Source organism: Meriones unguiculatus, chromosome 12 (genome assembly GCF_030254825.1).
Source record: "Meriones unguiculatus strain TT.TT164.6M chromosome 12, Bangor_MerUng_6.1, whole genome shotgun sequence".
Taxonomy (NCBI): domain Eukaryota; kingdom Metazoa; phylum Chordata; class Mammalia; order Rodentia; family Muridae; genus Meriones; species Meriones unguiculatus.
The window spans coordinates 75,023,361-75,095,449 of NC_083360.1; the positions used below are offsets into that span (position 1 = coordinate 75,023,361).

Below are 72,089 nucleotides of genomic sequence, written 5' to 3' on the forward strand. Positions count from 1 at the left end.
TAGGTTTAAGGTCAAGGTTAAACTACAACCTGTAAATGAAAACTGATTTTGCCACCTGAGGCAGGGAGCAGAGCTGGCCTTGGGGTCATGAGAGTGAGGAGCCTAGCCCTGGTTCCTCACCAGCTGCAACACTCAGGAGAATGGGCCCTTCACCTTGCCTGGGCAACAGAGTAGAGCTGGTCCTGGTTGTGCAGACTGCCAGTGAGCCATCTCAGAGGCCATGAGAATAGAAGAGTAGGCCTTTCTGCTGTTACATTTTGAGAAAAGGCCCTGTACCTTTCCTGGGCTGCACAGTAGAGCTGGTCCTGATGGCATGGGCATTCATGAGCCAGCACTGAGGGCATGAGAGCAGGATTGGTGGCCCTGACCCTTGCTGGCTGCAGCACTGGATGGGCCAGCTAGGGCAGGGCAGGATATCTTGCCCCTGTGTTGTTGGTGCATAAGAGCTGGCAGGCTGGCCAATTCAGATATTTGTCAGTCTAGATCCAGGCCTTTGAAATGGCCCACCCCAGCATCTACCCCATCAATGAACTGCTGGAGTATGTGAGGGTGAGGGGACTACAGATCCAAAATAACATTATCTCCATGACACAGGGCAACAACTGGATATCCAAGCGATGTACCAGTCAGGTTCTAGTGTTGGCAGTATAAAAGAAGCCAGAGGCCTTGTACCAAGGCAACAATTAATTGCTATGAACATTGGCAAGCAAAAATGTATGGACAAAAGGGTACATACTGTGGGACACACTGTGCCACATTATAGCTTCCACATGATAGTTTTTTTTTCTCTTTTGTGGGGAAGGTTTCAAGGATGGAAAGAAGGCATGAGGGAAGAAGGTGATGAGTGGGATTGAGGTGCATGATAAAAACCACAAAGAAACAATAAATATTTTTTGAAAGAGAGAAAACTGATTTTATACTACTTGCTCTTCGTGCCCATGAGTAGGGAAACATCACTGCTCTGCTGGTTTCCAGGACTAATTGGAGGTAGAACTACATAAGTTAGAGACGGTTCTGCCATATGGGAGAGAGTCTTCATGGCCTGCTTCTGTGGATGCAGTCAGAAACTCATTTCTGATTCTTATTCTCTCTTTGCCCCACTTCAGGCAAAGAATATAATGGGTCAGAACAAGGTAGATGTGTACGAAAGGAAGAAGGATATAAACTGAAGGCACACCACCTTAGGTAAAGTGACCCATGATGTTTAAATTTTTAATTCATAATTAATGTTTCTTATTAATTTTTAATTCAATTTAATGCATTTTTTTGTATAAAAGAAATCACCATACAGAGTTAATAAAATGTAACTGATAAAAAAATAAAAAAAAAAGAAATCACCATTCTCCTTGAAACTTTTAGATAAAAAGTGTGCCATTAAGCTCATAAATGGTTTCCCCACTACCAAACTAAGGGGTCAGCATGCCAGAAACTTAACACTCTAAGCCCAATTTCTTCAATGTCTTAAGTCATGTTTATTTATGACATCCTTCTCCTCTTGTGTGACCAAGGGTCAGAAGCTTCAGGCATTCATCATATCTTCAACTTGTCTTCTCTTTCCTTCTTCAGAGTCACTGTCTAGGTACAGCACAGATGTGGTAGTTGACTGGGGAATGGATGAAGCCCTTTTTGAGTTTCATGCTCAGCTTCTCATTGACTGGGGACTTGAAGGTGAATTTTTGCATAAGAACAGTGAAGAAAATGAACAGCTCAGACATGGCCAGTTGTTTTCCTGGGCAAGCTCTAGTTCCTGTGAGACAAAATCAGAAGATAAGACACTTTCTCAGCCTATTTTGGTGCATCAAGGGACTGGTGTCCCCAACTTCCTGCTGCAAATCCTGAGCTGACCATGGGCTTTGTGTCCAATTGATTGTGTCTAAGATCTTTTTGATTTAGCCACTAGAGCCTGATTCAAACTGGTATTTTCTGACTTTTGTCAGCACAGAAAATTGTCATCTCTCCAGGTATCCTGTTTATTTGCATTGAATATTGATATGTAGAAATAAGACCTGGACAGGAGGCATTCTCACAAGTCTGGGAGCTATTGCTCTAGGGCACATCACATCCACACATCCACACTGCACATTCCTCATAGTGTTTATATAAACACACACATTTGTGTCTACATTTATTGTTGTGTCCATCTTGTCAGGCTCTCTATTGAAAATCTGGGATCACAGGATAATCTCTAATGAGCCAGAGAAACGCCAGCACTTCCCTGTCCCTTTCCTCAGAGTGTCCCCATCAAGTCTCCCCACAGAACAGTAGCACTCCACACAGTGGCTAGCCCATTCTTAAGCCCTTGTTTGTGTGGACGTGTTAGTGCAGATGTATTTTCATTTTTATTTATTTCTTTTAGATGTTTCATTTATGTATTTTATGTATGTATGTGTGTTGTATCTGAAGAGGACATCAGATTCCAGAATAGATGGTTGTGAGCCATCATGTAGTTGTTGGGAATTGAACCTAGGATCTCTGGAGGATCAAACAGTGCTCTTATCTGCTGAGCCATCTCTCCAGCACCTGCAGATGTGTTTTAAATATGTGTTCATATTTGTCTGGATGCCAAAGGACAAATAAAGGTGTTGATCCTCAGGTGCCATACACCCCACCTTTATACAGATAGCGTCCTCATTCTTTGGAACTTTGCAAGTTGGCCAAGCCTGAGTGCCAAGAAACCATCCTTTCAAGTGTTAGTATTATAATCCCAGGCTCTATGCTCCAAGTTTTCTTTGTGAGTTCTGGAGATCAAATTATTCTATGCTTCCAAGGCAAGTGCTTTATACTAAGTGAGATGTCTACTCTGCTTTCTTTCTTTCTTTCTTTCTTTCTTTCTTTCTTTCTTTCTTTCAAAATAATACATTTTTTTTGACTTAAGTAAGTTAAAAATTCAGGAAAAGGTTTATAAACTATAACAAGCTGCTTAGACTGGTATTAAGTTAAAGGTATGATTAATTTTTGGACTTTTATATCCATATACTGATGTGGTTTCCAAAAAGGACATGGTAGTAGGAATGACAACAGGCACTGTTATCTTTAGGCTATTGTATACGAAGCTGCTCTGGTTTTCAATGACATTAAACACTTTAGAATTTTCTGATGGATGCATATTTCCATTTTGTTATCTGCCTAATACATGTATTTGAGGAAACAGAATGAAAGCAGACCAGAATAGGTGCTTAGTAAAAGTATATTTGTTACAATGGTGTCAGCATCTGACATTACATCTGTGTGAAATGCTCTCTTTCTTCCCTAGCATGGCCAGGTAGGTGGGAACTTGTTCAGCATGAACCATGTGATTAAAGGCTTTGCCTTTGTGATGGGTAAACTTGGTTACCATGGTGGTTTAGGTAAGAATGGCTCCCATAGGCTAATATATTTGAATGCTTAGTCAGCAGGGAGTGAAGCTGTTTTGAGAAGAATTAGGAGGCATGACCTTGCTGGAAGAGATGTGTCACAGAGATTTGAGGTTTCAAAAGCCACAGCAGGTCCAATTTCTCTCTCTCTCTCCCTGCTCAGGTCATATCTAATAACCTTCTAGAGCTGTGTGATCCAGCTTGAATACAGATATGCCCTTTTTACACACATTTAATCACAAACAATGCAGGTACAGTTAGTTTGTAGAAGGAAGCATCCATGTATGAAGTGATGTTTAATTGAGAGGGAAAGCAATGAATAAGAGAAAGATTTGACAGCCTAGGATATGCCCATCTCTCACAAGAACAAAGAGGAAAGAGAGGCAACTTAAAAGAGAGGAGAGAGAGAGAGAGAGAGAGAGAGAGAGAGAGAGAGAAGCTGTTCTTTGATGGCAGTTCAGTTGAGTTCAGGCAATGCAGTGGAGTTCAGCTGAATGCAATTGAGTGCAGTTGGATTCATGCAGTTCTGTTGGTATAATGTTTTTTTTATTGTATACACCTTATCCTTGTTTATTCAAATACTGATTTCTCCCCCACCCCACCCCCAACTCTCTGGTTTTAATCCAGATATTGCATTGTGATACTCATTCTAAACATCCTGTCTCAACTCTTGTGTAAACAGGACAAAATAAAGCAACTAGACACAATGTTGAGCAGGGAGGAGCCAGAGGACAGAAAAGAGGGGAGGAGCCAGAAGACAGGAAATGAGTGGGAGGAGAAAGGGCAGAAGAAAGAGCTAGGAGAGTGGAGCTGGAGGAGAGAGCTTGGAGGACATCGAGCATGAACCAGACCTAAGATTTCACAAAAAGCAAGCATAATGTGGGAAATCTAAATGTTAGGAAACTGAAGGCTTGGAGGGTTAGGAGGGAGTAAATATTGCCCAGCATTGTGTTCTAGGTTAACTAAAAACACAGTCTCTGTGTGGTGATTTGATTATACAACTGCTGAGGATTAACAGCAGCATTACCAGAAGATAAATCAATAACAAATATTAATCATCTCCTACAGCACAGTTCCATTCAGTTATTTTTTTTTTCAGTTCATGTAGAGAGCAGGCAGTTTTACTAAAAGAGTTTTATAGAGATAGGTTGATGAGAAAACAAGATAGATACAGGTAAAGACTGAAGGAGGCAGAGAATGAGATGGAGTCATAAGATTATAAGATAGAGTTAGTTTGAGGTCAAGCACAGCAATTCAATCAGAAGTGAGAGAAAGCAGTTTGAAACAGTCAGCTTGGAGAGGAGTTTGAAACAGAACAGCTGATTTGAACCAGCAACCCAGAGTTCAGAAAGAGCTAGAAAGGGTTAGTTTATTCAGCAGTATAGGAAACTGAATCAGTCTATGACTAGGTAAGATTGTATTGAGGCTAGAAGCTTCTGGGACTAGGCTTAAGTTAGCAGACAGAGGCTGTAGCCCCTCAAGACACCAATTAGACTGGCAAATAAAAGTTACATTCTCTCTCTCTCTCTCTCTCTCTCTCACACACACACACACACACACACGCACAAACATGCACACTTTCTCTCTCTTGTGAATTAGAATATAAAGCTCTCACTCCTCTAGTGCCATGCCAGTCTGCTTCTTGCCATAAAGATCATGGACTAATCCTTGGAATCTGAAAGCAACCCCCCATTAAATGCTTTCTTTTAAGAGATTTCTTTGGTTATAGCATCTCCTTGAAACAATAGAACATTAGGCAAGGCAGTTACCATCTTGACTGAGAGATACTCAGAAAACTGATTTCTATTTCTGAGGTAAGTTCAGATATGATTGAATAAAGGTCATCGAGTATAGGTATATAGGTCTTTGAAGTGAGAAGAAAGACCTGTTCTGAGCATGGATGGTAACATCCAGTTGGGCACCACTGGCTACTTGGCAGGGCTACCTCTTCCCGAGCCCCTGTGACTGTTTTGCTGTGTCTGATCATGAGCATCATACTTCACTTTCTACAGCCTATGAACATGGGCTCACTCCAACTTGAGTCTTTCAGGGTTTCAGGTATAGAAAGTGTTATAGGTTCGTCTTATCTCAAAACTTTCAGGTTTTTTGTATTTACCAACTTCTCTTACTCTCCAGGTTGTAGAAGGACATTTTATCATTTTGTGAGTGTGTAAATAAAAATAGTAATATTATATCTGGGCACAGGGGTCTTTTCTGAGACTGATACTCCACCAAGGACCATATATGGATATAACCTAGAACCTCTGCCGCTCTGATGTAGTGTGTGGTAGCTCAGTAACCAATTGGTTTTCCATAGTAAGGGGAACAGGGACTAATTCTGACAGCAACTCAATGGAAGGCTCTTTGATCCCCCAGTCCCCCAAGGGAGGAGCATTCCTGCTAGGCCACAGAGGAGGAATTTGTAGCCAGTCCTGAAGATACCTGATAAAACAAGGTCAGATGAAAAGGGAGGAGGTCCTCCAAAATCAGTGGACTTGGAAAGGGGCAGGGAGGAGATGAGGGAGGGAGGGTGGGATTGGGAGGAAATGAGGGAGGGATACAGTTAATAAAATGTAACTAATAATAAAATTAAAAAATAGTAATATTAACACATTGTTGACAGCATCAGTCCCTAGGTCATCTTGATTAATGTTGATGTCAGTCCCTAGGTCATCTTGATTAATGTTGATGTCAGAGCTCATGCTAAAGAAGAATTTCTTTCTGTCTTGCTTTTTCCTACCCCTCTCCTTTTCTTATTTCTCTCTACTAAGTGCCCAGTTCATTGTGGAAAATGCCACCGTTAAGAAAATGGTCCTGGTTGTTACGAGAAAACAGGGTGACTAACCCATGTGAGCAAGCCAGTAAGCTTAGTGTCTTCATGGCCTATGACTTAGTTTCTGTTTCCTGGTCCCTGTCTTGACCTTGGTTTCCTTCTTGATCGACTATAATCAGTAATTACAAGCTAAATAAACCCATTCCTCTTCAAGTTTTTTATTTTTTATTTTTTGTCCTGGTTTTTATCACAGGAATAGAACGTAAAGAAGGGGTTTTAATGACTGAAGAGAATTAGAATTTTGGTTTAATTGGTAAGATAAACTTTACACTCTAACAGCCCCCACTCCCCACACCTAAGAGAGCACTAGCTGTAGCCTTCACTATTGAATTTCTCATAGTATCAGAGAAGGTAACATCTCTTCAAGAATGCATTTTCACCACTCATATCTGGTCTTTCTCTGGAGAATGTTCTCAGTCAACTGGGAAACTTGAATAATACCAAAATATTCACCTAAGGTATGTAAGTTGAATGTTTATAGCTTAGATTTTGTTCTTGTGTTGGCAAGAAATTCCATCTATAGATTTGATTACCAACCATGACAGTATTGGGAAGTAGCATATAATGACGTAAGTGTGTGTCAAAGGTAGGTCATTTGAGCTATGTTCACAATTTCGTAACATCCTGTCCTTGCTTTCTGCCAAAGCATTCTTCAGACAAACACTTCTAATAAATGCTTTGTAACTTATATTTGCTTCAGGTAAATTGTTGTGTGGGAGGCTTATTGCTACATTCTGTTAACCTAGGCCTAGTCCTGGAGGCTTCTAGCCTCTGTACACTCTAACCTAGGCCTAGAATTTCAGCTTCTGGGGATTATTGCCTAATAAGCTTATCCTTTCTTCTTTTGAGCTCTGTGCTAGCTGGTTCAACTCAGCTGTCAGATTCAAACTCCTCTCCTAGCTGACTTCTTCAGTCTGACATTTCTCCCAGCCTCTGAATTGCTGAAACTACCTCCAGCAATCTGCTCTAATCTCCTGGCTTCCTCTCATTCTCTGACTCATTCCGTCTTCAACTGAGTTCTCTCTCTGTTTCTATTACTGTCCTGATAAATGCTTCTCTCTCTCATTGCCCCTTACATAGCTTCCCTTTCCTCTCTCTTGTCTTGAGAGTTGTGTGTATCCTGGTCTGTCAAATCTTTCTCTGCTTTTTACCTTTTCTTCCACTCAATTAGACATTTCTTTCAAACATGGTGCTTCCTTCTATAAACTAACTTTACCTTCATTGTTTGGGATTAAAGGCATGTACCACCATGTCTGGACCTAAGCTTTTCTTTACCTGAAGCTTGCTCTATACCAAGCTTGACTTGAACTCAGATCTGCCTGCCTATGTCTTCTAGATTAAAGGTGTGGTCATATTCCAGCCAGATCACACAGAACTAGAAGGTCTTGTCAGAACAGCCATGTTTTGAATTAACATTTCTCTACAGTGCTCTGTGTCACTTCAGGCACAGGACTCATGGCCAGACTATAGAATGAGAGTGCTGAAACCATGAGCCAAACAAAACTGCCTCCTATAAAGTTGTTTTTCTCAGATATTGCTTCAGGGAGGGAAGTCTGACAAACACAACCTGGGCTAAAGGCTACTTGGACACTTTCCCTTTCACCAAAACCCAGAAAAGCACTATTGAGTCTGTGCTGCTGTTTTTATTTTACAGCTGTTGGAGAGAACAATTAAAGGGGTGATACATGAAGTTTCTATGGAAAAAGACTTTGCAATATAAAGAGAATGCATGGATGCAGCTTCACTTGGCCTAGAGAACCATCTTCCCTATGATAGCCATGGTGGTATACTAATAATCCTTTCAAAGGAAACATCACAGAAAACATGTCTGAGGGATGTAAGAAGAGTGTTATTTCTAGACGTTCAGGCTCTGATTCAATAACTTAAAATAATTACCATAAATATAAAACATTGCTGAGATTCTGAGCAATAATTGAAGTATTTTTAGTTTTTGTGAACAGTAAGATTGGACATATGCCCTGTATTGTGTCAGATTTCCTACTAAAGCAAAGTGTGAAATGCTAACAAAGTTGACACAGAAACACAAGAAAAGACCAAAAGTACAGAAGCAATGCCAGCCATACAAGACTAGGAAAGCCAAGAATTCCACACTGGTTCCTTTGTAGACAGTGTTAGGAAACACACAAACTTCAGTGTAAGAAAATTTGGTGGATGTTGAGCTCTAGCTGCAGCACATTTGTCTAGGTCTGTGTCCACATCTATTCAGTGCTCACTGATTCCAACATGAAAAGCTGCATTGGGACACATGCTCCAAAGGGCAGCTCTGCCTCCTCTTCTATCACACCACTTTCATGTTCTCACATATGTGTTTGACATAATATAGGCTCAGTACACATTTATGGAACTAAGGAACTACAAAATTTCTTGTAGTTCATTGCACATGTATGGGCAGTGCATAAGAGCCAATAACTATAATACAGCAGGATAGTTTTTCACTGGTTTAACAATTGGAAGACTATAGTATTTTTTTTTTATGATTGGCTGGAGAGAAAACATAAGAGAGTGGGTCATCCCTACATCCCCTTGACTGACTATCAAGTTGCAGAACACAAATTATCTAAATAGATTTTTTTTAAATGCATGCTTAAGTGCATAAAAGATAAATGACTTCTGGGTTTTGGACAGAACTCAATCCAGTTAGGCAAAGGACAGTTCTAACTATTGTTTGGTGTTCCCATTGTAGTGAGTAGGTGGGCACTCTCGTATGCCTTCTACCCACGTTATTACAAATTTGATAGTGCATTACTTAAAAATGATTTTGATATTTAAAGACTTTGTAAAGATGGCGTGCATTCAGATTTCCTTGTGAAGAGGAGGCAGAGTGGTTGGGTCTGTGTTTCTAATGTTGTGGAAAACAAAACAACGGAAGCCAAAAATTCCATTAGAGGTAAGGGAGAACATGAGAGATAGGAGTGTTGAGAAGCAGTGCTAGTTGTAGAGAACACTGGAATGAAAACACCTTGGAGCTTCACTGGCTGGAGCCATCTGGAGATGTTCAAATTAGAGAGGAGATCTGTAGGCTTAAGAGAAGGCAAGGGGTGAAGTAGGATTCTGACCTGTTTTCTTCTCATGATCACTCACCCATTGAGAATGGCAGAAAAGATTCTCTCTTCTTAAACTGTCCATTCTCCAAAAAGTGCTCTGGATTGAAAGTATCTGGAGTGTCCCATTCTTTGGGGTCCCTGTGCAGAGCATTCAGATTGGTCAGGACCATGGTACCCTAGAAAGGACAGCAAAGATTCAACGTTTGGTGTGTGGAATGGGCCCAGACAAGGGAGGGGGCTCCCAACATCCCATTTGTATTCACCCCCTCAGCTCCTCACAAAATGCCATCCTTAGTTTAGATCAATTATGGACTGTGTGTCCTTCAGACATTCCAAGGCCATTAGAATTCTGTTTATTAAAAAATCCTGGTTTGTGGGAAGAAGTCAGAATGTGATATGGAATAGACATGTGAACATCCATAGGAAGCTAATGAGGCAGCTTGTAAATAAGCATCAACCCAGCTACTTCTGTTTGGCTCATATTTCTATTTTGTTTTATTTATTACAATCCATTCACCCTGCATCCTGACTGCAGCCCCCTATCTTGTCTCCCCCTAGTCCCAGACACCCTCTCTCCTGTCCTCCGATGTCCCCTCTCCCAGTGCCCTGATAGGGGAGGAACTCTTCCTCTTCTGTCTGACCCTAGCCCACCAAGTCTCAGCAGGGCTGGCTGCATCATCTTCCTCTGCAGCCCTGCAAGGTTGCTTCACCCAGGAGAGGTAATCAAAGAGCAGGCCACTGAGTTCATGTCAGTGTCCCTGATCCTCTTGCCAGGGAACCCACTTGGAAACTGAGCAGCACATGGGCTTCCTCTGAACAGGAGGTCTAGGTCTTCTCCATACATGGTCCTTGGTTGGAGTATCAATCTTTGCAGGGCCCTCTGGGCCCAGGATTTTTGGCTCTGTTGGTCTCCTTGTGGAGTTCCTGTCCCCTCCAGGTCTTTCTTACTTCTGATGTCTATCCTCTTTGCCTTTCTGAGTGAGGTTTCAGCCACTTCCCTAGGTCCTCCTTGTTGATTAGCTTCTATAGATTTTAGAACTATAGATTTTAGTATGTTTATCCTATATTACATGGCTAATATCCACTTATAAGTGAGTATATACCATGTGTGTCTTTCTGCTTCTGGAATACCTCACTCAGGATGATCTTTTCTAGTTCCCATCATTTGCCTGCAAATTTCAAGATTTCTTTGTTTTTAATTGCTGAGTAATATTCCATCATGTAAAAGTACCACACTTTCTGTATCCATTCCTCTGTTGAGGGACATCTAGGTTGTCTCCAGATTCTGGCTATTACAAATAAAGCTGTTAATTATACATCATTGAACAAATGTCCTTACTGAAAGGTGGGGCATCTTTTGAGTATATGCCCACAAGTGGTATAGCTGGATCTTGAGGTAGCACTATACCCAATTTTCTCAGAAAGCGCCAGATTGATTCCAAAGTGGTTGTACAAGGTTACATTCCCATCAGCAATGGAGGACGGTTTCCCTTTCTCCACAACATCTCCACCATGCGTTATCCTTTGAGTTTTTGTTCTTAGCCATTCTGATGGGTGTGAGGTGGAATCTCAGGATTTGCATTTCCCTGATGACTAAGGATGTTGAACATTTCTTTAATTTTCTCTGCCTTTCAATATTCCTCTGTTGAGAATTCTCTGTTTAGCTCTATGCCCTATTTTTTAATTGGATTGTCTGGTTTGTTGGACTTTAATTTCTTCAGTTCTTTAAATATTTTGGATATTAGCCCTCTGTCAGATGTAGGGTTGGGGAAGATCTTTTCCCAGTCTGTAAGTTATCATTTTGTCCTGATGACAGTGTCCTTTGCTTTACAGAAATTTCTCAGTTTCATGAGGTCCCACAATGAGGACTATGGAAGATTTGCAAAAGAAAATATCTCTTTCATTTCTGTTTCTCTCTTCTTGGCACTCTGAATTGACCTTCTTAACCCAGTTCATCAGCAGGACTAGGAACACATCAAGCATATAGATTAAGCAAGTCTAGTCCATTAAACTCTCGTTATGCTGCCTTGACTCCTCAGAGTATGGCTTTATCTCACTGTGATTCACTCACCCCATTCTATCACCTGAACCACTCTCTCAGTATCTGACTTTGTCATGTCAGTAACTGTTTCCCACAGCTATCTTAGTGCAAGGAACAAACTGGCTCTCTCAGACTCACATCTGCTCCACAGCCAACAATGAAGTATGTCGTGAATACAATATTACCACACCACACTGCTACATCTCATCATTTCCATTATCCACTGTGTAGAATGTTTCAATCAGTTTTAGTGTGAAGAACATTATTTTAATCTCCAGGACCATTTTCTCCTTGGACATCCACTGTCTTGGCTGCCATAAGTTGCTTTTTTTTGTTAATTAATACCATTTTCCAGTTATTCCAATCCCCTTTAAATGTTTTTGTTTTTGTCATGTACTCTCTTCCTTGCCCATGTTGCCTGACTAAAGTTTAATGTGTTTTTTTTTATTCTCAGCAGGAGCATCTTTTTCTTTATACCCTCTCTTGTTCTTTTCCAGGCTCTGCTTCACTCTCTAGTCTATCTACCTCTAGACAGAGTGAGGGTGCTTTCTTCTGGGCATTCTAATGACTTATTGCTTATTTTGTTCAGAATGTTTTACAGACACAAAATCTTCAGGTGAGTAAGCAATAAAAATTACAACTGCTACACGGAGTGGGAAGCTCTCTATGTATGGCCCTTCTTCCTGTGAGTACTGTACGTTTTTCTCTATCGTGGGTTCCACTGCATTGTAGAGTTGTAGGAATCAATTCCAGGAGAGATTAAGAAGTTTCTTAAAGTCACACAATGGGAAGAGATGCAGCCACTTCTGAAACTAGGTCCATGTAAGATCAAAATCATGGCTCTTTGCTTCACTTGGATCTTATCCAGTTAGAATGGCAGTGTCTAGAGCCACTCTTAGAGTTGGCACTGAAGATCCACACCAGAAGACATACGTTGAAGTGGTCTGTTTTCTGGGGTTAAATGCATGGTTGCATATGTATTTTCTGTGTAGACTCATCTGATCTCAACTGCGAAGACTTTCCTGGAGAACAACACATTCTGAGCATCTAAGACAAAAGTATAACAAATTCACAGCAGTTGTGTCTGGTAGTTAATCTTGATTCTGGACTCTGGGTATTGATAGTTGTCTAGGAGATAACAACAAAACACCACTAATAGTAGCCATTAGGACATTTCCAGAGAACGTTTTGTTTGTTTGTTTTTGTTTTTGCTTTGTTTTGTTGTGCTTTATGAAACAGGGTGTTCTGTATAGCCTTAGCTGTCCTGGACTCACTTTGTAGACAAGGATGGCCTCGAATTCACAGAGACCTGCCTACCTCTGCTTCTCTGAGTCATGGTATTACAGACAAGAACCAATGCTCCCCAGACAGAAAACATTTTCTAATGGAAGTAGACATTCCTTGGCTTTGTGACACCATCCTTCTAGCTGAAGAAATGTGTGGAATAAATGAGTTGGGAGGATGATCTGCTGCAGGCTTTCTCCCTGCTTCTTGGCCACCATCGTGAAGATTGATCTCCTGTGCATCCACTTGCTGCCATTCTTCATTTAAACCTTAGGGATTTATTTTGCTGCAGCCAAGAAATGTCTGATTTTGTTAAGTACACAGTGCAGAAAAAGAAGGTAAAGGATGATAATTATGCCAGGAACAGAAAGAGTGTGATGTGGAGATCTCTCTGCAGAACCCCTGAGTAGAACCTAATCTGGGGTCTGCATGTGGTCTGCAAAGAGGAAGTGGAAGAGGGATTCATAGAGAAAAGAAGAAAGGATATCTTTCAGTGTTTAATGTAGTAAGACCTGAGCAGGAGAATGAGTTTAGTTCCAGATTCCAACTCTTATGACACTGTGTGTTATAGTAGAGAGGGCGTATGTAAGCTCATTTTACAGTATCTCAACTTTCTAATGCATAAAGTGGGGATCAGTACTCATGAAAAGGGGTTTAAGACATTTTGAGACAAATAAGTATTCTCAGCACATATTTACTTGACAACTATCTACTTTTTTCTCCTTTTCTTATAATTAAAGCCAGTTCTCTTTGAACTGAATTTCTTTGTGAGATATGAAGTTCTCAACTATTGTAGAGTAATAAAAAGCTGGAAAACCACCTCATAACACACATAGGAAAAGAACTACAGAATCCTGTGAGGCCACATTAGCACAGAGAGAAGGGAGGATATTATTTAGTAAATATAGCCAACTTTGACTGAGAAAATTTGACCAAGGAATCCTCCTTTCTCTGTTTCCCAACGGCACACATAAATATTACTTGGAGGAATGCTCGCATTTTGTTATGAATAACATTTGCCTAACAGTTTGCATGGTGTCTTTGAGCAGACATATAGGTTACTTTTATATTTGGGTTCCTCAGATAATGCTAAGGACGGACTGGAGGTGAAAAGTTACCTTGGGCAGGTGATACCCAGCCAATGTGCTATCAGCGGTTACTTCTCTGGGAATGTTCAAGGGGAAGATGTTGCCCATCCTCAGCACCTCATGGATGACAGCATTGGTGTAGGGCATGGACTCTCGGTCGACTGTGCTTGGCTGCCTGTCATGGCCAATCACTCTATCAATCTCAGACTGTACTTTTTCTGCAAGAAAACAGGGGGTTCTGTTAACTTCAGTGTTTCTAGTGCTTTCTTCTGAAGACAGAGCAGTTCTCTCCAAAACTTTATCTTTTCACATTTCACCCAGTTTTCTGTTTACAAAGAAACACCATGTTCCTCTTCTCCTCAAAGAACTGCTGTGAAAAAGTGTCAACTCTAATTATTACACACCCACAGTACTCCATGTATCCTGAACTGAGTAGCTGTGATCAGCATGGCTCAGCTTGTAGCAGTGCGCATTCAGGCTTCCACACATAAGATCTCTTAAACTAATGGTTTAGAAAAAGTGAAAGCTTAGTATTCAGAGTGTGAGAGTCCGGGATATCTACAATCAAGGCATCAGGAGACTTCTTAGCTGATAAGGATCAATATTCTATTTCTAGATGGCAAAGCTTTGCGGTGTTCTAGTGTCTTAAGGAGAAGGGAATCTCATTGGGCCCTGCTTTTAAAAAGAAACATGGAAAAGTCTTTCTATTTGTGTGCATGTGTACATGTTCCAAAATGAAAATATGAAGTGACAGGACAACTTGCAGGAGTCAGTTTTCTTCTTCTTGTGCCATCTGGGTTCCAGGGATTGAACTCAGGAAGTCAGGCTTGTAGCCTTTCCAGCTGAACCATCTCACTGGACTGTCTGATACCTATTTGAAAGGCACTAATGCAGTTCACAAGGCCAATTACCTGCTAACACCACTCCACTGGTAACTAAATTTCACTAAATGAATTCATAGGGAATATGCAAACTTTCATCCTCCTGAATATCCTTAGATTGGGATTTCCTAAAGAGATGTATCCGAGTACATGGAACATCTCAAGCTGTTAGTGACCATTGTTGCTGCTGAAACTACATTCTTCCATGCTCTGTTTCCGAATTTGACTACTAAGAATAAATAGGCTTCATTTTAAGTGTTCTTTGATAATTACACAAACTTATATAAGTGTAACAAAGAATTGAATCTTGTAGGTCTCCCTCATATATTTTTCCCAGTTTCTATCAGAATAGAGAATCTGCTGTTGTCTAGCCGAAAGTTAATTTCTTAGATACCTTTCAGAAATGGAGCATGTTCTGCCCAGTAAAATACAAATAGACCTGATGTTTTATTCCGTGACAAGACCTGAAATTATGGCTCTCTGCTTCCTTCCCATGCTCCTTTCCTGTGGGTAAAATGGAGCCCGAAGGGGGGCCACCTTAGTGAGTATTGAACCTCACTCCCATTTCAACTTAGTAACAATTTAAAGGAGTTTGGAATAATATGCCTGTGACAGGGTCTAGTTTAGACTTTCCTTCCGTGAGAGAAACAGATGTGTGCCAGTGCACTATATAGTCTACAAATACTTAATGGGGCATGTGCATATATCAGAAAATGAACGCAATAACCATGGCTTGTTTTTGAGGTAGGATCTTCCTTTATATACAAATAACCTCAAGACCTGAACTGTTCTTGCCTTAGAATTTCAAGAATTATGACTGTGTGTTCCACCAAGGGCAAATTAAGTGTACAGATCAATAATCATTCAGTATGTTCATATTGCCACGGATGTAACTGCCAAGGGATTTCAGTGGAAACTGAAACGTAGTATCTAGGTTCCCATCTCATTCAGCCTTCTCTTCTAGTTTCCTCATTTGTGTGGGACAGGACAGTTGGTGAAAATGTTGCAAATGGTTGCTTAACTCATCACCATGTCCTGAAAGCTAATCAATGCTAGTGCAGTTACCAAAACTTTTCTTCCTCATGACTGGATTGCCTCTCTAGCTCATGTATGTCATGCCTTTTCTAGTCACGATCCATCAGTACTCTGGTTGGTCCCAACTCTTGACTACTGTGCATATCGAAAAATGAACATGGGTGTAACAAGTTTCATGTAAATTTACTGATTTCCAGGACCCTTTGCTACAGAATTCAAATCTTATTCTCAGTAACGTTTTAAAATGTAGAACACTGTCAATAGAGCACAATGGTAGCTGACAGATTGGGAAAAGAGCTTCATCAGCCCTACATCAGACAGAGGGCTGATGTTGAAGATATATAAAGAACTTAAGAAATTATACACCAACAAATTAAACAGTGCAATTAGAAATGGGGTACAGAGCTAAACTGAGAATTCTCAACAGAAGAATATAGAATGGCTGAGAAGCATTAAAAGAAACACTCAGTGGCCTTAGCCATCAGAAAAATGCAAATCAAAATGACTCTAAGATTCTTTCTTATACCACACAAAATGGCTAAGATTAAAAAAGTCAAGTGACAACACATGCTGGAGAGGATGTGGAGAAAGCGAAACCTTCCTCCATTGCTGGTGGGAATGTAAACTCGTACAACCTCTCTGGAAATTAGTTTGGCTCTTTCTTAGGAAATTGGGAATAGTTCTACGTCAAGACCCCGCTATATCTCTCCTGGGAGAGATACCCAAAAGATGCTCTATCATACAACAAGGACATTTGCTCAGCTATGTTCATAGTGACTTTCTTCACAGTAGCCAGAAACTAGAAACAACCTAGATGTCCCTCAACCGAAGAATGGATACAGAAATTGTGGCACATTTACACAATGGAATACTACTCAGCTATTAAAAACAAAGAAGTCATGAAATTTGCAGGTAAATGGATGGAACTAGAAAAGATCATCTTGAGTGATAACTTAGAACCAGAAAGACACACATGGTATATACTCACTTATAAGTGATTATTAGACCAATAGTACAGTATAATCATACTACAATCCTCAGACTCAAAGAAGCTGAGTAACATGGAGGGTGCTGAAATGTCACTCAGAAGGGGACATAGTATAGAGAGCAGAAGTGGATGAAGAGAAGAAACTGGGCAGGAGATGGAAGGGGAGGGAAACGAGTGGGGACCAGATATGGGGAGAGCAGAGGCAGGAGGTAAGAGGGCTATGAACAAGAAGGGAAACTGGGGAGGGACAGCTCTTGGTCAAGCTGAGGGTTGCTACAGGGTAGGCTCCTGAAAGGATATGGGTGTGATTCTAGCTGAGACGCCTAACAGGGAGAGAGACATGAAGACTGAAGTGACCACTTCCTAGCTAAATGGAACTAGTGGAAGGAGGGGATCAACAACCCAACAACAAAACTTTTGACTCCCAAATTACCCTGCCTATAAGAAGTGTAGGGATAACAAGGGAACAAAGATAGAGGAAAAGTTTAAACAATAATTGGCCCAACCTGAGACCCACCCCATGGTAGAGAGCCATCCCCCGACACTAATACTCTGCTAAGCTTTCAGATCGGAGCCTAACTTGATTGTCATCTGGGACGTTTCAGCCAACAGCAGAACAAGATAGATGCTGGGTCTTGCAGCCCTGCATGGGGAAGAACTCTGGGAGTCCTGTGGAAGTGTTGGGGGAAAGCTGGAAGGACATGGAGTGGACAGGAACCTCACAAGATCAACAGAGACAACTAACCCAGTCCCATGGGAGCTTTCAGAGACTGAGATATCAGCTAAGGAGCATATGTGATCTCGACCTAGCACCCCCGAAGACATGTAGCAGATGGGTTGCTTGGTCTTCATATGGGGAGCCTGTCAAGTGGAGGGGATGGCTCTGTTTCCAACATGGACTCTATAGCCCACTTTTGGATCATTTCTGCCTGGCAGGGAGATGAAGGTACGTGCAGTCCTGATGTGACTTGATGTGCTGGGGAAGGTTAATGCTGGGAAAGGAGGCTCTCCTTTTCTGAGGAGAAAGGGATAAACTTGTCAGACAAGGACTCTTCTGATATTATAGAAAGACAAAATGATAGACCATCTTTAAGCAAAAGAATGGCAGAGAAGCACTTAAAGAAATGCTCAACCTCACTAGCCATTAGGGAAATGCAAATCAAAACAACCCTGAGATTTCACCTTACACCCATGAGAATGGCCAAGATCAAAAACTCAAGTGACAACACATGCTGGAGAGGTTGTGGAGAAAGGGGAACCCTTCTCCACTGCTGGTGGGAATGTAAACTTGTACAACCACTCTGGAAATCAATCTGGTGCTTTCTCAGACAACTAGGAATAGTGCTTCCTCAAGATCCAGCCATACCACTCCTGGGCATATATCCAAAAGAGGCTCAAGTACACAAAAAGGACATTTGCTCAACCATGTTTGTAGCAGCTTCATTTGTAATAGCCAGAAGCTGGAAACAACCCAGATGCCCCTCAACTGAAGAATGGATGCAGAAATTATGGTACATCTATACAATGGAGTATTACTCAGCAATGAAAAATAAGGAAATCATGAAATTTGCAGGTAAATGGTGGGATCTGGAAAGGATCATCCTGAGTGAGTTGTTCCAGAAGCAAAAAGACACACATGGTATATACTCACTCATATAGACATACAACATAGGACAAACCCACTAAAATCTGTGCATCTAAAGAAACTAAGCAAGAGAGAGGACCCTAACTAAAATGTCCAATCCCCATCCGGAAAGGCAAAGAGGATGGACATCAGAAGAAGAAGAAAACAAGAAACAACCTAGGAACCTACCACAGAGGGCCTCTGAAAGCCTCTGTCCTACACACTATCAAAGCAGATGCTGAGGCTTATGGCCAACTGTTGGGCAGAATGAATGGAATTTTATGTAAGAACTGGGAAATAGTAAGAGCTGGAGAGGACAGGGTCTCTACAAGGAGAGCAACAGAACCAGAAAATTTGAACACAGGGAACTTCCCAGAGATTCATACTCCAACCAAGGACTATTCATAGAGATAACCCAGAACCCCTGCACAGATGTAGCCCAGGGCAGTTCAGAGTCCAATTGGGTTACATAGTAATGTGAAGAGGGACTGCCTCTGACATAATCTGATTGGCCTGCTCTTTGATCACCTCCCCCTGGGGGGAAGCAGCCTTACCAGGCCATAGTAGAGGACAATGCAGCCACTTTTGATGTGAACTGATAGACTAAGATCAGAAAGGAGAAGAGAACCTCCCCTATCAGTGGACTTGGGGAGTGGCATGCATACAGAGGGAGGAGGGAGGGTGGAATTGGGAGGGGAGGAGGGAGGGGCTTATGGGGGGATGCAGAATGAATAAAGTGTAATTGATGAAAAATTAAAAAAATAAATTAAAAAAAGAAAAAAACTATGCTTAAAAATGTAAATACATATTTTTCTTTTAATATTAAATATTATGAAAAGAAAAAAAATCCCAAGAAAAGGATGATGGCTTCATTTTATATATAAAAGAAATATAGAGGAAAGGAAGGATCAGCTAAAGGTCAGAAAGATTGAACTTTTGAAGGAAGTTTGATATAAGTTTGATATAACAGGTAGAAGGAAATAATTTTCAACCTATTAATTTTATGTCAATTTAAAACAGAATCAAACTCAAATAGATAGGATAGGATAGCTAGGGTAGGAGAGCTATATAGGACAGAGTCATCCTGTCTGGCATTTTTGTAACTGCAAGGTTTTACAAAGTGAATCCTGAGTTCACTAGAATTCCCGAGATTTGGAGATGCCACTGCCACGAGGCACCTGCAAAGGACGCTGCAGACAGGTGTGTAACCAGCCCTAGAGAGAGATTCATGTTGCAGGCAGCAAAGGTATATGGGTGGAGCCCTATAAGTCACATGAAACTTAGTTTCCATCATGGTGGATTTGGCATTTTACTTCTTGGATTTCATTCTTGCTTTGTTTCAGTATTTCCTCATGATACCTCCACTCTTCCCCTTTGGAATGGGAATGTATATTCTCTGCCAGTGTATGCTGGGAGTCAATGAATCTGTGCTTAGGTTTTAGAGTGGAGATTGCCTTGAGTTTCAGAAGACACTGCACTTTTGAACAGTATTGAGACTGCTAAAGACTATGGGGACTTTTTAAAGCTAGACTAAATGCATTTTGGATCATAACATACCAGGAGCCCACCAGGACCAAGGGTCCAAATAAAGAGGATTAAATGAGAAATGTAAAGAATAGGCTCTAGTATTTAAATGTTAAATCCTAGGAGGTGGTGCTGTTTGGAAATCTGTGAGACTCTTGAAGGCGGATGTTTCTGGGGAAGTGTTTAAGGGCTTATATCCAAGCCCTATTTCAGTTTTCTCTTTGTTTTGTGTTTGGAGTTGAGATATGATGTCTTGGCTTCTTGATTCTGCTTACCAATGCTATACTTTCTGCAAAATTATTTAATCTGTTAGTGAAAATAAACTCATATATATATATATATGTATACACACACACACATATATATATAAAATTTTTGTTTACAGTATTAAATAACAAAATAGAAACGTAGGTAAGAAACATAAATACATGTGATATAATAAAATATACATTTTACAGCAATTAAAAAAGCTTGGAAATGAAAAAAGCCCAATAAATAAAGTGATAGCTATGCAACCATGAGGATATGAGTTTGATACCTGGAATTCATGTAAAAATTCCAGGTGTGGGGATATGCACTTCTAATCCCAATGTAAAGGGGAGGCAGAGACAGGAAGATTCCTGTGCTTCACTGGCCAGACAGTCTTAACTTCTTTTTTTTTTAAAATAATTTATTTAATTTTATTTTGTGTGCATTAGTTCAAAGGTGTCAGATCCCTTTAACTGGAGCTACAGACAGTTGTGCGTACAGTTGTGAGTGCCATGTGGGTACTGGGAATTGAACCTCGGTCCTTTGGACGAACAAACAGTGCTCTTAACCACTGAGCCATCTCTCCAGCTAGTCTTAACTTCTTGCTGAGTTCCAGGCCAGTAAAAGACCTTGTCTCAAAAAGTGGACCATTTTATCTTTATTCCATGGGAGACATTGTGATCACTACTCTTATTTCATCTAAGAGAGAAATAGGTGCCTTGACTGTCACTGTGATTTTATGCTTCACACATATGCTTTTACCAAAATTAAAAAAAAAAGTTTCATGGCATTAAAAATATTCTTATCTTCCACCTGATAAACTCTTCATAATCTGGAGGAATAAAAATGATGAGATGGGCCACTATTTTTGAAGGCATGAAAGCTCTTGTAGATGCAGAGCAGTGGGCAAAGCCCTTGAATGGGGCACATTGTTACAGCTCTTAATGGAGTGATTGGCCGCAATGTCCCAGTCAGTATATTCTTAGTAGAATTTAAAACATCATATGGGGTGGTATCTGAGGAGATTCTTCTGAATGTTCAAGAAATTGAAACAGTACATTTTTGGTAGAGGGAAATCTGAATACCATAGTTAGAGATAAGATTAAGGACTGTGCTAATAGAGAAAATGTAATGAATGGAGTGTCCATGCAGAATGTATGTGGTTGAGTCTGGACAAAGGTCACATCAATACAATGACCAGTAACAGACTGAGGCATCTTGGTGAAATCCACGGCAACACAGGAGGCACTAAGTGGATTTTCATGGGACAGTGTCACTCCTTGCTAGAATCTACCACAGTGAGAGTCTCTATTTTCCCCTAGAATTCAAGACCCTTCAAAGCACAGACTATAATGTCAGTACCCACGTCATCACATTCCTCACAGGAAATGTGAAGACCATGACCTTTACCTGAAACACTCTGTCTCACAGCTGTTCTAGGTCTTCCACTCCACTATCCTAGCTTCTGGCCTCATCTAAGTAACAACTTTCAGAAGCACCATTTTGCCTTGTCCAGGTGCATTCACCACAGGCTCACCTTGGACTTCTGGGTAGAGGGCCATGTAGAGCAGAGCCCAGCGCAGTGTCGTGGATGGGTTCTCTGTTCCAGGAAAGAAGAGGTCCAAAGTGCTGCAGATGAGGTTGGCTTCATTGAAACTTGTAGTAGACTCATCTGGGAACTAGAGAAAGCACTGTGTAGTTTTTTTGAAGGCTCTGCTATTTATATATTTGTTTATTTATTCATTTATTTATTTATTATACATTACAATCTGACTGCACTTTTTCCTCCCACCATCCTCCCAGCTTCCACCCTCATCTCTGTTCTCCCCCAGATCCGATTTTCTTCAGTTTCCCTTCAGAAAGGAGCAGACTCCCAGGGCTATCAACCAAACGTGGCATAAGTAGTTACAATCAGATTCAGTGTAAGCCCTCAGATCAGTGCTGGATGGAGACCACCCAGTAGGAGGAAAAAGGTACTAAAAAGAGGCAAAAGCATCAGAGATACCTCCTTCCAATACTACTGCTAAGAGTTCCACAAGAACATTGAGCTACACAATCATAACATGTAGAGTTAGAGGATTTATACTTTTCTCAAGAACAGAACGTTAAAACTGGGAAAAAGATTTGGAAGAAATCTTTTTTAAATGATTTATTTAATTTTATTTTATGTGCATCAGCGTGAAGGTGTCAGATCCCTTGGAAATGGAGACAGTTGTGAGCTGCCATGTACATGCTGGGAATTGAACCCGGTTCCTTTGGAAAAGTAGACAGTGCACTTAACCACTGAGCCATCTCTCCAGCCCCAGAAGAAATTTTTTAAAACAATATTTCCTTTGACCACATTGGGTAGTGCTGTTCTCCTTCAAGTGAAAGGCTGATCAAAAGCTCTTGAGTAGATAAAAATCAAGAGATTTATTTTATTATGACTATATTTTTGAAAAAGCTTTTAGTGAAATAGAAAATAATTGGATACAAAGTATCAGTTTGGTTTCATGTATCAGTTACATCACTAAGTCAGGGCATAATCTAGAATATCCAATTTACATTTTTTGCTTCAATTCTGTAAAGTGAGAAGAAAACCTGTGAGACTTATCTTTGGTTGCCAACTGAACTACATCTGTGATTAACTAAAATCCAAGTTGCTGGGTACACCAGTGAGGGATTTTTTCTTAATTAAATCATTTAAAGTGGGAAGATCCCCCCTCTTTTAACCAGATCTTTTGAGGTGTAAAATTCTATCTTAAATCTGGGCCACACCTTTTGGTGGCAGCTTACAGGGAAGAAGAGAATTTTTGCTCTTCACCTGCTTGCTTTTACTCTCATTTCCTTCCCTGTTCTTAGCACTTCTTCAGGATTCTGGCATATACTGGATATCAGTTGAAACATTCAGCCTCATGAACTGAAAAAAAACTACTGGATTCTTAGACCTTCTCTTGGTAGACAGTCACTGATGGACTACCTGGACCACGTACTGTAATACACACACACACACACACACACACACACACACACACAGATATGGGATTAATTAGAGTGCCTTACAGTTCTGTTCCTCTAGAAATCTACGAATGATACAACACACATTTGAATCATAAGTTGTGTGAAATGACCTGAAAATATAGCAAATACTCAGCAAATGTTTTTGCTCATGACAGAAATTAAGTAAAATCTCCATGTTCACTGGCTGTCCCATTCTCCCATTAATATTTCATTGTCACAGTCTATTGGTACCTACTGTAAGTGTTGCAGCTCTGAAGGAAAAGGTATCCTGGCAGTTGGGAGCCAAGGATACCATAAAGTAACACTGTACAAGAAACGCCATACATGAGATTTATTGGCAGGGAAAAACCAAGAAGGGTGGCTGCCTCTGCTCAGGTGAGAAGCAGCAGGGAACTGAGCAGACACGGGATTTATTTCTGGTTTCTTGAGGGATGGACAGTTTTTCAGGGTGGAGATTTCCAGGGTGAGGATTTAAATTCAGGGATTTATGTATTTGGTTTTATTTTGCATTCAGGGATTGGCAGGTTTCTGTGGCCAGCTCAGGAATTCATGGGTTTTTCTGTTCACATATTGGTGGAGTTATTTTTCTTTTAGGGTGGGCCTGGCCACTCTCCTGTTTCATGGTTGGGAATGACCATTGTAGCCCCTTAGGGCCTTTAGGGTAGTCTGGGAGATAGGGCCTTGTGCTGAAGTTCCTCAGGATGGGGCCTGGCCACTATCCTGACCTGAGGGTTTACAAAGTTTACAAAAGGAGTCCACAGTAGGGAAAGCTTTCCTTGCCACTTGAGTTGTAGCAAATAGCCAACACCTATCAGTTGTTCTTTAGAGTGTAATATTGTTTTTACAGCGTTCTCTGGAAACATCAATTTGTTAATGTTGCTGTCAATGTTGATGGTCTCACACCTGCACTCCACATAGTGAATAATTTGCCTCTTACTCTAGAGATAAAGTATAGTTTCTATTGAATTATGGCAGGAAGATGAAGAAAGGGTGGACAGGCATTACCACTGTACAGTTGGTCAGAGGAGGAACTTGGAATCCAGTGAGTCAAAGAGTCTATGACAGAGGCAGTAATATGGATTACCCAGAGGCCTACCGAGCTTATATCAGGATAATTAACATTACAATCTGAATCTGAAACATTTCCTAAGGCTCATGAGCTAAGTTGCTCTGACATTTCTTCTCTGTAATAATGGATGAACACTCCACCCTGCCCAAAATTGTGAACCAAAATAAATCTACAATCTCTTAAATTGTTTTTTTGCAAATTATATCACTATGATGCATAGGTAGAACATGCATCCAACCTGCCATTTTCTGGCCTTTATGTCATTTGAGAGTAGCGATGTAGGTTCTGAGGAAGGCAGAAGTCCCACCCAGACTTTGGAGATAAACTTCAGCATGTAGTCAAACTCTGTGAGCTGAGATGGGGTGGGTGATTGGCATTAGAACAACTCACCAAAAACTAGAGCTCTGGAGTTTCATTGTACTTTTACTTTGTGAATAGCTCCTTCATCTAAGGGCAAAGTTCAAGGAGGGCCATAGAGGTCCATTGTCTGCCATTTTTAGGATCTCATGCCAAAGAGCATGAATGCTTTTCTTCTAATAATATTCCTGGCATACAGCTTTGTGCATTTATTTTTAACTTAATTAATTAATTAAATTAATTTATACATACTGTTTGTACCTCCTCCATCCTCTTCTCCAGGTACCATCCTCCTTCTTCCCCATGTACCCCAAAAATTACTTCTCAGAAAAGGGGATTCCCCCCTCATCAATCCACCTGAGCACATGAAATCATATCAAGATTGAGATCATCCTTTTCCCGTGTGGCCTAGCTAGGCAGCCCCACCAGGGGAAAGTGATTCATAATCAGGCAACAGAGGCCTTGTCAGAGACAGCCTCCACTCCCCTTACTAGGGAACCCACATGAAGACAGAGATGCTCATTACCTACATCTGTGTAGAGGGCCTACATCTAGTCCATTCATAGCCCTTGGTTGGTGCTTGAGTCTCAGTAAGGCACTGTGGATTCTGGATAGTTGGCTCTGTTGTTCTTCTTGTGGAGCTCGTGTCCCCTCTGGGTCCTTCTAGCCCCCCCACTCTTCCACAAGACTCCCTGTGCTTCACCCAGTGTTTGGCTATGAACCTCAGCATCTGTTTCTATCCACTTCTGGGTGGATCCTCTTAGGGAACAGCTATGCTAGGCTCCTGTCTGCAAGTATAGCAGAATATCATTAATAGTGTCAGGGGTTGGTTATTTCCAAGGGGATGGGTCATTTCTAAAATACTATTCCTAATTTGTATTTCCACAGTGTGTTAACCAGTGATCTACAAAGATGCCCAGATCTTCATTTTATAAGCTGTGCATGTTACTGATAAGCTAAAATTGACTTTGCAGGTGTGGTTAATTTGAGAGAGGAATATTAGCATGAATTATTCTTCTTAGAGGGGGGCTTGATCAGAGCATAAGAACCAATCAGAGGAGACGTAAATATGGAAGGAGAGGATGAGAGGGGAAAGATGTTACAGGCTTGGCACTGAGGATGAAGGACGGAGCCATAGCAAAGGATATCAGTGCCCTCTGAGAGCTTGGAGCATCATGGTGATAGAGTCTCCATGATCCTCAGAAGAATTTCACCTAGCACACAGGCATGAGGATTTATCTAGTAGTACAATAAGTACAATGTTATACCCTTAAATATATGGCAATGTGATGAAAGATCAACTACAAATTTCTAAATCACCATATTTTTTCTAATAAGACCCAGGCACCACCTTCCTCACCTTTGTCATTTCTGTAAGGAAGGCATCGATGAAGTCTCTTGGCTCAACAGGATTCCAATCTTTCCTGTGACTGTCTATCATTCGGGAAACAAACAATTTCAGTTTTTTCCAGTTTTTGAAAACTGTTTGATGTGGTCCGGGAAGATATTCAATTATGGACGGAAAGAAATTGTAGAGCTTATGAAGAAAAATAAGAAAATATTGGAGAAACCATGGAGTAACTTCTTCACACTTTAAAACAATCTTGTCCTTCCCATTCTGTTTCTTTTAGTGGATCTTTAGGGTGATCTTGGTTTCTGGTTTCCCTCTCACCACTGCAAATAAGTGTGTTTCAACTGTGCCATGCATAATATATGAAACAACAGGGCACTTTTAATGAGCCCAGTTCCATGGTCTACACCATCATGTCTCAACTGTGAATGCTGGCATACCACTCAATTAGTTTTCTGATTCCACCATTACTGCCTTCCCAGATCGTTTAGTAAATAGCTTCCAGAGAGAACATTTACCAATGTGATCTCATGGCTTCACTTCTTGACTTACATTCCTCAAAAGACATACACTCAAAGCTAAACATGTGCTTAGTATCTGTAAGCCCTACAGAGATGGAACCCTCCAAATCTTCATCATTGTCCATGTTTCTGTGAATAGCATAAATATGTTGGCCTCTATGATCACATGGAGGGCATTTGTTATTTATTTTTCAGATCTACGCATTTGTATTCATTGAGCATACAGAGTATCTTTAAAACTAGCATGGTCCCTATTCTTCAGTTCACTAAGCTAATGATCAAATGTCCTACCTTGGGAATTCTGCTACTTGATTATAGTCAAACAGATAGGCATCTTTTCATCCTGTTTGTAATTTTTGACAGGATTTATTTTGTTCCCCAAGAGAAATTACTATTAATATGTATTGTGCAGGTAGCTGTGCATGCTGGTGTCCCCAACATGATTTAATTTCTATGTGGTAAGATGACAACTTTTACTTAAGTAAAGCAGATGGTGAATAAAGTTTCAGTAATATGTAGAAACAGATAGCTTAGCACAGTGTTATAAAATCAACAGTCTTAAAATGAGTCAGATGTGTGTTGTTACTTTTGCTACCTTCAGGTTTGTTAGCACAACAATACTAATCTTTTAATATTATTAATAATGTTAAAGTAGGAAACTATTTATTATGAATAATATTAACTACATTAAAGTATATAAGCATTTAATATTATTAACATTAAAATACGTCAATATTTAATATTACTAATAATATTAAGTAATGCTAATATTAGATGCTTTACGAGTAGAGTCGTCCCCTTTTCACTGAATGATGTTAAAGACAAAGCATTCTACAAAGGTCTGGTGGACTCCTGCCTATATTGCTTGCATGCTTTTGTACCAATTTTCAGACATCATGTTGCATCCTTTTATATGTAGAGTGTCATTGAGAAAATTAATGACCATTTACTTATGCAGTGTCTATCAAAGTGCTTAAAGTAATGTTTGTTATCACTCTATGCCACCCTTTGTTCCCGTCAAACAATTGTCCCCCCTGATATACACACTCCTAGAAGCTGGCTGGGCACTCACTGAACTGCACTGACTTCCTAGGCTCTGCTTACTAAGAGGAAAGCAATGGAGCAGCTGGACTTGGAACTACCATGAGAAAGAGTCAAAACAAGGAACACAAAAAATAATGTGCATAATAAGAACAACCAATCTCATTCTTTAAGTTTAATTTCGTACTTACAAGTCATGCTAACAAATTCCATAGTTTTTAGTGACAACATCCCTGAAGTTGAGGAGAAAGTGCTTGTGGGGATAGGATAAGTGAGAATAAATCCACTTTTCTGTGCATCATAGAGAAGTTAATGCATAGAAGCAGAATGCTTTAAGGAGACAAGATGAACTTTTGAAGGATCAGTAACTTCTTCAGATTAAGTCTCTCTAACCATTGTATACCCAGCAATTGGTAAAGCCAAAACATGTGCAAACTGTTACCTCCACACACTCCAAAACAAATGTAAATTGTAACACAGAAACACAAGAAATATAAAAATATAACCAGGAAGGAAGCAAATAAAATCACTAATTCTGAACCCAAACATACTAAAAATAAATTAAATGGTACATGAAAAGTTCAAGAGTTTTCTTATTAAAAAAAAAAACAAACAGTGAACTGAAAGGCATTCAAGTAAGCAAATGAATTCAATACAGGACCTGGACATGAAAGTCATTAGGGAAAAAAAAAGGTCATCAAAATCAATAAGAAAATCCATAACATAGTTGAAAAAGTCAGTAACGTGGAAGACACATGCATCAACAAAACTGAATATTGGAATGAAAACAAAACAAAACAACCACATGCAAATGAAAAGATATGAACAACTTGATTAGTCAAATAAAACACACCATACAAAACATCACTGATAGACTAAATTAAACAGAAGACTATAGTGAATATTTGGTGATCATGTTGAGGAAACTTTGCATCCAAATATCAATAAGAAAAAAATAAGCATAAATACAATGTCTAAGAACCCTGGGATAAAATCAAGAAACTAATTCTCCATAGAGAGAGTGCTATAGCCAGAAAATTATCATTTAACACTGATGATGAGGGACTGAGGGGATATCATCAGATAAGAGTAGTGGCTGCTGTTTCAAAGTTTCTGGGTTTGATTCTTTTTTTTTTTTCCTTTACTTTTTTTTTTTTTCAATGCAGTTTATTCAGGAACCTTGAACAATCCTCGGACCCTGGGGAAAGCCAGCCCACAGCTTAAATAGCCTCTGGGTAGCCAACCCAGGCATGCCACGTGGGCAATGCAGATAGGTCCACATACATGGAAGCAAGCCAGATCCTCAGCCTTAGCCAAATGTGGAGTTGTTTGTGACAGAGAGCACTCACCATCGGGAAGGTGGAAGGCAGAAACCAGCTCCATCTTTAAGGCATAGCATTTCGCAGCTCTCTACAGTTCCCCCTTTTTGTTTTAGACGCATCAGGCAAGAGTAGAGGTCTGATCTCTGATATTAGAAATAAATTGGGACTTTGTACCGATGTTCATTTAGGTGTCATACTTGTCACCCTGCACAAAACTGAAGTCCAAGTGGATCAAAGACCTCAACATAAAACCAGACACATTAAATCGGCTTGAAAAAAAAGTGGGAAATACCCTAGAACTCATTGGTACAGGAGAAAACTTCCTGAACAGAACACCAACAGCACAGGCTCTAAGAGCAACAGTCAATAAATGGGACCTCATGAAACTGAAAAGCTTCTGTAAAGCAAAGGACACCGTCATCAAAACAAAGCGACCACCTACAGATTGGGAAAGAATCTTCACCAACCCTTTATCTGACAGAGGACTCATATCCAGTATATATAAAGAACTAAAGAAGCTGAAAAGCAGCAAACCAAGTAATCCACTTAAAAAATGGGGAACAGAGCTAAACAGAGAATTCTCTGTAGAGGAATACCAAATGGCAGAGAAACATTTAAAGAAATGCTCAACTTCACTAGCCATTAGGGAAATGCAAATCAAAACAACCCTGAGATTTCACCTTACACCCATGAGAATGGCCAAGATCAAAAACTCAAGTGACAACAAATGGGTTTGATTCTTCGTACATAAATTGTGGCTCACAACCATCTGTAACTTCATTTTCAAGGGATCCAAGGCCCCTTTCTGGCCCCAAAGGCCTAGCACACATGTGGAGAACAAATATAGATACAGGCACGCCTCCCATACACATAAAATAAAAAGAATAAATCTTAAATTTGTAGTTGATGGAAAAATACTATTTCAAGAAAGCAGAAACTAAAGCAACTTAGCTCCACCAAGCTAACAAGGAACAAGGTGCTTAAAGCCACTTCATGCACAGAAGAGGATCAAAAGCAATGTTAATCACGAGGAAACAGGAAGGAAGAAATTACATTAAAAAATGGCTACACTAGTGGGAGATATGAAGGAATCCACTGTGATTAACAAACTTAACACTCCAATCCATAGCAGCAATAGAAAATTAAGCAAAGAATAAACACTAATTCAAACAACCAGAAAAACAACTGTGAAAATTATAGAGGTTAGTAGGGACTGTTAAACAATAACCTTAAATGTCAATGACTCCAACAAATCAACCAAAACAGACAAGAGGAAGAAACATATAACAACATTATGGTTTTTTTTTTTTTTTTTTTTTTTTTTCCGCACAGAAACAACCCTTACTGGCATGGGCACCCACAGACTGAGAGAGAAAATACACCATCCACCAAGCCAAGAAAAAATAAAAATAAAAATACAGTGGTCTAGCTATTCCTGTATCTGAGAAGGCATATTTCAAATCCAAACTGGTTAAAGTGACTCTTAACAAGGCACTGAAAATTAATAAAGAGAATATTGAATAAATCAGGACAATTGTGAGTAAAGATGACTCAAATGAAATTCAGGGCTGCCAATTTCACGGAATCAACAATAAGGATGGTAAAATGTCAGGATAGTTCTGAAGTAATAAATAAGAGTAACTTCAATCAACTCTTTTCATCCTTCGATAGCTCCTCCACAGTAAAAATCACAAGAAAAAAAAAGTTAAATTACACTGAACATCAAATGGTTTTAAGAGATAAATGGTATTCCTTCTAAAAGAAACACACATATGGAACCTTCTCTGATACAGAACACATTCTGCACCACCAATTAGGTCTTATCAGATACAAAAAAATCAAATGTATCTGTGATCTGTACAAGGGCAACTGCAATAAATGTACCTAAGACTTCAACCCTATCCAAAGCACTACAGGGAATGAAGGAATGCTGAGAATGAGAGAAACTGTCTTCTCCTGGGAAGAGCTCACCAATTGCTTCTCCAACACCAAATGATCATCCTTGAAAACATAGATAAAAGTAACACTACATAGACTGAGCAGATTGTATTATATATTTAGAAATATATATATGTGCTTATACATATATATGTATATATAAAAGAAACAATAATTAATAAAAAATTGAGGCTGTGAATTTGAAAGAGAGCAAGGAGGGTTTCTTCAAAATGTCTGAAAGAAGGAAAAAACATAGAAAGGATATAATTATATTATAATCTTAAAAACATAATACATACTTTTTTCTTTTTTTAATTTATTTATTTTTATTAATTACAGTTTATTCACTTTGTATCCCCCCTGTACCTCCCTCCCTTCTCCCCTCCCAATCCCACCCTCACTCTTCCCCACCCATGTCCCTTTCCCAGTCCACTGTAAAGGGAGGTCCTCCTCCCCTTCCCTCTAATCCTAGTCTAACAGGTCTCATCTGGAGTGGCTGCATTGTCTTTTTCTGTGGCCTGGTAAGGCTTCTCCCCACTCGGGGGGAGGTGATCAAACAGCAGGCCAATTAGTTCATGTCAGAGACATTCCCTGTCCCCATTACTATGGAAGCCACTTGGATACTGAACTGCCATGGGCTCCCTCTGTGCAGGGGCTCCAGGTCATTTCCATGAATGGTCCATGGCTGAAGTATCAGTTTCAGAAAAGACCCCTGTGCCCAGAATTTTAGGATCTGTCTCTGTCCTTGTGGAGCTCCTGTCCTCTCCAAGTCTTACTATCTTCCACTTCTCTCATAAGATTCCCTGTACTCTGCCCAAAGTTTGGCTATGAGTCTCAACATCTGCCTTGATACCCTGCAGGGTAGAGCCTTTCAGAGGCCCTCTGTGGTAGGCTCCTGTCCTGTTCTCCCTCCTCCGATGTCCATCCCCTTTGCCTTTCTGAATGGGGATTGAGCATCTTAGCCAGAGTCCTCCTTCCTGATTAGCTCCCTTAGGTGTACAGATTTTAGTATGTTTATCCTATATTATGTGTCTAGTATCCACTTATGAGTGAGTATATACCCTGTGTATCTTTCTGCTTCTGGGATACCTCACTCAGGATGATCTTTTCCAGTTCCCACCATTAACCTGCAAATTTCATGATTTCCTTGTTTTTTATTGCTGAGTAATAATATTCCATTGTGTAGATATACCACAATTTCTGTATCCATTCCTCAACCGAGGGGCATCTGGGCTGTTTCCCATAATAAATACTTTTAAAAAAGGAGATAATCCCAGTCAGTGATAACATTATTATTTGTGCCTTTTTAAATATTTTGAGGGCCTCTGAAAGGCTCTACCCTGAAGGGTATAGAGGCAGATGCTGAGACTCATAGCCAAACTTTGGGCAGAGTGCAGGCAATCTTATGAAAGAGGGGGAGATAGTAAGACCTGGAGAGGACAGGAGCTACACAAGGAGAGCAATAGATCTAAAAGTTTGGGCACAGGGGTCTTTTCTGAGACTGATACTACAGCCAAGGACCACTAATGGAGATAGCCTGGAACCCCTGCACAGAGGTAGCCCATGGCAGTTCAGTGTCCAAGTGGGTTCCATAGTAATGGGGACAGGGACTGTCTCTGACATTAACAGATTGGCCTGTTCTTTGATCATCTCTCCCTGAGGGGGGAGAAGCCTTACCAGACCACAGAGAAAGACAATGCAGCCACTCCAGATGAGACCTGATAAATAGGATCAGAGGGAAGGGGAGGAGGACCTCCCTTATCAGTGGACTGGGGGAGGGGTACAGGGGGGAAAAACAGGGAGGGTGGGATTGGGAGGGGAGGAGGGAGAGAGGTACAGGGTGGATACAAAGTGAATAAACTATAATTAATAAAAATAAATTAAGAAACCTAATAAATACTTTAAAAAAGGAGATAATCCCAGTCAGTGATAACTTTATTATTTGTGTCTTTTTAAACATTTTATGGATTTAAAAAAAATTTTTAAAAATTTTTTATTTAACTTTTATTAATTACACTTTATTCATTTTGTATCCCCCCATAAGCCCCACCCTCCTCCCCTCCTGATCCCACCCTCCCTCCCCTTTCTGCATGCATGCCCCTCCCCAAGTCCACTGATAGGGGAGGTCCTCCTCTCCTTTCTGATCTTAGTCCATCAGTTCTCATGGAAGTGGCTGCATTGTCATCTTCTGTATGGATTTTTTAATGAATTTCATTCACTTCAAACACTCCAATCCAACTCATTTCTCCATGCCTTTGTATCTACCATCTGACTTTGCAACACCTTCCCGCTCAACAAATAAAATAAAATAAAATGACATAAAATAAATCAAGTCACGGAAGCTGTAGTATGTCACCGTGTGTGTCAGCCTCACAGTACCCTTTGTCCACATATCTTGACTTGAAATGTTCATTGCTGAGGCCTCTGGCTTCTGCTACACTATCTATACTGGAGCCTCACAGGACCTCTTCTTGTATATCTTGTTGTTGCACTCTGTCATGGAGACCTCTTCTTGTATATCCTGTTGTTGCACTCTGTCATGTGTTGGAGCTGCGGGACTGTCCCTTCACATGCTCTAGCAGTTCCTAGATGGGGTAGATGTTGGGGTGGGCCAACTCAAAGCCCTGGATTTGGACTTGGGAGCCAGCTGGTTTCGTTAGCCTGCCAGCACTCCTGTGCCTAAACCACCAGGACAAGTTTTCCAGCACTGCCCAGGCTCGCACACCTGATGCTGCAGCCAACAAGCAGGCAGGATCAGCTCTCCTGCTTTCATGTCCTTCAGTCAGCTGCCCTTCGCCCATTCCACTAAGGCCTGCTCTACTGTGTTGTCCAGGTGTGGTGCAGGGCCTCCTCTCTCAAGTGCCACAGCCAGTGAGGGGCAAGGTTGACTGTCTCCTTCTTATAACCTCAGTGCCAGCTCACCTGCCTGCTGCTGGAACCAAAGGCTAAGGGTACAGGGCCACTCTTCCTTGCCCACAGTACCCCATAGCAGATAAGGGATGAGGCCAGCTTTCCTGAGCCCATAACCTTGGCACACCTACCTTCCCATCCCCAGGGTCAGTTCTATTGTGCTGTCCAGGCAAGGTTCAGAGCCCACCCTCCCATTTGCAGTTATTTGTTTTCAAAAATGGAAATTCCCATATATATGTATGTATACCAATCTATATATTAAAAATAGTTCATACAAATGTTAGAAATGTTCTGATAAGTTAAGCTCATATATTATAAATGGATTTGTATCACATTTAACTTTTAAGACATTACATATTAACTTCAAAGTGTCCCCCAAACAAAACAAACAAATAAAAAAACCTATCTATTTTTGAATCAGTTCCAACACAGTATTCTTTCCAAAATATGCAAAGGCAGGGAGTTTACCATTAACATCATTGATGCCTCCAAACATACTGTTTCATCTGCTAACTTCAACAGCTCCTGAAACTGACCATCCTCATACTCAAAGCGCTTCCCAAAGGTGATGGAGCAAATGATATTGGAAACTGCTTTTTTGATCTTGAAGTGAGGGTCAAAAGTTTGTCCTGGAGGTGGAGACAGGGGGAGGGAGGAGCATTACAAAGATGTTAGTTTGTTTCTTCTCTCTCTCTATTTCCCTTTTGCCCACTCTTTCTTTCTTTCTTTCTTTCTTTCTTTCTTTCTTTCTTTCTTTCTTTCTTTCTTTCTTTCTTTCTTTCCTTTATAAAGTTTCTTCTACTCTGTGTGACATAAAATATGCAGTTAAAGATAATATAAAAACCTGTGTCCATAACCTCCTGATATGATTCAAGGACTTTGTCAAATTTGGGCTGTTACAAGGACAATTAGGCTTTATGTTCAACAACTTTTTAATGACCCATTTGTGTGTTTAGCTGCAGAACTCCAGTAGGATATGAATGGTTAGGTGTTCATTATTCAGTCCTCAGTGCCTAGCACACTGTGGTAGAAAGCCAAACTTTAGAAAATGATTAAGAATCTGTTCAAGGAGCGTACTGAAGGCATCTGAAAGACTCTAACTAGCAGTGTTTTCAAAGCAGATACAAAGACTCATAACCAAACCTTCGGCAGAGTACAGGGAATCACATGAAAGAAGGGGATTTAGTATGATGGGGAAAGGATAGGAGCTCCACAAGGACCAAATATATCTGGGCACAGGGTCTTTTCTGAGACTGACATTCAGCCAAGGACCACGTATGGATATAACCTAGAACCCATCCTCGGATGTAGCCTGTGTTAGCTCAGTAACCAATTGGTCTCCCATAGTAAGGGGAACAAGGACTATTTCTAACAGGAACTCAATGGCTGGCTCTTTGACCTCCCCACCCCCCAAGGGAGGAGCAGTCTTGTTAGGTCACAGAGGAGGACCTTGCAGCCAGTCCTGAAGATACCTGATAAAACAGGATCAGATGAATGGGGAGGAGGTCCCCCCTATCAGTGGACTGGAAAGGGGCAGAGTGGAGATGAGGGAGGGAGGGTGGGATTGGGAGGGAATGAGGGAGCAGGATACAGCTGGCATACAGAGTTAATAAAATGTAACTGATAAGAAAAAATAAAATTATATATATATATATATATATATAAAAGAATCTGTTCAATATTTTCCTGGGTTACCTGCACTCTGCCCAAAGTTTGGCTCCCGATGAAACCTGACAAGCTAGGGTCAAATAGAATGGGAGGAAGACCTCCCCTATCAGTGGACTAGGGGAGAAGAGGGAGGGAGTGTGAGATTGGGAGGAGACGAGGGAGGGGACACAGCTGGGATGCAAATTGAATAAAGTGTAATAAATGATGATAATAATAATAATAAAAGGTTTTCCTGAGACCAGCAATGATCATGGAAGGCAGCTCCTCATCTGCTAAAGCCCAGCTGCAGAGTCCTGAAGTCATGGTATGCCTACAACCATCTGCCTCCAACCTCCCTCATCTTGCTCAGAGTTCAGCCTACTGGGCTGCTCCATTTCCCAAGACCAGAAATCACCTTGGAACAGCAGCACACTCTCCAAGCACCATATCTGCGCTGGCTCTAATTCCTGGAACAGCAACTACCAGGGAACAGCAGGCAAGGACCCCTCCCAAAGCTCCTTGGGTCATCTGTGCCTAACCTTCCCCAGCGTGATGCCACCTATGTGGCTTGCCCATCTCTGGCCTCCACTACCCCCCAACCCGGGAAAAGCAGCGCTATCGCTATCATCCAGGAAAGCCAGTGGACTGCTATCATCTGGGACCACCAGCTAACTCTACAGTCCTAGAGGACAACTACCATCAGACAACACCATTTTACTAACACCAGGTTTGTTAACAGGGTCAACCAAATGGCTAGAGACCAGCACAAGAACAAAAGCAATAAAACCCAGGGCCATGTGACACCACCAGAAACCAACTATTCTACCATGAAAGCCCAGGAGATACTATCATACCTAAAACACAAGAAACCAATCTTAAATCTAAAGTTATGAAAATGAGACCTATGGGAACTACATACAGAAGCATCACCAACAGAATATAAGAAATACACTTCTCAGATGTAGACGATACAATTGAAGAAACTGATACATCAGTCAAAGAAAATGTTAAATCTAAATAGTTCTTGACACAAGACATACAAGAAATCTGGGACACTATGAAAAGATGAAACTTATGAATAATAGGAATAGAAGGAGAAGACTCCCAGCTCCAAAGCCCAGAAATTATTTTCAACAAAATCATAGAAGAAAACTTCCCCAACCTAAAGAAGGAGATGCTTATGAACATACAAGAAGTTAACAGAACACCAAATAGATTGAGCCAGAGACGAAATCCTCCTGCCTTAAAATAATCAAAGCACTGACTGTACAGAACAAGGAAAGAATATTAAAAACTTCAAGGGAAAAAGGCCAAGTCACATATAAAGGCAGACCTGTCAGAATTACACCTGACTTCTCACAAGAAACTCTAAAAGCAAGGAGGGCATGGGCAGATACCTTACAGACACTAAGAAACCACAGATGTCAGCCCCAACTACTATACCCAGCAAAACTTGTAATCACCTTAGAGGGAGAAAACAAGATATTCTATGACAAAAACAAATTTAAGCAGTACCTAACCCCACATCCAGTGCTATACGTGATATTAGAAGGAAAATTCCAATCCAAGGAGGCTAATTACACTAAGGAAAACACAGAAAATAACAAGAATTAACAACCACTAGTCATTAATATCTCTTAGAACCAATGGCCTCAACTCTCCCCCCAAAAGACACAGACTAATAGAATGGATATGAAAATAGGATTCGCCAATATAAGAAACACACCTGAGCAATATAGATAGATATTACCTCAAAGTAAAAGGCTAGAAAAAGATGTTCCAAGCAAACAGACCCAAGAAGCAAGCTGGAGTAGCCATTCTAGTATCTAACAAAATAGACTTGCAACCAAAATTAATCAAAAGAGATGGGGAAGGACACTTCACACTCATCAAATGAAAAATACACCAAGATAACGTCTCAATTCTGAACATCTAGATCCCACACATAAGGATACCCATATTTGTAAAAGAAACATTACTAAAGTTTAAATCACACATCAAACCCACACATTAACAGTGGGAGACTTCAACACCCCATGTACACCAATGGACAGATCATTGTGACAGAAACTAAACAGAGAAATAATGAAACTAACAGAAGTCATGAATCATATGGACCTAACATATATCTATAGAATATTTCACCTAAACACAAAAGAATATACTTTCTTCTCAGCACTTCACAAAACCTTCTCGAAAATTGACCATTTACTCCATCACAAAGCAAGCCTCAACAGATACAAGAGGATTAAAATAACCTGTTGTATTTTATCAGACCACCATAGATTAAAGCTCTAACTCAGCAACAACAGAAACAATAAAAAGCCTATCAACACACGGAAACTGAAAATCTCCCTACTTAATGACCTTTGGGTCAGGGAAGAAATAAAGAAAGAAATTAAAAACTTTCTAGAACTCAATGAAAATGGAGGCACAACATACCCAAACTTATGGGTACAATGAAAGCATTGCTAAGGGGAAAGTTCATAACACTATCTACTTTCATAAAGAAACTATAGAGTTTTTTTATATCAGCAATTTAAAAGTACACCTAAAAGCTCTAGAACAAAAAGAAACAAACATACCCAAGAGGAGTAGACAGCAGGAAATAATCAAACTCAGGAATGAAATCAATAACTTAGATGAAACAAAGCTAACAGTACAAAGAATCAATGAAACCAATAGCTGTTTCTTTGAGAAAATTAACAAGATAGACAAACCCCTAGTCAAACTAACTAAAAATCAGAGAAACAGTATCCGAATTAACAAAATTAAAAATGAAATGGGGACATAATAAAAGACACTGCGGAAACCCAAAGAATCATTAGGTCTTACTTCAAAAGCCTGTATTTCACAAAATTAAAAAACCTAAAGGAAGTGGATGATTTTCTCCAGAGATTTCACTTACCAAAGCTAAATCAAGATCAGATAAACGGTTTAAAAGTCTTATATTCCCTAAGGAAACAGAAGCAGTCATAAAAAAAAAAAAAAAATCTCTCAACCAAAAATTTTCCAAGACCAAATGATTTTTTAGCTTAGAATTGTATCAGACTTTCAAGGAACACCTAATACCAATACTCCTTAAACTATTCCACAAAATAGAAACTAAAGGAACATTGCTAAAGTTATTCTATGCAGCCACAGTCACCCTGATGACTAACCACACAAAGGCTCAACAAAGATAATTTCACACCAATCTCCCTCATGAACATTGATGCAAAAAGCATACAATAAAACACTTGCAAATTGAATCCAAGAACATGTGAAATAAATCATCCATCATGATCAAGTAGCCCTCCTCCCAGGAATGCAGAGAAGGTTCAATATAAAAAAAATCTATCAATGTAATCCACCACATAAATAAACTAAAAGAGAAAAAATACCACATGATCATCTAATTAGATGCAGAAAACCCTTCAACAAAATCAACACCCCTTCATGATAAAAGTCTTGGAAAGGTCAGGGATACAAGACCCATACCTAAACATAACAAAAGCAATATACAGCAAGCCTGTAGCCAACATCAAGTTAAATGAAGAGAGACACAAATCAATTCCACTAAAATCAGAGACAGGACAAGGCTGCACCCTCTCTTGTATTTCTTCAATATAGCACTTGAAGTTTTAGCTAGAGCACGATGACAACTAAAGGAGATCAAGGGGATACAAATTGGAAAAGAAGGAGTCACAGTATCACTATTTGTGGATGATATGATAGTATAAATAAGTCATCCCAATAATTCTACCAGGGAGTGCATACAGCTGATGAAGTAAACACTTTCAGTAGAGAGGTAAATACAAAATTAATTCAAAAAACAGTAGCCCTCCTGTATACAAATGACAAATAGCATGAGAAAGAAATTAGGGAAACAACACCCTTCACCATAGCCACAAACATGATAAAATATACTATGAAATTTTCTGTAACTCCAACCAAACAAATGAAAGACCTGTATGACAAGAAATTCAAGTTTCTGAGGAAGAAATCAGAAGATGGAAAGATCTCCCATGTTCATGGATTGGTAGGATTAACATAGTAAAAATAGTCATCTTACCAAAAGCATTCTTCAGATTCAATGCAATCCACATCAAAACACCAACACAGTTCTTTACAGATCTTGAAAGAAAAAATTTCAACTTCACATGGAAAACCATAAAATCCAGAATAACTAAAACACCTGCACAATAAAAGATCTTCAGGAAGTATCTCTACCCTTGATAGCAGGCTGACTATAGAGCAACAGTAATAAAAACTTCATGACACTGGTACAGAAATAGGCTGGTTGATCAGTGGAATGGAATCTAAGACCCAGAAATAAATTCACGTATCTATGGTCACTTGATTGTTGACTGAGATGCCAAAGCCATACAATGGAAAAAAGATAGCATCTACATGTAGAAAAGTGCAAATAGATTCATATTTACCACCCTGCTCAAAATTAAAGTCCAAGTGGATCAAAGACCTCAACATAAAACCAGAGACACTAAATCTATTAGAAGGAAAATTGGGGAAACTCCTTGAACTTATTGGCATAGGAGACAACTTCCTAAACAGAACACCAACAGCTCAGGCTCTCACATCAACAATTAATAAATGGATCTCCTGAAACCAAAAAGCTTTTGTAAAGCAAAGGGCACTGGCAGTAGACCAAAACAACAGAAAAGGTCTTCATCAACCTTCCTTCATCTGACAGAGGGCTAATATCCAGCATATATAAAAAGCTCAAGAAATTAAACACCAACAAAGCCAAATAATCCAACTAAAAATGGGCTACAGAGCTAAACAGAGAATTATCAACAGAGCAATAGCAAATGGCAGATACATACTTAAAGATGTTCTATGTCCTTAGTCATCAGGGAAATGAAAATCAAAACGACCCTGAGATTCCATCTTACACCTATCAGAATGGCTAAGATCAAAGACTCAAGTCATAGCACATTCTGGACAGGTTGTGGAAAAAGGGGAACACTCCTCTATTGCTTATGGGAGTGCAAACTTGTATAACCACTTTTTAAATCAATTTGGTGCTTTCTCAGAAAATTGGGAACCACTCTACCTCAGGAACCAGCTATACCACTCCTGAGCATATACCCAAAATATGCTCCATCATACAACAAGGACATTAGCTCAACATACTCATAGTGGCTTTATTAGTAATAGCCAGAAACTGTAAACAACCCAGATGTGTCAAGTGAAGAATGGATAAAGAAACTGTGGTACATCTATGCAATGGAACACTATTCAGCTCTTGGAAACAAGGGCATCAGGAAATTTTCAAGCAAATGGATGGACTTGATTATCCTGAGTGAGAAAACTGATACACAGAAAGTCACACATGGTGTATACTCACTTGTAAGCAGATATTCAACATATAATAAAGGATACTAAAATATACAGACACAAAGAAGCTTAGTAACAAGGAAGACCCTAGGGAGAGTGCTTAATTCTCATTCAGAAGGGCAAAGAGAATAAACACTGGAAGCAGTTGAAAAGAGGGAACAGGATGGAGACTAGCATAGATGTCTAACAGGGGATTGAAACGGATGCTGAAAATCACAGCCAAACTTTGAGCTGAGGGCAGGAAGTCTTATGGAAGAATTGGGGGATAGAAGGCTCTTTTGAGGGGACAAGAAGACCAACAGAGCTGAAAAATTGGTGTCCAGAGGTGGCCTGTGGAGACTGATGCACCAGCCTAGGATCATGAAAGGAGAAGGCCTAGGGCCCCAGCTCACATGTAGTCAATAGGCATCTCAAGCTCAAGGGCGTTTCCCAGTAAGGGGAGCAGGGGTTGGCTCTGACATGGATTCTGTTGTATGCTCTTAGATAACTACCCCCTGTTGGGAGGCCTTGGCAGGCCACAGAGAAAGAAGATACTGGCAGTCCTTATGAGACATGATAGGCTGGGATCAGCTGGTATGACAGGAGGGACCCCCTTTTCAGGAGACTAGGGGAAGGGGATATGGGGAAGAGGGAGGGAGTGTGGTGCAGGGTGAAGATGGGGGAAGAGGCTACTATTGGGTTTTAAAGTTAATAAACTAATACAAAATAAATAAAACTCCAATCTGTTCAATGAACAAAATGGCCAGAGCACCCTGCACCACCCTGCAAAATGCCCACCTTCCTCCTCTCCTATGGCCTCCACAAGGTAGAGGGCCTCCTCCTGTATGTGCTGCTCTAAGCTCTTCTTCCCTAGTCCAAAGTTCTTGAGTATCATCAGTGTAAACCGTCTTTGCTCCTTCCATGTCTGTCCACTGGAGAAGGCAATTCCTGGAAAAAGGGGATTCAATGTTATGGGATTGTGATTCTGGCTTTAAAATACCCTAAAATCTTTATTAGACACCAGTATAGATGAAATGAAGGGCAGGTATGGAAATTTGCAGCTTCTGAAAAATTCCCAAAGCAAATGCCTAACATGTTCTGGTGATTTGCAACAGCACATAATTCAATAAGTACCTCCTATTATATAATTTTGTTCTGACATAACTCTTTAGGTTTATTACCAACTAATAAAATGTCCATTTCTATTGGGCATGATAACAAATCGAAAAGTAAACTTAAAAGAGTTTTGATGGATGCAGAAATTGTGGTACATCTACACAATGGAGATCATGAAATTTGGAGGTAAATGGTGAGACCTAGAAAGGATCATCCTGAATGAGCTGTCCCAGAAGCAGAAAGACACATACAGTATATACTCACTCATATAGACATATAACATAGGATAAACCTACTAAAAACGATACATCCCCTATCAGTGGACTTGGGGAGGGACATGCATGAAGAAGGGGGAGGGAGTGTGGCATCGAGAAAGGAGGAGGTAGGGGCTTATAGGGGGATACAAAGTAAATAAAGTGTAATTAATAATAATAATAAAAAGCAAACAAAAAAGAAAAGTAAACTTAGAAAGACAACTTGTAGGTAGGTATCTAGGTGTTCAAATTCAAGTTTTTCTGGTTCTAAAAGCCCCACTTTGATTAGTAGACATATAAGCCTATTTATATCAGTGAGTATCAGGAATGTACTCATGTTTAAGAGAAGGCAAACTTCTATATGGAAGCAAAAAAAAAAGCAGAAGAGGAAAGGTTCTATAAAATACATACTTTAAGATCAGAAGGAAGGAGAAGAGGACCTCCCCTATCAGTGGACTTGGGGAGGGGCATGCATGAAGAAGGGGGAGGGAGGGTGGGATCGGGAGGGGAGGAGGGAGAAGCTTATGGGGGGGATACAAAGGGAATAAAGTGTAATTATTAAAAAAATAAAAAGATGACAAAATGTTTCAAGAAGTTAAGAAGGATGATATTTCTCGCTCTCTCATGCAAACACATAGACACACAAGGTGGGAGCAGGAAGGGGAGAAGAACATGCTGCTGTGCAATGTACTCAACATCTGTCATGTCTCAGAGCACACACCATGCAATCGTATCTTACCTTTCAGAAGAATGTTCAACACTTTAAACATAGCTCGTGGCCTCCATCTTATGCTTTCTTACATCAACACAATTATTTGTTTTCTGACACTCTCCATTTCATTCTTGATCCTTCAGTTACAGAATTTTTTCTTTTTCTTTCATTTACAGATTTTTTTCCCACTTCTTTGCCAGATAGTTCCTATAACTTTTCTTTTTTTATTTGTGCTATCAAATCCTCAAACATTGAAGTTCTTTTAAGAATATGTCTAGGTCCCACCATTTACCTGGAAATTTCATGATTTCCTTATTTTTCATTGCTAAGTAATATTCCATTGTATAGATGTACCACAATTTCTGCATCCATTCTTCAGTTGAGGAGCATCTGGGCTGTTTCCAGCTTCTGGCTATTACAAATAAAGCTGCTACAAACATGGTTGAGCAAATGTCCTTTTTGTGTACTTGAGCCTCTTTTGGATATATGCCTAGGAGTAGTATGGCTGGATCTTGGGGAAGCGCTATTCCTAGTTGTCTGAGAAACCGCCAGATTGATTTCCAGAGTGGTTGTACAAGTTTACATTCTCACCAGCAGTGGAGAAGGGTTCCTCTTTTTCCACAACCTCTCCAACATGTGTTGTCAATTGAGTTTTTCATCTTCGCCATTCTGATGGGTGTAAGGTGAAATCTCAGGGTCGTTTTGATTTCTATTTCCCTAATGGCTTAATGACTTTGAACATTTCTTTAAGTGTTTCTCTGCCATTCAATATTCCTCTACAGAGAATTCTCTGTTTAGACATGTTCCCCATTTTTTAATTGGATTACTTGGTTTGCTGCTTTTCAGATTCTTTAGTTCTTTATATATACTGGATATGAGTCCTCTGTCAGATAAAGAGTTGGTGAAGATTCTTTCCCAATCTGTAGGCATTCGTTTTGTTTTGATGACGGTGTCCTTTGCTTTACAGAAGCTTTTCAGTTTCATGAGGCCCCGTTTATTGATTGTTGCTCTTAGAGCCTGTGCTGTTGGTGTTCTGTTCAGGAAGTTTTCTCCTGTATCAATGAGTTCTAGGGTCTTCCCCACTTCTTCTTCTAACCAATTTAATGGATCATCCTGAGTGAGCTGTCCCAGAAGCAGAAAGACACACACAGTATATACTCACTCATATAGACATATAATATAGGATAAACCTACTAAAATCTGTACTTCTAAAGAAACTAATCAAGAGAGAGGACCCTGACTAAAATGCTCAATCCCCATCCCGAAAGGCAAAGAGGATGGACACCAGAAGAAGAAGAAAACAGGAAACAAGTTAGGAATCTGCCACAGAGGGCCTCTGAAAGACTCTGCCCTGCAGACTATCAAAGCAGATGCTGAGGCTTATGGCCAACTTTTGGGCAGAGAGCAAGGAATCTTATGTAAGAAGTGGGAAATAGTAAGATCTGGAGAGGACAGGAACTCCACAAGGAGAGCAACAGAACCAAAAAAAATTGAACACAGGGGTCTTCCCAGAGACTTATACTCCAACCAAGTACCGTGCATGGAGATAACCTAGAACCTCTGCACAGATGTAGCCCATGGCAGTTTAGTGTCCAAGTGGGTTCTATAGTAATGGGAAGAGGGACTGTCTCTGACATGAACTGATTGGCCTGCTCTTTGATCACCTCCCCCTGAGGGAGGAGCAGCCTTACCAGGCCACAGAAGATGACAATGCAGCCACTCCTAATGAGATCTGATAGACTAAGATCAGAAGGAAGGAGAGGAGGACCTCCACTATCAGTGGACTTGGGGAGGGGCATGCATGAAGAAGGGGGAGGGAGGGTGAGGTTGAGAGCGGAGGAGGGAGGGGCTTATGGGGGGATACAAAGTGAATAAAGTGTAATTAATAAAAGTTAAAAAAATTAAAAAAAGGAATATGTCTAAAATATACCTTTCATACCATGTTATCTTTCAGAAAGTCTAATGAACTCCTATAATTTAACCAACTTTTTCTGATGGTAACTGTAATTTTGTCCGAAATGGTACACACTCCTGAGTCACACTGCTGACTGTAAACTTTACCAGATATAGACTCAGCATGTATGTGACAAAAGTCATTATTGCATTTCTGAAACTCTATATTAAAAGCCAACACCATCAATCATCTTGTTTCCTGTCATTATTCCTGTTTTCATCACACATCCCTGTGATAACCCCCCAAGAACCCCATTTTCCAGCTGAGTCATATGTCATGATGGCTTCTCTCTTGAATGACTTCATGACTTTTTAATGTTATCAGCCTACTCTAACCTACTGTTATTTTTACTTTTTTTAGTCACCTTGAGTGTTCAAACTCCTTATTTTATGACTTAAAATTATATCTTTGCTATCCTTCCTTTGTTACCTGGCATCCTAAATCAGCCTCAAAATTATCTTCTCTATCTAACACCACTCAAGAACTTCACCTAAGGTTCTGATGAAACTAAAGCTGGGCTCTTTTTAGCTAACCCCAGCTGTTTTATTTCCACCTAAATATGGCTTTCAGATACCATATGTCACACAACAAGAATGATTTTTTATTTATTCTGCTCACTACTAATCACTAATGCTGATTCCTGGGCTTCTCATAGCAGATAATCTAGTCAAGAATGTATAATTAATAATTGATTGTTTCAAAGAGTAATTAGGATATTGTTAACAGTGAAGCTTTTATGGGTTAATACAACTGAAGTCAGTTTTCAAATTTCAACACATAACATGATTTAATGATCACTTTTTGCACTCATGCTAGTCTATTCTAACACTATCTGGAAGGCTAAAGATCCCAGTGTGGCACAGCCTTAGTGACACAGTTTAAGGAGACATAAGCAAGGAGAGCAGCAGCTGCAAGAAGCTGACTCACATTTTTTTTTCCAAAGGCAGAGTATTGTAGCAGGAAAAGGGTCATGAGAGCACAGTGTGTCTGGCTGTTCTCACTTCCTACCCATGCCTCTAGGGTTAATTTGCAAGACACATGGTTTCTCTTTCATATTGGGAGACACTGAGACACTGCCAGTGTTCTTCTTCTTCTTCTTCCTCCTCCTCCTCCTCCTCCTCTTCTTCTTCTCCTCCTTCTGTGATTTCAGTTTATTTTTTTAATTATCTTTAGTACAATTTATCCAATTTGTATGCAGGCTGTGGCCCCCTGTCCAGTCTCCTCCTAATTCCACCCTTCCTCCCTCTTCTCCCCCTATGCCCCTCACCTAGTCCACTGATAGGGAGATCCTCCTCTGCTTCTCTTTGACCATAGCCTATCATGTCTCATAAGGACTGGTTTGCATTGTCTTCCTCTGTGGACTGGCAAGGCTTCACCTCCAGGGGGAGGTGATCAGAGAGACTGCTGCTGAGTTCATTCTAGAGAAAGCCCCTGTTCTCCTTAGCACTTAGAAACTGAATCTATGGGCTACATCTGAGCTGGAGTTTTAGGTCCTCTCCATAAATTGTCCTTGGTTGGGGTATCATTCACTTTAGGACTCACTTTTTTTTTTTATTCTGTTCATCTCCTTTTGGAACTCCTGTCCTCTCCAGGTATTTCTATCTTCCCTTTCTTTCATAAGATTCACTGCATGCTGCCCAAAGTTTGGTTATGGATCTCAGCCTCTGCTTCAATACCTCGATCAGTAGAGTCTTTCAGAGGTCTTCTGTGGTAGGGTCCTGTTCTGTTCCCTGCCTTCTCTTGCTTCCGATGTCTATTGCATTTGTCTTTCTGAATGAGAATTAACATCTTCCCTAGGGTCTTCCTTATGGTTTAGCTTCTTTAGGAGTATAGATTTTGGTATATTTATCCTATATTATATGTCTAATAACCACTTATGAGTGAGTATATACCATCTGTGTCTTTCTGTTTCTGGGTTATATCACTCAAGATGATATTTTACTTACAAATTTCATAATTTCCTTGTTTTTAAAATCTGAGTAGTATTCCATTTTGTAAATGTACCACAATTTCTGTATCCATTCCTTAGTCGAGGGACATCTGGTTTGTTTCCAGATTCTGGCTATTATGAATAAAGCTGCTGTGGACATGGGTGAGTAAATGTCCTTGTTGCACAGTTGAGCATATTTTGGATATGTGCCTAGGAATGGTATAGCTGGATCTTAAGGTAGCACTATTCCTAATTTTATGAGAAAACTGCCAGTCTTCTGACAGTCATTTTTATCTAGAAAATGTGGCATCCACCTGATTTTAATGATGATATTTCATGAAGGATTTGGTTTACAGGAATGGTGTAAAATTACAGACATAGAGGTACCATTACCATATCATACTCACATCTTTTATTGTGCTAGAATCTTAATTTTATGTGCACACTTTTTTCCCTGAAAATTTCATAGATGTGTAATAGTATTGGTCATATCTCTTTTCTACTCCCTCCCTCCAGCTCCTACTTGAATCTTTCCAAACATGTGTTCCATTTTCCATCCAAATTCATGTCGTTTTAAATAACCCACTGAAGTCAAGAGTGTTGTCAATTAAACTTACCATTGTTTTTAAAAACACGTTTTCTGCTAGGTAAAATGGGGCGTTTCAAAAAGTTTTGTTCCATGTGAGTGAGAGCTTCTTTGATTAAGGGCAGTCCAGTTATGACCACTGAGGAGATGTTACCAAAATCCAGGCTAATTATGCTTCCATACTTCTTCACAAACTGAAAGACATTTCAATAGTCACAGTTGAGTGTGCCTGTGCCAGTGTGTCAAGGGATGGCAGAAAAGGGTGTGTTCCAAGGACTCATGTGGAGATGTCTGTGTGATAACGTAAACGGAGGGATGCACCTTCATCTGTGGAAGTGTTTCTGAAAATGGTTTTTCCTCCTCTGAACGAAATTCAAATTCAATTAAACATGAATGTATTCCTTTAAAAATCACTGATATAGGTGAGTATGATTGAGTGTGAGGAACAGACATGAGGATGAGAAGGTATTTGGGAGAAAATGAGAGTGTTCATGAAATGCACAATGTACAAAACATGGCTAGTTTGAATGACAGTGTGTGAGCAATATCAAAGTTTCTTCTACCTGTGTGCTCAAGGGTAGATGTAGATCCCACCTCTGACTTTTGTCTAACTGCCATAGTGGTCTCTTGTCTAATTGTAACAATGGTATCTTGTTTAACTGCAACAATGTTATCCTGTGTAACTGCAGTAATGGTGTCTTGTCCGACTGTAACAGTGTTATCAAACATAGGAGTTCAGTTACTTCAGGTAACTTTGGTCCTTTACACCATCCCCATCTTCATGCACTGTCATCCTACCACTTTGAGACTTAAACCCATGCGAACAGTGTCAAAACAGATATAATGAGGGGGTTTCATCTGAGAATCTTGCACCCACATTAAAGACAGAGCCTGGACTCAATCTTCCTTTTGTTCTTCATCCACAGTCCTTAATAACACCATTTAACTGCAGTGAGTCAGCCCTATTTTGCTCAAAAGGGCAGAACCAATGAGTGTATGTCTTTTATATCAGTAATGGAGCCATAAAAATCAAGTACGTTTCTAATTTTCTGTGTGAATGCCCAACAAAGAAGTTCTGGAAACAACCGAAAATCTGTTTAGGCTTACTGACTTCTCACTGGCAATATATAGCACCCAGATTTTGTGTCTGAACTTGAGAAGGATGCAGAGGCTAAGTATTGAGGTGAATGACTTTTTCCATTTTATCAGTTCTCTGCCGATGTATATTTCTAATTCAGTGAAATTACATTACTAAGCTTTATATTGTTCCCAACCAAGTAAAGATGAGCAGGTCTATTGGCCTCTAGAGCTCTAGCCTTATGATTCTCAAATGGGTCAGTTCTGTTTGCAATGGTTTGCTGTGGGCTAAACAGCCCAAGTGATGTCTCAGGATATGCCGTAAGGCAGGTCATGCTTTTCACTGTGCAACATTAAGCCAATAAAAAAAATAATTTCAAAAGAAGAAAAGAGAAGATAGGTCAGGTCAGCAGACATGACTCAATGGTAAGGTTGCTCTTCTTCTGGGTTCTATTCCCAGTACTCACTTGGCTGTTCCCACTGTAATTCCAATTTCAGGAAATCCAACATCTTCTGGTCTCTGTGGGAACCTGGCCTGCATGTAATACACAGACATGCATACCAGCAAAAATATTCACATACACACAGCATTTTAATAAGGAAGTTAAGAAGGCTAAAACAGGCTTAAAATGGAACTAATAAAATTATGAAGAATGAATTAAAATAAAAATACAGTGTTTACTGAAAGCAATACAGACATAGCATTAATAATAGGAATGAAATCTTCAAATGTAGTGTAAAAAGGCAAGGTTCAGCAGAAGGAATATCTAGAAGAAGGAGAGAATTACATTCCAAGGATTAGTGAGGGAAGACACTGAGCAATGAAGACTAACAATGCAACTTTGGAAAGATTTCACTCTATTAAAGCTCTTAAACTTAAGACACAACAAAACAATTCTCCCAGAAAGAAAAAAAAATAATACCAATTACCTCTCTTATAAGGTGTAGCTCAGAATGGATTTTAGCTTGAATCATTCTTCTTATTTTTTTTTTAATAATTTATACTGAGACTCATAGCCAAATGTTGAGCAGAGTGCTGGAATCCTTATAGAAGAAGAGGAAGATAGAAAGACCTGGAGGGGACAGGACCTCCACAAGGAGAATAACAGATACAAAACACCTAAACCCGGGGGGGGGGGCTGCAGAGGCGGATACCCCAACCAAGGACCATGCATGGAGAGGACCTAGACACCCTTGTTCAAAGGAAGCCCATTGGCTGCCTAGTTTCCAAATAGGTTCCCTAGTAAGGGGTGCAGAGGCTATCTCTGACATGAACTCAGTGGCTGGTTCTTTGATCACCTCACTTTGGGCGTGCAGCCTTGCCAGGCCACAGAGGAAGATGATGCAGCCAGCCTTGATGAGACCTTATAAGCTAGGGTCAGATAGAAGGGAAGGAGGGCCTCCCCTATCAGTGGGCTAGGGGAGGGGCATAGGAGGAGAAGTGGGTGGGAAGGCAGGATTGGGAGGGGACATGGGAAGGGGCTACAGATGGGATGCAATGTGAATAAACTGTAATGAATAAAAAAATAAAGTAGCCTGAATTCTTAAATCGTTGGGGAGTGAGGTGTGTGTGTGTGTGTGTGTGTGTGTGTGTACACTTGAGTGTGTGTTTTCACAGAAGAACCTCTGTGGCATTAGAATTAAATGTTTTTTAATTGATGTGTATCATTATTTACATGTTTATGTACATGCATATAAAGACCAGAGTCATCCCCAGGCACCTTTCTGAGGGGTCATAAACCCAGGTTCTCTCACTGGCCTGAGAAAGCTGTGCTGGCTAGCTAGTAATTTATGGTGATTTACTTGTCTATTTTTTTTCTAATACTGAAGTTATAATTGTAGGCTGTTACACTGGGCTTTTAAAATGTAGGTTCTGGAAACTGAATTCAGATATTTCCAACTTCATGGTAAACATCATCCAGCCAGAGGTCAGTGCTAAGTGCTAGCTTTTTATTACAGTATTTATCAATTATTAAAAGAGAGAAAGTCAGTAATCACATGAGAGAAACAGTAGCAGGTCAGGCTCCTGGAAGAAATGGCTGCTCATGAAAAGTGAGGTGGGAAGCAAGACTGCTGAGCACCCTTTGCTGAGGCATCTCGCTGCCAGCTGCAGTAGTGAACTTGCCGATTTTGAGCCAGAAACCCAAAGGCCTCTGTGTAGGAAGGATTACTCAGGGAGTATATACTAATTTGGATTTAGAGAATGCTAAGCTGCTTGAGTCCAGATTATGCTTCTTAATATATGTTTACTTTGGGGAAAAATTTGCAAGGTTTTGGGTGTCTTGATTTTCCAATATATAAAGTTCAGATTGTATTCCTTCTCATCCTTAATTTGGTTCTCATAAAAACTATGATAAAAACAGAAATAAAATTATCCTTGCTATTTACATTGTAGGGATTCTATTTTATAAGAGGGTGATAGCAACAACAAAGGGATAAAGTGGTAGAGCCCAGAGAGCAGTCAGATGGGCTTATCTAGCCAGAAGGTCACATAAATAATCTCTGTTATAAAAAAACTAATTGGCAGGGCTGGAGAGGTGTTCAACAGTTTAGTGTCCTGAGTGCTCTGCTCTTCTAGAAGCCCTGAGTTCAAATACCAGCAAGTACATGGTAGCTTGTAGCTATATTATAGGTATAATGGGATCAGATTCTCTCTTCTGGTAGCATGCATACATGCAGACAAAGCACTCATACATAAAATAAATAAAACATTTTCTCCAAAACAAACAACCCCAAAACTAAAGAAACATAATCAGCTTCCCTCTAGTTTGCCACTCTCATTTACTAAGAAAAAGAGATTATAAGAAAAGCAAAATAATGAGTATGATATCTGTGATAGGCATCTTGGCTTTGCCTTAAAATTTATTGACTATATGCTTATCCAGGAAAATGCTCATTTTTTAAAAAATAACACGTGCAGAAATTTAGTGCAGATTTAGAGTGCAATAGTGGTATGGCAGTCATGGGGTAACCAAGCACTTCATGATTGGAAATAAGGAATTTATCACAGTAAAGAGTTAATGCCTGGTACTCTATATGTGGTGAAAACACATGACTGAGAGATCATAGGTCCCACAGGGAAAGGTATGGCTGTGCAGTCATGCCTTCAAACTGACTTCTAAACATTCACATTCATTGCCGACACATTTGTATTGTTATCCACTTTGGTCGGCAAGCTGCTTTTTGCAGTGGATAGTGATTAATAAGGAGATTCATACCCAGTCAAACTAACACATACAAGTAACTATGAGTTCTCAGCTTTGGATGAATCATCTATTTTAATATTTCCTCATCTAAGATTGAGAAAACATTATGGAGGACTAGATGGAATGAAATACCTGATCAGTGAGGAGGAGATCTGTGAAATAATTAATCCCAGTCAAGATTTGGCTTCTTCAGATATCAACTTAAAGTATCTGAGATTATACATAAGACCTCCCGAGGATCAAGCCATTCATTCTAGCATCAGGTTGGAGACACAGCTCAGCCATTAAAGGGTTCTGTTTACACTCTAAATTTCAAAAGTTAGTTTTCTCAAATTCTGGCATGAATAGTGAGGTGCCCCTGAGGCCCCTTCCTTGGCTAGGGATAGTTTGGATATTGACAGAGGGACAACCAGTCTCCTTTGGGAATGTTGAGGTTGATAGTCTTCCTGTACTCCAGTATATGCCCTCACACTCATGCACCTACAGTCAACATTATCTGGACTCTGGGGTTATGATATCAACAATAAAAAGTACATTTAAATTTGGTAATGTGAGAGTGTAGGGGGCAGTAGATGGACTTGAGAAGATATAATGGTGGATGGATATGACAGAAATACATTGCATAAATGTATGAAATTTTCAATGAGTGAAGGAAAATACTACTAATAAAAGTATGAGCTCTTCCCCAAACACTAGGCAGAGGCCATCCCTTGGTAAAGATATGAAGGCAGTTTCCTTCTCTTCCAACATGAGGGATAGAGCTGAAGAAATGTTATCTGGCCATGTAACTTACAAAATAAATGGATGAAAAATCACTCAGCTGGGAAAAAGAGTCCAGAATCAATTTCATCATGAGGCATTGTTGTAACATTAGGTATTTCACTTAAGCCCTCTAATCATATCCGATTTAGTAGCAAAGGAAAGATATAGATCAATATTTTTAAGCAAGTCAGGGTTGAGAAAAACAATTTTTAAAATCATGTTAATTACAACAACAGTGGACACATATAGTCAATAAATTTTAAGGCAAAGCCAAGATGCCTATCACAGATATCATACTCTCCAAATAAAGCTTGCATCCTTTAGCCAAAAGCCATGAAAGCACAGATCAGGGAGCCACATCTCTGCTTTCTTGTTGGTATGTCTTTGAGTCAAACACCATAATACAACATGGATTTCTCCAGCCCTTCAATGGGTTGCTCGTAGGTGGAGCCCTATTACTCTGCTTTGGTATCAAACCTGGGTTAAGCCCTAAGAAAAACAATGAGGAGGTGCATAGGTGCATTGTTACAATGACAGTTTGCAAAGGAGCCTGGGCTGGGGCTCTCATCTTCTACCTTCTCTTATGGTAACAAAGATGTCTCCTCCTCATCTAAAAGATGAAGAAAGACATCTCTGACTTGTGTGACCCCTTATTCTGTGGAAGTCCTATGGTCTGCAGCTATCCTCATTCTCAGCAGATTGGGATGATGACACTGTCAGGTGGATTACAATGGGAGAAGGTTCCATACTTGGTGAGGTCTCCGGGATTCACCCTATTGACTCTTTAAAACCCAAATTTGCTTTTGAATCACCACTCAAATAAGTGAGTATTCAGAGCCTCGTGAGGGTATGCCTGCAAGTAAAATTACTCCCCTCAAAACTAGAACATCTCAATCCTATTCAGATCATACATTTTGGAATTCTAGACAATGAAAGATTATTAAACAATTATCATTTTTTTTCAAATGAGTACATGTCTCAGCAAAGAAATGAAAGTTACAGATAGGAAGCAAAGGGAAATTCAAGGATAGATGATGAAATGATCTAAGTGGAGAATTTTACAGAAGAGCTCAGCAGAGAAATAAGGTGAGAATAAGTATGGGCTGTGCAGAGGTGAGAAGCAGTCCCACCTGCACAGGACAGAGGAAGCAAATGTCAAACAGGAAGACTCAGCACCAGAGATGCCACAGCTGTGCTGCAGTGCCCAGCCATCCAGCAAACAAGAAAATGTGTTGAGAGAATACTCAAAGAATGGTAGAAACATCCTAGTCTGGCAAAATACAGTCCTGCCATGAAGAACTGAAAAGAACCCACAGGCTTTATTAAGCAAAATGATCACCATCAATACAGAAACTAAAAAACAGAAAATCTCTTGAAATCAGGGAGAAAATAACGTACCACATATTGGGAAATCACAAAGTCCAGAACAAAGTGAGATACTACCTAAAAACATTAAGTGCAGGAGATTGTCAACCTAATGTCCTACAATCAGGGTTAAGTCAGTGTGGGAATGGAGGAGAAAGACATTCTAAGATAGAGCAAAGCTAGGAAGTTTCCTTCTGCTGCAGCCTTTTCTGAAGGAATAAAGAAAAGAAGTTTATGAAGTCAGAAAGGAAACTGTGAACTTGAAGGGTCAGAAAAAAAGACAGAGCTATGGGAAAATGAGTAAGGAGCAAGGGCCTCAGGCTTTTCTGCTTTTGAGTTCCAGCTGCACAGGACACTAAAGAGTAGGTTAGTGTCTGATGTGGTTCTCAGTGTGAGTGAGGACAACACTTGAGACAGCTGTGTCATAGAAAGGAGACAGGCATCCTCCATGTTTGTAGTCACTTGAAAAATGGTGTTAGCAAAGTCTCATAAGCTGCCCGTGTGTATTTCGTAACTTGGAACAGCTGCTGGGAGGATGATTAAAAAGTTGTAATGAAAGAGTAAAGGAAATAAAAGGTAACTACTAAGAAGTGATCAAGAAATACACAGGGAAGCTATAATGGGAGAGTTAACAAAGAGAAGCACAATAATAAAGTAATAAAATTAAGGAGGAAAAATTCTTATATAACAATAAGTATACAAAATGGTATACTCTCTCCAGGTATGGTAAGAGAGAGGAATACTAAGCAATGTACCAAAAAGTAGAGATGATTTACAAACATAGCCCAAATATATTCTGTCTAGGCACAGGGCACAGGAAATTACTACAGATAAGTAGGGACATGACAAAGGAAGATGGTCACTGCATCAAAATACAAGCTGATCTTAAACGTGTATACACCCCCCTCTTACACAAAATGTCAGTAGGTGGACCGGAGATAGACTAGACAAGTGGGCAAACACGCAGCGGAGCTAGAAATTTCAAGGGCACTCTTGCTTTTGTCTTTTTTTGTAGTTGATAAAGTCTGTAAGCAAGCAGCCAGCAAGTTTGTAGAAATGCTAGGCCAGTATCAATGGGAGAGAACTGATCTTACAGAATTTGTGATATAGAAAAATGCTTTGTTTTTCTTGCGCGAGTGTTTCACAGAATACATTAAGAGCTACTTGCTTACACGTTGCTTAAAGCAATAGAGCTTATTTATCGAGATGAAATGCTAATTTGTCTCTCAACCTTGAGGTACTTAATTGAAAGCATACGTAGTGTGCTGTCAGACCACATTGGACTAACAACGGAAATTATTCATGCAAGGACAATAAAATCCGCTTTTTGACACCAAAGCCTATCCTATCTCTTAAATGAGATATTAGAAATTAGCTCTACTGGCTGGTTTAGCAGGCAGCCAGCATTAGCCTAAAATCAGGTCCTCCTGGTCCAAGTACCAGGATCCCTGTTTCTATGGCTCAGGATTAGGTCATGGCACAGGGAGACATCCTCTCCCTTTCTTACCGGCTGGATCCCCAAATGCAGATGTGACAACTCTAAACTGAACTGGAACAAGTTGCCCACGAAGGGCAGGCACCAGGGCCCTGGAGGGTAGTTCTTGGGACGCCTGCTTTTGAGGTAGTCAGCCAGGAGAAGGAAGGTGAGAGCAGCCAGCACCAGAGTCCAGACATGGATCCTTGCCCAGATATCAGCCATCAAGGAGCCCTCTGGATCAGTCATGGTGAGGGTCTGCGCTCAGCCAGTTCCCTGGCAATACTGACAGCCCTCTCCTTAGTTCCACCCTGTTCTGGAAACCAACCCTCTCTCTGTCTTTCCAGAGGCGCTCTTTCCTACTTTGTTCACCCTATTCCTATTGGCCACACACCATCTCTGTGCCCTGCCCCTTCCTATTCACTAGATAATACTGGAGGCAACCACAGAGCCCTTTGGTCCTCAGAACCTGCACTCAGTCTATTCTGTGCTCTACACTCCTATGCCAGAGGCTAATAATGCAGAAATGGATTTGAGGGAAGCACTTCACTTGAACTTCCTGGAGGTGGCTCCAGGAAACCTGTCCTGCTGCAATATTTATGATGGATGTGCCCTACTAGGCAAAGTCCCTAGGGAACTCATTTCTAGATTGCTTCTTGCTGCTGAGTGTATTTCCATGCTTGTATTTGCTATGCAATTGTATATGTGCATGCATATGTATGTACATATGTACATGTATATGTAAGCATTTTTATATATGTATATATATATATATATAAACACACACACACACATATGAAATGACATTAAAATTCTTCATTGTCTATGCTCTGATGTTACTGTTACTGTTTTTCTCTGTCAGGCATATTTTTGCAGAACCAATATGAGGATGATTTCATAACTCATGATAATAATGACTCCTAAATTGATTCAAGTAGCTTTTTCATCCCCTCCTGCAGAATAAATCTTCTAGAGATTCCGTGATTTTTTTCACCTGCCACTGACACATAACCTTCATTAGAATAAAGACAGGCTTGAAACAGACTTATGATTCAGGTACACTTTCACTCCAGCTCAAGAGATTAAGTCATGGGTCTCTTTATACACAGAAAATAGACAACTAATCCTGGAATGAAACACATAATTATTCTCCTGAAAATAAGAGATACACTGAAAATGTGTGGTCAGGTCAGTCTTAATGGAAGAGACATTTCTCGTTGCAAGCTCTTGGACCTTGTTAAATTTAGGCCTTGTCAATCTTTTTCATTCTGAACTCACTATGAACTTATATAATGATGCATAGATAAGAAATGTTTAGTTTTAATAAAAACATGTAACTTATTTTCCTGTTGTATTTTTGAATTCACCTGTTTTGTCATTAATTGTCTTACTGTCTTATTGACTATGAGGTAATTCTTTTTCCAAAAGATTTGTCTCAGAAGTATAAAAATTATGACCAGACAATAAATGAGGTGAAGTCCACTGAAATTTGCTTCATCCACGAGACAGGGCTTTTCTGTATAGTTCTGGCTGTCCTGGAACTCCCTTTGGGGAAAGCAGGAGCAGGAGGATCTCTGTGAGTTTGAGGCTAGCCTGGTCTACAAAGAGAGTCCAAGACATCCAAGACAACACAGAGAAAACCTGTCCTGAAAAATGAATTAAAAAATAATGGAATAGGTCACTATTTCTGAAGGCCTGAAAGTCCTGGTGGAGACATAAAGAGAGTATAAAGCAATTTGATGGGGCATATTGTTGTATCCATTGATGGAGAGACTGGTAGCAATTTCCCAGGCAGTATGTTCTTAGCAGAATTCAAAACATCAAAACTATTTGAGAAGATTCTTCTAAAAGCTCAAAAAACCGAAATACACTTTTGGTAGAGGGAAAACACAATACTGTATTTAGAGTTAAGCTTGAGGACAATGCCAATGGAGAAAATGCTAATGCAGGGAATCACCATGCAGAAGGTGTATGGTTGAGTCTGGATAGAGAGGGGTAATATCAGCAGGTTGCTAGGAAGTAGACTGAGGCATTTTGGTAATATCTAGGACAAAATAGAAGTGACTGATTGGATTTTTATGGGACAGTGTCACTGGAATCTACCAAAACGACAGTTGACCGCTCTATTTTCCCCTAGAATTGAAGATCCTACAAAGCATAGACTATAAGGTCTGTATCCAAGACTCAACACAGTCCAAAAAGGCCATGTGAAGTCCATCTCCTTTACCCAAAACACCACATCTCACAACTGTTCCATGTATTCCACTCCACTATTCTAGCTTCTGGTCCCATCTGGGCAACAGCTTTCAGAAGCACCATTCTGCCTTGTCTTGATGCAGTCACCACATGCTCACCATGAACTTCTGGGTTCAAGATCATGTAGGGCAGAGTCCAGCACAGTGTGTTATTTGTTGTCTCTGTTGCAGCAGAGAAGAGATCCAGAGTGCTACAGATAAGGTTTTCTTCGCTGAAACTTGTAGTAGGCTTTTCTAGGTAATAGAGAAAACATTATATATATATATATATATATATATATATATATATATATATATGAATTTGCTATCTATCTATCATCTGTTTATTTATTTATTATCTATCTATCTATCTATCTATTTATTATTCCCTTGTACATTGTATCCTGACTGCAGTTTTCATTACCTCCAATCTTCCCAGACTTCCCCCACATTTCTGCTCTCCCCCACATCCTCCTCTCCTGGTAAGATAGAAGGTGTTATTTCAAATTTCTTGTATCTGTTGAGGCTTGCTTTAGACTAACTATATAGTCAGTTTTAGAGAAGGTTCTGTGGGATGATGAGAAGAAGGTATATTCTTTTGTATTTGGGTGAAATTCTCTGTGGAGCAGTCATATCTAATGGGAACAGTCATAAAGCCAGCACAGGTGTTTGGCAAAGCTCCAGCAAAGCTGAGCCAAGTGATGCAATCACTGTGATGCAGTCTCTCACTCTTTTGTCCTTGATCTCTACATGTTGCATGCTTGGTGGGTGGGGAGCTTTTATGATTTGTACAACTTGGGTATATCGGACTGATGAAAATTTTCTTATGAATCTTTTACATCTTTCCCTTGGAGTACTGTCCCTCAGCTTTCCCAGGAATGTCTTGACTGTATTACCTCTCCTGCTTTTAGGGAGATATCCTCAGCTGGACCTAATTATGTCTTCCTTACACCCTGGAAGTTGTGACTCAAATGATTATGCCAGATCCTTCTTATGAGACTCTGACTTAAAGATTATCTTAGCAAATCTGTCCCTACACCTACTCAGGAACAAAATAGTCAGAATAAAATAAACTTTAAAAGGCAAACAATATTTGGTAGGCTAGAGAAGTTGGCAGCAGGTCAAATTAAAAGCTTCTTTCTACTACAGATGGACAAAAAGTGGTGTGGATAAATTGTAAAAGAATAAAATATTAAGACCTCCATTTCTTAGAAAAGATACACTTGTGTCCTCTGTGGCCACTGTGGTGTCCCCTGACCAAGGAAGAAAAGAATATGAAAATTAGACATATAAATAAACTCTAAAATATATAAAATATAATCATTGTATTATGTCATAAATTAAATAATAACGAAAGCATCTTTGTCTTGAAGCCTTTTCCTGGGCCTAAAGACAATTAGTACTGTGACTATTAAAAATTGCAATTTCCCTTCCAATCCCACCCTCCCTCCCTTTTCCCCACCTGTGCCCCTCCCCCAGTCCACTGATAAGGGAGGTCCTCTTCCCCTTCCCTCTGATCCTAGTCTATCAGGTCTCATCAGGAGTGGCTGCATTATCTTCCTCTGTGGTCTGAAAAGGCTGTGCCACCCTCAGGGGGAGGTGATCAGAGAGCAGGCCAATCAGTTCATGTCAGAGACAGTCCCTGTCCCCATTAATATGGAACCCATTTAGATACTGAACTGCCATGGGCTACCTCTGGGGTTCCAGGCTATCTTCATGAGTGGTCCTTGGCTGGAGTATCAGTCTCAGAAAAGACCACTGTGCCCAAACTTTTTGGACCTGTTGCTTGCCTTTTGGAGCTCCTGTCCTGAGGGAGGTACAGGGGGAATACAAAGTGAATAAACTGTAATTAATAAAAAAAGAAAATGTTGCTTAAATCATTCTTAGAAAATGTAGTGATATGTTCCTGTGTGTATATTCTCTTGTGGCAAATAACTTTTCATCAAGGTGGATTAAGATTTTTGGAGCCAAGGCTTATTCTGAGCCAAGTGCATTCTCAAACTAAAAAAATAAAATAAAATAAATGGAAAAAAGTTTACAGTTCACTGCTTGGGAAATGATAATCTGCCCAGGCTGGTTTGGATAATTTCTTCATGTCTGGTGGCTCCCAAACCACAAGAGCTACTAGCCTGAGAATAGTCTGTCATGTTTTGGCAAAATGTGCCCTTGAAACTGCAATATTGTTAAAAGTTGGGGTGTGGGATTGGTGAGGGAAAATGATTGTAAAAGATAGTTCTGTTCTGTCATGGTTACTCAATGATGACTAAACATATAACCAAGTGGAAGTTAAAGCATGTGTCCAGGGACAAAAAATGATATGATCTATGTTTCGGGAACAGCATGCATTTATTCCTGCCTACTAAATTCTGTATAAATAAAGATTTATTTAGTAGGCAGGAATAAATGCATGCTGTTCCGAAACATAGATCATATCAAGAGTGCAGGGAATCTTATGAAAGAAGTGGGGAACAGTGAGATCTGGAGAGGACATGAACTCCACAAGGAGAGCAACAGAACCAATAAATCTGAGCACAGGGGTCTTCCTGAGACTGATACTCCAACCAAGGACCATGCATGGAGATAACCTAAGACCCCTGCACAGATGTAGCCCATGGCAGTTCAGTATCCAAGTGGGTTCCATTGTAATAGGAACAGGGACTGTCTCTGACATGACTGATTGGCCTGCTCTTTAATTACCTGCCCCTGAGGGGGAAGCAGCATTACCAGGCCATAGAAGAAGATAATGCAGACACTCCTGATGAGACCTAATTTACTAGGATCATAATGAAGGAAAAGAAGACAGGAAGACCTCCCCTATCAGTGGACTTGGAGAGGGGCATGCATGCAGAGGGTGGAGGAAGGAAGGGATGGGACAGGAGGAGGGAGGGAAGCACAGGGGGGATACAAAGTGAATAAAGTGTAATTAATAAAGAAAGAAAGAAAGAAAGAAAAGAACCACCAAGACTGCCATTCAGTCATGATGTAAAACTCCAGGTTTTCAGACCTGACTCATTCCTCCCTAATCCTTCTTGCATCTGCCCTTATTCAGACACTGCCTTCGCCTGGGACTGAACCCTGGCAATTCAGGAGATACCTGTTAGGTCTATTTGATTCATAACATCTGTTAGTTTTATTATTTCCCTACTTAGTATCTGTCTCAATGATCTGTCAATTGGTGAGAGTTGGGTATTGAAGTCTCCTACTATTAAAGTGTAAGGTTTGATGTGTGATTTAAGCTTTAGTAATTTTTTTTAAAACAAATATAGGTGCCCTTGAATTTGGGGCATAGAAGATTATAAATGACATGTCATCTTGGATTTTCCTTTGGTAAGCATAACGTGTTCTTCCCCATATCTTTTGAATAATTTTGTCTGAAAGTCTATTTTTACTAGCTATTAGAAGACTAGTCCACCTTCCTTCTTGGATCCTGAGCTTTGAAAACTTTCCCCCCCAGTCCTTTACACTTAGGTAATGCCTCTCCTTGTTGCTGAAGCATGTTTCTTGTATGAAGCAGAATTATAGAATCTCTTTTTACATCCATTCTGTTATTTTGTGTATTTTCATTGGGAATAGGATCCATTGATGTTGAGAGATATAAATGACCAATGATAGTTAATTCCTGTTATCTTTTTTAAATTTTTTTATGAATTACACTTTATTCAGTTTGTATCCCCCATAAACTCCTCCTTTCTCCCCTCCTAATCCCATCTTCCCTCCCACTTCTCCACACATGCCCCCCGAAAAGTCTGCTGAAAGGGGAGGTCTTCCTCTCCTTCCTTCTGATCCTAGTCTATCAGATCTCAACAGGAGTGGCTGCATTGTGATCTTCTGTGGCCTGGTAAGGCTGCTCCCCCCAGGGGAGGTGATCAAAGAGCAGGCCAATCAGTTCATGTCAGAGGCAGTCCCTGTTCCCATTACTATGGAACCCACTTGGACACTGAACTGCCATGGGCTACATCTGTGTAGGGGTTCTAGGTTATCTCCATGCATAGTACTTGGTTGGAGTATCAGTCTCTAGAAAGACCCCTGTGTTCAAATATTTTGGTTCTGTTGCTCTCCTTGTGAAGCTCCTGTCCTCTCCAGATCTTACTATTTCCCATTTCTTACATAAGATTCCATGCACTTTGCCCAACAGTTGGCCCTAAGTCTCAGCATCTGTTTTGATAGTCTGCAGGGCAGAGCCTTTTAGAGGCCCTCTGTGGCAGGTTCCTAACTTGATCCTGTTTTCTTCTTCTTCTGATGTCCATCCTCTTTGCCTTTTGAGATGTGGATTGAGCATTTTAGCCAGAGTCCTCCCTCTTGATTAGTTTCTTTAGGTGTACAGATGTTAGTAGGTTTATCCTATATTGTATGTCTATATGAGTAAGTATATACCGTGTGTGCCTTTCTGCTTCTAGGATAGCTCACTCAGGGTGATCCTTTCCAGTTCCACCATTTACCTGCAAATTTCATGATTTCCTTGTTTTCCATTGCTGAGTAATATTCCATTGTGTAGATATACCACAATTTCTGTATCCATTCTACAGTTGAGGGGCATCTGGCTGTTTACAGGTTCTGGTTATTAGAAATAAAGCTGCTACAAACATGGTTGAGCAAATGTCCTTATTGTATACTTGAGACTCTTTTGGGTATATGCCTAGGAGTGGTATAGCTGGATCCCGAGGAAGCACTATTCCTAGTTGTCTGAGAAAGCACCAGATAGATTTTCAGAGTGTTTGTACAAGTTTACATTCCCACCAGCAGTGGAGGAGGGTTCCCCTTTCTCCACAACCTCTCCAGCATGTGTTGTCACTTGAGTTTTTGACCTTAGCCATTCTGATGAGTGTAAGGTGAAATCTCAGGGTCATTTTGATTTGCATTTCCCTGATGGCTAATGACGCTGAGCATTTCTTCAATTGTTTCTCTGCCATTCTATATTCCTCTTTGGAGAATTCTCTCCTTAGCTCTTTTTTCCCATTTTTTAATTAGATTACTTGGTTTATTGCTTTTCAGCTTCTTTAGTTCTTTATAGATACTAGATATTAGCCCTCTGTCAGATAGAGGGTTGGAGAGGATTCTTTCCCAATCTGTAGGCATTTGTTTTGTTTTGATGATGGTGTCCTTTGCTTTACAGAAGCTATTCTGTTTCATGAGGTCCTATTTATTGATTGTTGCTCTAAGAGCCTGTACTGTTGGTGTTCTGTTCAGAAAGTTGTCTCCTGTGCCAATGAGTTCTAGGGTCTTCCTCACTTTTTCTTCTAAGTGGTTTAGTGTGTCTAGTTTTATGTTGAGGTCTTTCATCCACTTGGACTTTAGATTTGTGCAGAGTGATAAGTATAGATATATTTGCATTTTTTCTGCATGTAGAAATCCAGTTAGACCAGCACTATTTGTTGAAGATGCTATCTTTTTTCCATTGTATGGTTTTGACATCTTTGCCAAAGATCAGGTGTCCATAAGTGTGGGTGTTTATTTCTGGTTCTGTTCCATTGATCCACCATTCTGTTTCTATGCCAGTACCATGCAGTTTTTATTACTGTTGCTCTATAATACAGCTTAAGATCAGGGATGGAGATACCTTCAGAAGATCTTTATTGTAGAGGATTGTTTTAGCAATTCTGGGTTTCTTGTTATTCCATATGCAGTTGAGAATTTTTCTTTCCAGGTCTGTAAAGAATTGTGTTGGTAATTTGATGGGAATTGCATTGAATCTGTAGATTGCTTTTGGTAAGATGGCCATTTTTACTATGTTAATCCTGCCAAGCCATGAGCATTGGAGATCTATCCATCTTCTGATATCTTCTTCTAATTCTTTCTTCAGAGACTTTATATTTTTTTCATACAAGTATTTGACTTGCTTGGTTAGGGTTACATCAAGGTGCTTTATGTCTTTTTGGCTATTGTGAAGGGTGTTGCTTTCCTAATTTCTTTCTCAACCCTCTTGTCTTTTGTATACAGGAGGGCTACTGATTTTTTTGAGTTAATTTTGTATCCAGCCTCTTTGCTGAAGGTGTTTCTTAGCTGTAGGAGTTCCCTGGTAGAATTTTTGGGGTTACTCAGGTATACTATCATATCATCTGCAAATAGTGATACTTTGACTTCTTCCTTTCCAATTTGTATCCCCTTGATCTCCTTCATTTTTCTTATTGCCCTAGCAAGTACTTCCAGAACTATGTTGAAGAGATATGGAGAGAGTGGGCAGCCTTGCCTTGTCCCTCATTTCAGTAGGATTGCTTTAAGTTTCTCTCTGTTTAGTTTGAAGTTGGCTATAGGCTTGCTGTATATTGCCTTCACTATGTTTAGATATGTGCCTTGTATCCCTGATCTCTCCAGTACTTTAAACATGAATGGATGTTGGATTTTGCCAAATGCTTTTTCAGCATCTAGGGAGATTATCATGTGTTTTTTTTCTTTCAGTTTGTTAATATGATGGATCACATTGATGGATTTCCATATATGGAACCACCCCTGCATACCTGGGATGAAGCCTACTTGGTCATAGTGGATGATATCTTTGATGTGTTCTTGTATTTGGTTTGCAAGTATTTTATTAAGTATTTTTGCATTAATGTTCATAAGGGAGATTGGCCTGAAATTCTCTTTCTTTGTTGGGTCTTTGTGAGGTTTAGGTACCAAAGTGATTGTGGCTTCATAGAATGAGTTTGGTAATGTTCCTTCTGTTTCTATTTTGTGGAATAGTTTGAAGAGAACTGGAGTTAGCTCTTCTTTGAAGGTCTGGTAGAATTCTGCGCTGAAGCCATCTGGTCTTGGGCTTTTTTGGATGGAGACTTTCAATGACTGCTTCAATTTCCTTGGGGGATATAGGACTATTTAATTGATTTACCTGTTCTTGATTCAGTTTTGGTAAGTGGAATTGATCAAGGAAATTGTCCATTTCATTTAGATTTTCAAATTTTGTGGCATATAGGCTTTTGAAGTAAGTCCTAATGATTGTTTAGATTTCCTCAGTGTCTGTACTTATGTCTCCCTTTTCATTTCTGATTTTGTTCATTTGGATGGTGTCCCTCTGCCTTTTAGTTAGCTTGGCTAGGGGTTTGTCCATCTTGTTGATTTTCTCAAAGAACCAGCTCTTGGTTTCATTGATTCTTTGAATTGTTTTATTTGTTTCTAATTCATTGATTTCAGCCCTGAGTTTGAATATTTCCAACTGTCTATTCCTTTTTGGTGTGTCTGCTTCTTCTTTTTTTTCCTAGGGTTTTTAGATGAGCAATTAAGTTGCTTGAATGAGATGTCTCGGATTTCTTCTTGAAGGCACTTAGTGTTATGAGCTTTCCTCTTAGCATTGGTTTGATTGTGTCCTACCAGTTTGGGTATGTTGTGCCTTCATTTTCATTGAATTCTAGGAAGATTTTAATTTCTTTTTTTTTTCCCTGACCCAGTTGTCATTTAGTAGCAAGTTGTTCCGTTTCCACGTTTGTGTAGGCTTTTTGCTATTTCTCTTGTTGTTGATGTCCATCTTTAGGCCATGGTAATCATATAGGATACAAGGGATTATTTCAATCTTCTTGTATCTGTTGAGGCTTGCTTTGTAACCAACCATATGGTCCATTTTGGAGAAGGTTCCTCGAGGTGCTGAGAAAAAGTTAAATTCTTTTGTATTTGGGTGTAAGGTTCTGTAGATCTCTTTTAGGTCCAATTGATTTATGACCTCTGTTAGAGACATTGTTTCTTTGTGTAATTTTTGTTTTGTTGACCTGTGCTTTGTTGAGAGTGGGGTGGTGAAGTCTCCCACTATTAATGTGTGGGGATCTATGTGTGGTTTAAGTTTTATCAATGTTTCTTTTACAAATGTGGGTTCCCTTGTATTTGGGTCATAGATGTTCAGGATTATGATGTCTTCCTGCTGGAATTTTCCCTTGATGAATATAAAGTGTCTTCCCCATCTCTTTTGATTAATTTTGGTTGAAAGTCTATTTTAGCAGATATTAGAATGGCTACTCCTGCTTGCTTCTTGGGTCAATTTGCTTGGAAAACCCTCTGCCAGCCCTTTACCTTCAGATAATGTCCATCTTTGTGACTTAGGTGTGTTTCTTGTAAGCAACAGATTGCTGGGTCTTGTTCACGCATCCATTTTGTTAGTCTGTGTCTTTTTATTGGAAAATTGAGTCCATTGATTTTGAGAGATTAATGACTGGTGGCTGTTAGATCCTTTGATTTTGGTGTTGGCTGTGGTAATAACTTTGTGTGCGTGGTTGCTTTTTGTTGTACTGTGGTGAGGTTAATTATTTCCTGTGTTTTCTTGAAAGTACCTAGTTTTCTTGGGTTGTATTTTTCCTCCTAGTCTCTTCTGTAATGCTGAATTTGTGTGTAGGTATTGTTGAAATTTGCTTTTGTAATTGACTATCTTGTTTTCCCCGTCTATTAAGACTGAGAGTTTTACTGGGTATAGTAGCCTGGGCTGACATCTGTGTTCTTTCAGGGCCTGCATGAAATCAGTCCAGGCCCTTCTGGCTTTCATAGTCTCTGTTGAGAAGTCAGGTGTGATTCTGATGGGTTTGCCACTATATGTTACTTGGTTTTTTTTTTTTCCTTGCAGCTTTTAGTATCTTTTCTTTGTTGTGTATACTTACTGTTTTGATTATTATGTGGCAGGAGGACTTTACTTTCTGGTCTAATTTATTGGGTGTTCTGTAGGCCTCTTGTATTCTATTGGCCTCTCCTTTAACTTGGGGAAATTTTCTTTTTTTTTTTTTGATGAAGTTTTATTTTCTTTATTTTTTTTTAATTTTTTAATTTTTTTTATCAATTACATTTTATTAACTCTGTATCCCAGCCGTGTCCCAATCCCTCATTCTCCCCCAGTCTCTCCCTCCCTCCCTCATCTCCACCGTGCCCCTTTCCAAGTCCACTGATAGGGGGGACCTCCTCCCCATTCATCTGATCCTGTTTTATCAGGTATCTTCAGGACTGGCTGCAAAGCCCTCCTCTGTGGCCTAACAGGACTGCTCCTCCCTCCGGGGGTGGGGAGACCAAAGAGCCAGTCATTGAGTTCCTGTTAGAAATAGTCCCTGTTCCCCTCACTTTGGGAAACCAATTGGTTACTGAGCTACCACAGGCTACATCTGAGTGGAGGCTCTAGGTTATATCCATACATGGTCCTTGGTTGAATGTCAGTCTCAGAAAAGACCCTGTGCCCAGATATATTTGGTCCTTGTGGAGCTCCTATCCTTTCCTTTTCAGACTAACTCCCCTTCTTTCTTATGATTCCCTGTACTCTGCCAAATGTTTGGTCATGAGTCCTTGCTTTGAAAACACTGCTAGTTAGAGTCTTTCAGATGCGCTCAGTAGACTCCTGTCATATGTTCAATGCACATCCCATCTGTCTTTCTAAACGAGGACTGATCATCTTACCCCATGTCCACTCAATTGATTATCTTTTTTTAGGTGTATAGATTTCATTATGTTTATCATATCTTATAGGTCTATATAAGTGAGTATATCCCATGTTTGTCTTTCTCCTTCTGGGATATTTCACTCAGAATGATCTTTTCTAGATCCCACCATTTGCCTGCAAATTTCATGATTTCCTCCTTTTTGATTGCTGAGTAGTATTCCATTGTATAAAAATACCACAATTTCTGTACCCATTCCACCGTTGATGGACATCTGGGTTGTTTCCAGGTTCTGGCTATTACAAATAGAGCTGCTATAAACATGGTTGAGCAAGTGTCCTATTTGTGTACTTGAACAAACTTTGGGTATATACCTAGCAGTGGTATAGCTGGGTCTGGAGGAAGCACTATTCCTATTTGTCTTAGAAAGCGCCAGATAGCTTTCCAGAGTGGTTGTACCAGTTTACATTCCCACCAGCAGTGGAGGAGGGTTCCCCTTTCTCCACAACCTCCCCAGCATGTGTTATCGCTTGAGTTTTTCATCTTGGCCATTCTGATGGGTGTAAGGTGATATCTCAGGGTCGTTTTGATTTGCATTTCCCTGATGGTTAATGAGGATGAGCATTTCTTTAAGTGTTTCTCTGCCATTCGATATTCCTCTACAGAGAATTCTCTGTTTAGCTCTGTTCCCCGTTTTTTAATTGGATTACTTGGATTGCTGCTTTTCAGCTTCTTTAGTTCTTTGTATATACTGGATATTAGTCCTCTGTCAGATAAAGGGTTAGTGAAGATTCTTTCCCAATCTGTAGGCAGTCGTTTTGTTTTGATGACGGTATCCTTTGCTTTACAGAAACTTTTCAGTTTCATGAGGTCCCATTTATTGATTGTTGCTCTTAGAGCCTGTGCTGTTGGTGTTCTGTTCAGGAAGTTGTCTCCTGTGCCAATGAGTTCTAGGCTGTTCCCCACTTTTTTTTTCCAATTGATTTAGGGTATCTGGTTTTATGTTGAGGTCCTTGATCCACTTTGACTTTAGTTTTGTGCAGGGTGATAAATATGGATCTATTTTCATTTTTCTGCATGTAGACATCCAGTTGGTCCAGCACCATTTGTTGAAGATGCTATCTTTTTTCCATTGAATGGATTTGGCTTCTTTGTCGAATATCGAGTATTCATAGGTGTGTGGATTTATTTCTGGGTCTTCTATGCGGTTCCATTGATCCTCCTTTCTGTTTCTATGCCAATACCATGCAGTTTTTATTACTGTTGCCCTGTAGTACAGCTTGAGATCAGGAATGGAGATACCTCCAGATGATCTGTTGTCGTACAGGATCGTTTTGGAGATTCTGGGTTTTTTGTTTCTCCATATGAAGCTGAGAATCTTTTTTTCAAGGTCTGTAAAGAATTGAGTTGGTATTTTGATGGGAATTGCATTGAATCTGTAGATTGCTTTTGGCAGTATGGCCATTTTCACAATGTTAATCCTACCAATCCATGAGCACGGGAGATCTTTCCATCTTCTGATATCTTCTTCGATTTCTTTCTTCAGAGACTTGAAGTTTTTCTCAAACAGGTCTTTCACTTGCTTGGTTAGAGTCACACCAAGGTACTTTATGTTATTAGTGGCTATTGTGAAGGGTGTTGTTTCCCTAATTTCTTTCTCAGCCTTTTTGTCTTTGGTATATAGGAGGGCTTCTGATTTTTTTTGTGTTGATTTTGTATCTTGCCACTTTGCTGAAGGTGTTTATCAGCTGAAGGAGTTCTCTGGTTGAATTTTTGGGGTCGCTCATGTATACTATCATATCATCTGCAAATAGTGACACTTTGACCTCTTCCTTTCTGATTTGTATCCCCTTGATCTCCTTTAGTTGTCTTATTGCTCTGGCTAGGACTTCAAGTACTATGTTGAAGAGATATGGGGACAATGGACAGCCTTGTCTTGTCCCTGATTTCAGTGGGATTGATTTAAGTTTCTCTCCATTGAGTTTGATGTTAGCTATAGGCTTGCTATATATTGCCTTTACTATGTTTAGGTATGTGCCTTGTATCCCTGATCTCTCCAAGACATTAAACATGAATGGGTGTTGGACTTTGTCAAATGCTTTTTCGGCATCTAAGGAGATGATCATGTGGTTTTTCTCCTTCAGTTTGTTTATGTAGTGGATTACATTGATGGATTTCCGTATGTTGAACCACCCTTGCATGCCTGGGATGAAGCCTACTTGGTCATGGTGGATGATATCTTTGATGTGTTCTTGGATTCGGTTTGCAAGTATTTTATTGAGTATTTTTTGCGTCAATGTTCATAAGAGAGATAGGCCTGAAGTTCTCCTCTTTTGTTGGGTCTTTGTGTGGTTTAGGTATTAAGGTGATTGTGGCTTCATAGAATGAGTTTGGTAGTGTTCCTTCTGTTTCTATTTTGTGGAATAGCTTGAGGAGAATTGGAGTTAGCACTTCTTTGAAGGTCTTGTAGAATTCTGCACTGAAGCCATCTGGTCCAGGGCTTTTTTTGGAGGGGAGACTGTTAATGACTGCTTCGATTTCCTTGGGAGATATAGGGCTATTCAGTCTTTCTACCTGATCTTGACTTAGTTTTGGTAGATGGAATCTTTCAAGAAAATTATCCATTTCATTTAGATTCTCAAATTTTGTGGCATATAGGCTTTTGTAGTATGACTTAATAATTGTTTGGATTTCCTCAATGTCTGTGGTTATGTCCCCATTTTCATTTCTGATTTTGCTGATCTGGATACTTTCTCTCTGCTTTTTAGTTAGTTTGGCTAAGGGTTTGTCTATCTTGTTGATTTTCTCAAAGAACCAGCTTTTTGTTTCATTGATTCTTTGGATAGTTTTATTTGTTTCTAGTTGATTGATTTCAGCCCTTAGTTTGATTATTTCCAGCCGTCTGCTCCTCTTGGGTGTATCTGCTTCTTTTTTTTCTAGGGTTTTCAGTTGGGCCATTAAGTTGTTTGTATGTGATGTTACGAATTTCTTCTTGCAGGCACTTAGTGCTATAAATTTTCCTCTGAGCACTGCTTTCAATGTGTCCCATAAATTTGGGTATGTTGTGCCTTCCTTTTCATTGAATTCTAGGAAGTCTTTAATTTCTTTCTTTACTTCTTCCTTAACCCAGCTGTCATTGAGTAGTAAGTTGTTCAGTTTCCATGTGCGTGTCGGCTTTTTGTTGTTTCTGTTGTTGTTGAGGTCGAGCTTTAGTCCATGGTGGTCAGATAGTATACAAGAGTTTATTTCAATCCTTTTGTATCTGTTGAGGCTTGCTTTGTGGCCCACTATATGGTCTATTTTGGAAAAGGTTACATGCGGTGCTGAAAAGAAGGTGTACTCTTTTGAGTTTGGGTGAAATGATCTGTAGACGTCTATTAGGTCCATTTGATTTAGGGATTCTGTGAGTGCTTTTATTTCCCTATTTGGAGTCTGTCTAGTTGATCTGTCCCTTGGTGAGAGTGGAGTGTTGAATTCTCCCACTATTAAGGTATTAGGATCAATGTGTGATTTAAGCTTTAATAATGTTTCATTTACGAATGTTGGTGCTCTTGTATTTGGGGCATAGATATTCAAGATTGTGATGTCCTCTTGGTGGATTTTTCCTTTGATGAGAATATAGTGGCCCTCCTTATCTTTTTTGATTAACTTGGGTTGAAAGTCTATTTTATTAGATATTAAGATGGCTACTCCAGCTTGTTTTCTGGAACCATTTGCTTGAAAAACATTTTTCCAGCCCTTTACTCTGAGGTAGTGTTTATCTTTGTTGCATAGGTGTGTTTCTTGGATGCAACAGAATGTTGCATCCTGTTTCCTTAACCATTCTGTTAGCCTGTGTCTTTTTATTGGTGAGTTGAGTCCATTGATATTGATAGATAATAGTGACCAATGCATGTTAGTTCCTTTTGTAATGGAGTCGATGATCTAACCCTGTTTCATTGCTTGTTTTCTTTTCATTTTTGTTGGGACATTATCTGTATGCCCTGTTTTCTTGGGTGAATTTGTTTTCATTGGATTGGAGTTTTCCTTCTAGTATCTTCTGTAGGGATGGTTTGCTGTGTAGATATTGTGTAAATTTAGTTTTGTCATGGAATATTTTGTTTTCTCCATCTATGTTGATTGAAAGCTTTGCAGGGTATAGTAGTCTGGGTTGACATTTGTGATCTCTTAGAGTCTCCATGATACTTGCCCAGGCCCTTCTGGCTTTCATAGTTTCTGATGAGAAGTCCGGTGTGATTCTGATAGGTCTACCTTCATATGTTACTTGGCCTTTTTCCCTTGCTGCTTTTAATATCTTTTCTTTGTTCTGTAGATTTAGTGTTTTGACTATGATGTGACGTGATGTGTTTCTTTTCTGGTCTAGTCTATTTGGAGTTCTGTAGGCCTCTTGTATATTTATGGACATCTCTTTCTTTAAGTTGGGAAAATTTTCTTTTATGATTTTCTTGAAAATATTTTCTGGACCTTGGATTCTGGAGTCTTCTTTTTTGTGAATTCCTATTATTCTTAGATTTTGTCTTTTCATAGCATCCTTGATTTCTTGGATATTTTGTGATTTGAACTTTTCTGATTTTACTTTTTCTTTGAGAGAAGTATCCATTTCTGCAAGTGTGTCTTCAGCTCCAGAGATTCTCTCTTCCATCTCTTGTATTCTGTTGGTAATGCTTACTTTTGTGGTTCCTGATCTTTTCTCCAAGTTCTCCAGCTCAAGGGTTTTCTCATTTTGTGTTTTCTTTATTGATTCTAATTCTGTTTTCATGCCTTGCACCATTTCTTTCATGTGTTTGAATTTGGATTCCTGTCTCTCTACGATGGCCTCTATTTCTTTTTTCATTTCCTTCTTATATGCCACTAAGTTTTCCTCTACTTGTGTATCTATTTGTTTGGCTATGTTTGCCTGTGTTTCTTTAAGGATATTGTCTATTTCTTTTTTCTTTGCCTCCAATTGACTGGCCATCTCTTTGAAAGACTTGTTCATTTCCTCCTTATGAGCCTCAAATAATTGGGCAAGCATGGCTTTAAAATCATTTTCCTATGCTTCTGCTGAATTGGTGTATCCATCGATTTTGGGGTTTGCTGGTGAAGTCATGATGTCCTGATTTATGTTGGAAGTGTTCTTTCACCTACCTCTGGCCATTGGCTTATCTGAAACCTTCCCTGTTTGTTTTTGGATTCTGCAGATCAGACTGGTGCTGTCTCTCTCTGGTGTCTGGAGAGTTCTTCAGGAAGCTGAGCACTCTCAGCGTGTGCTGAGGACTAGCTGTACAGGCAGGTCTCTTGGCAGAGATCTTGGTATCTGGGGCTCTCTGCTCTCTGGTTTGGCCCTGCTTCTTTGATGTGTTCCGCCAGTTCTGTGCTGCTGTCACTGTCAGGTTCTGAGGTCTTGCTGCAGCTGGAGATTCCAGGGTGGTCACTTCAGCAGGGACGGGGTAACCAGGCTCTCTGTTCTCTGGTTTGGCCCTGGTTAGTCTTAAACTGGAGGGCTGTGGTGCCCCGCCAGTTCAGTGCTGCTCCGCTGCCATGTCCCGCTGTAACTGGAGACTGGGTTGCTAGTCCCAATGCTTTCTGGGAAGTCCTGGGATCTCTTCCTTGTGCTCTCCAAGCTTAGGAGGCCCAGCGCCTGGTGTGTCCAGGTTGTATGACGTTT

The 72,089-nt window shown here is 39.9% G+C and overlaps 1 protein-coding gene across 1 annotated transcript; it reads right to left on the reverse strand.

Moving 5' to 3' along the window:
- Nucleotides 1-1,568: 1,568 nt before the first annotated feature.
- LOC110560674 (cytochrome P450 2J4-like) lies at nucleotides 1,569-55,125 on the reverse strand. The gene is made up of 9 exons (XM_060365216.1): nucleotides 54,910-55,125; nucleotides 47,024-47,186; nucleotides 41,239-41,388; nucleotides 33,943-34,103; nucleotides 25,752-25,928; nucleotides 21,503-21,644; nucleotides 13,695-13,882; nucleotides 9,289-9,427; nucleotides 1,569-1,747 (listed from the first exon to the last, which is right to left on the reverse strand). Exons 1-9 carry the CDS (start codon nucleotides 55,123-55,125, stop codon nucleotides 1,569-1,571), a joined length of 1,515 nt encoding a protein of 504 aa, XP_060221199.1.
- Between the last annotated feature and the right edge of the window lie 16,964 nt (nucleotides 55,126-72,089).

What these genes read in the sequence shown, in the direction of transcription:
- LOC110560674 (XM_060365216.1), bottom strand. Translation starts at nt 55,125, where the DNA reads ATGACTGATCCAGAGGGCTCCTTGATGGCTGATATCTGGGCAAGGATC. An exon ending in TGCATTTGGGGATCCAGCCG is followed by an intron (nt 47,187 to 54,909) that starts GTAAGAAAGGGA and finishes AATGTCTTTCAG; the next exon opens with TTTGTGAAGAAGTATGGAAG. An exon ending in ACGTGTTTTTAAAAACAATG is followed by an intron (nt 41,389 to 47,023) that starts GTAAGTTTAATT and finishes CCCTTTTTCCAG; the next exon opens with GAATTGCCTTCTCCAGTGGA.